This window comes from Amborella trichopoda, chromosome 9 (assembly GCF_054954075.1).
Source record: "Amborella trichopoda isolate Santa Cruz 75 chromosome 9, AtrichopodaSantaCruz75HAP2 v2.0, whole genome shotgun sequence".
Taxonomy (NCBI): Eukaryota; Viridiplantae; Streptophyta; class Magnoliopsida; order Amborellales; family Amborellaceae; genus Amborella; species Amborella trichopoda.
In genome coordinates, this window is record NC_142344.1 from 43,758,483 (window position 1) to 43,830,571 (window position 72,089).

Sequence of the window (72,089 nt, forward strand, 5' to 3'; positions counted from 1 at the left end):
GACCTGATTCAAAGACTTACTAAGGCTTTGTTTCTTATTATTTGCTCCATGAAAGAACTAGAACAAGCTCCTAGGACAACCAAAGAAAAACAAACTATATGCCATAGAACTCTGTATTGGGAATTCCTTAGGAACATGCTGAATTTGAACTCAAAACCTATCCGGAATTTTGGTTGCCTATGATTTTCATCATGATGGACTGAAATTCATATATGATTCAAGATACATTTGAGCACCAAATTCTTTGTGATAGGTGTTTTTCCTTCATTTCAAAATATTTAACTATTGCGAATTGGTTCCTTTTTGTCTTGAGGCAGGTCAACATGAAACTAAAATGATTATTATTATCATCATTATCACTTTTTTCCAACTATTTGAGATCGACTAAGTAGAATATAGTGCTTCAATTATCAACACCATAATCGATCTAGTCAGTATCCCTTTAATATGGTGCAAGAAGGCAACAACTCTTGTAAAGTATTACATCACTTAAAATGTCTCATACATGGTACCACAATTACTTTTCCAAACACTACCGCATATTAGAAGGCTAGGCTGAAGTGAAAAAGTAGCAAGGTAAAAGAATGCGGGTCATAGTTAATAGCCAGTTTGAATGTCGAAAACCAAAATCCTTCATATTGAAAAAATTTAATTATTATTTTTCACCTTGACTTGAAAACTCTTTTATTTATTTTATTATGTTTCCAGATGGCTTGGATATCTGTGAAAATATTAGAAAGAAAAATATACAATGAGACTAGTTACCTTTTATACAAGGTAGTCACAACTAATCTTAACCAGTGGATGTGAAGTCGGGTGGTTGCATTTATTCCATTGACTTAGCTCAATGTTCAAAAGAAATTTTCTAGACACAAGCTATCAAATTTCACATTACATGGTTATAAGTAATTGTGACTTTGTACAATATGTAAATGGTCTAATTGCATACAATCCCATATTAAAAACATATTCTATTCACTAGATGGATATATTTGGATGTTTCGTAATATGTTTTGACATTGTTAGGATTTAGTCGCCCTCTTATATGCGGAAACATGAATGTCAAAAGTCGGATCCCACCAAGAACATGTAGTTGTCCAACTAGAAACAAAATAGGTGAGCGTATAACCATAATATGAAAAATAAAGCATAAAACACAAACACACTACAAAAACACAAAGATTTGCATGGTTCACCCCAAAAGGATAACCCTCGACAAAACTCAGTCGAGCAAACCCTTTTAGAACCGCTCTCCAAATTGGTATCACCTGCCAATCTCTCATATCTATTCCACAGCTAGACCACTGTCCAAGAAGAGACATTTGGTAGCAACCGAGACTTTCTCTCAAAAACGGAGAAACCACCCAAGTAACCGAGACTTTCTCTCACTAGAAGGGAAAGCCACCCAAAATCTCCATGGGAACGCTTCTCTACAATAAACCAGCCTCGCAATTTATAGGAGGCACCATAGTAGTGTTTTTTTTCATAGGAAGCTCTCTTCTCTTTTCTCTCTAAGGGGAGGTCATGCCTCTCATGTACAAGACTCATGTACCTCTCTCTCTCTCTCTCTCTCTCTCTCTCTCTCTCGAGGAAGCCACCGTTCCCATAACCTAAATTGGCACGCATATTATTTCATCTTTAATCCATATATAAAGGCTAGAAATCCATATTAAATGGCAAACTATATATATATATATATATATGTATATATATATATATATATATATATATCCAAGAGATATTAGATCCAAGAGTCCTAATCTTTTTGTATTTCTATTCTTTTAGGAAATTTATCAATATCAATCTCAATTCCCATATAATATAGAATTTCCTTATGTTAGGTAATTTTGGATATCACCATATCCGAAAGACATGACATTTATTTCTTTATTTTTGGTTTATTAATAAAAAAATTTATTGACCTTGTGATTGTTTGGACATGTATTTCTTAAACAAATGTTTGAAAAGTAAACAAATTTTTTTTACGACTCTCGGTGAAGGTTTTTACATGCGAAAAGGATAAATATGTCTAAAAATCTTAAAGAATGGACTACAATTAAGTTCTTCAAGCCAATATTGGTTCCGTGCCCAAACCCGGAGAGTTATTGGCCGAATGGACTACAATTAAGGAACTCTCTCCATGTAAACCTGAAGGACATTGAACTTCCAAACTCCAAAGGGTTGGTATTGGAGGACTGAAATGCAAGTCTAAAGAGATCCTATGGGGCAGTATCCCGCATTTTCCAAGATACCAATTTGAAGACTTCAAAGAACTGCCCCCTTTAGAGCAGCACTACACATGGACCACTATTTGAAGATGAGATAGTTTTTGATGATTCCTAGTCTTGAAAGCCCCAGCTAAGGGTGATCCAGGATAGGCTAAAATTTTGTTCCATAAATCTTTCTAATTCACATTGAGAACTAATTCCTAGGCCATGGAAAATTAGGCAACTTCTGGTTGTCACCTCCAAGCGTTGGTAGTTAATAGCCATGAAAGCTAAGGAGAATCAACAACGGTTGACCATTGCCTCGAAGCGTTGGCAGCAGTTGAAACACCGATAATGGCTTACCATCCACTTGAAGCATTGACAGTAAATGGCTAGGGCAATTAGTGTGAGCCTGATAACCATCGTCTTTCAGTGTTGGCAGCAGGTGCTCACTATAAAACTTCAGGTTAGACATTCAAGTGAATAATTCTTTTTTTCTAAAAAACTTTTTTATCTCAAGTGTTTACTTCTTTGCCACTCACCCGTTTCTTGAAAAATTAGGTATACCAAAGAAAGGCAATTGTAGACACCTCCCTCAATTTTGGCTAAAGAAAGTCCCTGAGGCCCATAGCTTGAAGTATTAGAGATCATACTAGCCTAGTGAACCCTAATTCACTCCAATTGTAGTCCATAGTCAATAATCCCAAATAAATACTAAAGATATCGTCAAACCACTAGATCTTATCGCAATCTATCCAAACCCATCCTAATTTATCCAGACTAACTGAAACCTACTCGAATCTATCCAAATCTACCTGAAGATATATATCCCGATTTACCCATAACAATGAAGAGGACTGTAGAAAGACGCACAGACCTAGATCAAAAGCTGTATAAGAGCTCCAAATCTAACCAGACCACTACTATTAGATTCGCCAATAAGGTGTTCTAGGTCATCCTAATAATTTGTGCCCTAGATTTTGTTATAGTTTGTGCTCTTATTCGCCAATAATTTGTGCCCTAGATTTTTCTGGAGCCTCGGGCCAGTCCTAATGAGACCTTTTCCCTCAAGATCCATCATCTGATTCTTTTTTTGGGGTCCGATTTGTAAAGATTTTGGAATCCTACTAGCCCTAGAACCCAGAACTCTTAGTCAAAAGTCAAACCTAGTGATAGATCCTAGGACTTCTACCCCTAATAGATCTAGAAACCAATTGAAGCCTATATAAACCTCCCTCTAGTCTTTTTTAGAAAAATAACTTATAACCTCATAATTTAAAACCCTTAGGCCAGAGTCAAACACTAGAGCTCAGATCTCCCCTAACCTTTGGCCCCTTCAAACCCTCGGTCCTTAAAACCCTAAAGCCCAGCAATTTCGACAGTGTTGAAAAATAACCATCGAATTCAATTTAGCCATTAAATTATTACAAGCAAACAAAAGCACAAACTATAGCTCCTTATCGAGTTCTCAAAGCTGCAATCCGGGCCACAACCGTAATTGTAAACATCGAGTTTGATTTAATCTCGAATCATTGTCCACTGGGGGAATCTTGACCAAGGATGAGTTTTTAAAGAGATAAGCGCATTGCATATGAATGGATTAGTTCTTATAATTCTATTGAGCAATGATCCAATGCAACGGTTGTATCATAGTATACAACGACACTTTTAGAAAACTATGTTTGCGGTATTTATATGACCACCCCAAATTTTGCACACACACTCTCTTCATCTCAATGATCAATCAACTGAAAAAAAAAGTTCAATTTGAATACTAGATATGGTCAAAATGAGTCATCTCTAAAAACAAATCTAGATCATTCATTTTGTGAATTTCAAGATATTAGCTTTTATAAACTCAAAATTTTTTTTTTTTCTTTTTAACATTATTCATCTAATGATAATAAATCCATCCAAATAAATTGGAAATGAAAAATTCATTCTAAGTCCTAGATCTAAGCATCTCTCCAAAATGAACGGCCTATGCTAATTGGGCTAAAAAAAAAAATTTATAGGTTGTGTTTTCAACTTTTTTTTTTTTTTTGTGATTGTTCATTAGAATGAAAAGATTGTATATTTCAAATTTTGGATAAAACAAATGGCCATAAGTTATTTTTTTAAATTGTTGCATCATATTACCATACAATTGCATGAAATCATTGCCCAATTCATATCTCATAAAACTCTCATATAGTAGTTGAGTACTCTCATATACTAGTTTTTGTTAAAGCAGGTTAACTGTAGCACTTGGCCACACTGTTTAACATGCATTTTGCATAGCATATTGATGGTGAGATTGGTTGCTGAGGTGACGCATTTAAGTGTCAGCTCCTCCTCCCCAGGCGCACTTCAAATCCATATAATCATGGATGCTGAATCGTGTGATCCATCCCTATTGAATTCGAGTGTCATTTTCAAATGTAAATTCAGGATAAATTATGTCCTTTTTTTTTTTTTTTTTTGGGCAAATTGACTAATTTAATAACAAAGTGGACCCCCTCTGCAATGTTAAAAAATTCTCCGTCATTGTTTGGGATCGTTTTGATAACTTGGCCTTACGTAAAGTAAGTGCTGTTGGGAAATAGTTGGGTGGAATAGGGATAAATATTGAAATAAAATAAGTTAAAAACCTTGGTATTTTTGGGCATGCAGAGAGTTTTCTTAAGACAATATTTAGCCTCTTTGATATTATAGTTGATATGTATAAGAAAGGGCAATTCGTTTTTAAGATACATAAAAACATAATGTCTCTTTGTATGCTTATGCACCCGAACCAAAAGCCCATACCATAGTAGAACACCAGAACATAAGCAAGGGCAATCCTGCCTATTAACTATTGGAGTCCATAGTAGAACACCAGAGCATAAGAAAGGGCAATTCTGCCTATTAACTATTGGAGTGAATAAATGTACCACCAATGATGAAAAGTTATATACACTGTCTTTAATCTTGATGGTTATTATATGTTACAAGCCTCCATCTCTTCAACGGCTACCGACAGTTGGATATCCCATATATGCCATACTTGCAAAAGAATATCAACACTCGAGCTTGAGTATACTCAAGGCAGGGGCGCCTCATGCACTGATGTGAAGTTCAAAGTAAGCCATCAAATGGCTATGCGCCCAAGCCCTCGCACACACAATGCGCACATGGCATACTACACACATTCACCATCATTCCCACCTTTGTTATAAGAGTATAAAGTATAATATTTCCCACATTTAAATACCACACGATCCACACTCTCCTCTTCAATGTGAGGCAAAACACACCTTTGTTTCTCTACAAAACCCAACTTAGTAAAACCACACAAAACGCTATGTTACTTTAAAATACATACAAAAATCTTTTAAAAAGGAAAAATTCTATAGAAGGCATGGGTTTTATATTAAAAAGTGAAATCACGGTTGCTTTGGCCCACTTCGGCCAAAGCAAAGAAATGTCTGTTTTTTCTTAATTTTGTGTTTTTTACAATTTTTTATTTGAATTTTTTATTATTTTGATATATTTTGATATATAATATATATTTTATTTTATATTTAATTTTTAAAAAATCTGATTCTTCTTTCAAATCAACTGAAGCTTCGAATTGTTTCATTTTTCAAATCAATCCGAAAAAAGCTCTAAAGCGAATTTGGCTGGCCTCCCACCAAATAAAAAAATCAAAAAGAAATTATTAACCCAAGAGACTCGAGTCCAGGTTTGCTAAAGGACGAGCGACGATGGAGGGGTTTTTCTATCCTCACACGCAACAGGCCCTGTCATTCAGCTCATGTGGGCACTAGTTTATGTTTGATTTATTTATTGGAACGGAAAGGTCACCTCAACCTAGACTAAATATTCAATAAGTAATTAGTTTTTATTTTTTTATTTGCAATAGCAGATGAGACGGCATAATAAATCAATAATAATTGTTTGTTTTTTAAATAATATATTTTATTTTTAAAAGGTGAGGTTTACATAAGATTTATAAAGACTTGAAAATAGATGATTTAGATATATTGTTTCAAAATGCACTACTTTTAAGACTTGAAATTCTTTTTCTTCTTCATATCCATGTATCTTGATGTTGAGATGATCAATTGGAAGGTTCTCCAATATCAAAACACTCTTCTAAAAGATTTTAAGATACACCATACTTTTTCTGTCTGAAAAAACACCTCAAAATCCATACTTCAATAGGGTAAGGTTGCAATATTATATGAACCCTTCTTGTGTTGATCAAGTCTAGCTAGAGAGAAGACTTAACAATAGCCATGAATAAAGGGTAGTCCCTTTCCAATTAAAATATAATAATCAAGACAATTGTATTAAATTGATAATAATCATGTTTTGGGGTACATTAGGAAAGAAACAACCTTGGGGATTTTTTTTTCTTTTTCCATTTTGTCTGTATATGTGAATAGTATTTGTTTATTGTGGCCACTTGTTTACTTGTAAGTTTACTCAAATATTTTTTGTTCGTTTCTATATGAGGATAAAAAAGCTATGTTTTTCTTCTCTATACGTGCATGTTTCAATTAGAAAAGCTTTATTGATGGCCTAGTGATTGATTAAGAATTTTGTTTTTTGACAATAAAAAACAATTAAGAAATTTGGTTGGGAAGATACATGGGAATGTGTCGTTATGCATGTGTAGAGTAACAAATTTCTAGTGGAGTGGTTGGCCTGCCCTCAAATCCTTCCCTTCAAAGGCCCAAGGAGACAAAACCCTAATCCCTTAGGTGTATAAACGAGGCATCATTTAATAAATCACATAGATTCCACCTCTATGCTTCCTAATTAAAAAATCTGGGGCCCGTCTTTTAGGTTCTTATGTTCCCTAAAGATGTGATACTTGCAAACATATTATTCAAAGGACATGATCCACCTAGGGCTATGTGTGTTTTGATTAACCAGCATAAAAGGCACAAAACCCAAGCATAATATAATCTAAAGTGTCCAAGTCCTGATGTGCCTCCTCCTTCATCATGCAAAGCTCACATGTAGTTTATAAGTAGTGAACTACAAGTCCTCGTCCAATATCGACACCGGAGGGTTGAGATGAAAGTTTCTTCACCGAAGCGGGCAATGGGTGGAGGAATATTCCATATCAACCCCACTTGTCATCAATTGGCGGTTGAGAGGATGTGTGGTTCACTGTTGGTAAACTACCATGCACATTGGTGAATTTTTGGAAAAATTATAAAAAACCCAAAAACTATACTTTCTATATAATTTGCCTTCAACTTAACTTTTGCTCTTACTTTTTTTCCAAAACACACTTTCTATGCAAATACCCCCAATCAAATAAAACATAAAAAAATACTTAAACTACCCGCCTTTACTTTTACCTTACCCACTCTCCTCTGTCCCACCAAAATAGGGGCTCCAGCGCTGTGTTAGTGCGGTCCAACAGTAGTGTTTCGGCGCTATGTAAGTGTGGCTCGGCAGAAGGGCTCCGACATTGTGTAGAGTGCAGTCCCGGCAGTATGGCTCTGGCACTATGTACAGTATGCTCTGACATTTGCAAAGGGCGGTCCGGCAGTAGATGTTATTGGATTCGAGGCCTTTGGTATTATGTAAAGGGCAATCCGACAGTACTCAGTTTTCTGTCCGGTAGTTGTCTTAGGATGGTCCAGCACTTGGGCGCTCAGGCAATGTGATAGTGCGGTCCGGCAATATGCTCATGGGTCCAAAAGCCAACGTCAAATCTGTCCAAAATGATTTTTATGTATGGGAAGGGCATTTCTGTTTAAAAAAAAATAAACTTTTTCCCTTGGAGGATATTTGCATAGAAATTTTTTTTTGGGGAAAAACGTGAGAGAAAAAGTTAGGTTGGGATAAGTTGCATAGAAAGTGTGGTATTGGGGTTTTTTTGTAATTTCCCTAAATATTTTAAGAAATTTATCAAAATATATCGAGTTTTCAACAATTTTATAATTTACCCTTTCTCAACTGTTCCAACTCATGGTCATTTATATTTTGATGGGTATTTTGAAATTAAATTAAAAAATATGGGTAAAATATTACATCTTTAAACTCTCACGTATATTTTGATAAATTTGCCATTTTTCTCTAATCTTTTCATAGCATGCAATTCGATCCGAGGTTATGGAGATGTAAATATGGTGATGCAACAACCACACATGAAAACCCAGCTTATGCTCAAATTCACCCATGTAAATCAGCAATATGAAGAAATTGATACCAGAAAATCCTAGTTCAAGCAAGTCAAAGGCGAGACCGAGTTTAAACATGACAACCCGAATATGATGCATGTCATGGAAGCCATTGCCTCAGCTCTGTGTGAGTCATGCAAGCGGGATGCAAGCTCAATGATTCGAGATGAGTGAGCCATGAATATGGCCATGCCTAACAGTGTGGTGCACCAGAGTGGAGCTTATAGTGATGTTGATGGGGTTGGAAGAGACAAGAACCAAACAGTACCAGCCCTAACATGGCCTGCAAGGTTCTCGTATGCCTAGTACTTTTCAAGGTTGTGAGCTTAAGCAACTAAGAGAAGGGAGTGGTCCCTTATTCTATCTCCACACAAAAATCCCCAAAGATAAAACAAGGCAACCTTTTGTTTTGTCATATTTAACTGTCTATTCCTTTAAGTATTTTTTTTTCCCCTTTTAGGTGGTGAAAAAGGGGTTTCGAGTAGATTCCCAAGGGCACATTCATATTTGGACTAGAGCATAAGGAGCACATCCCCATATGCAGAGTGTTTAGCAACGAATGAGGAAAGACAACATGGGGTTGATAGAAGAGACGAAGTGGAGGAAGTAGGAACTGTGAGTGTTTGTATAAGGTTGAAGAGAAGTTTAGTATTTTGAAATAATCAATAGAAAAATATAGGGAAAAAGGGGGTAAGGGCTATTTGAATTAGTTTTATTGGAGGGAATGGATAAGGAATTAAGGGCTGCAGTTCCATAGCTGTTGATAAAGTGCCCAGGAATGGCAGGCTTTGTGGACCAACACATGAAGCGCAATACAAAAGAGGTGAAAAGAGTCCTATCATTAACCGAATTTCCCATTAAGCAAGAAAAGACAGAAAAAAGGGTGTAACCGCATTAAACCCCATCCACATATAGCAGTTAGAATTGTGAATTTACATTAAAAAACTTACAAAGAGTCTCAGGTTTCTCTGAAAACAAATATTTGTGTCTATTAATGTATGAATATATAAAGAAAAAAGTTTATACAAAGCCGAGGCTCTAGACAATCAAATTAGAGTCCACCTCAAAAACTTCACAAGAAGATGTTGTTTTTGATGCCCAAATATCATCAAATTAATTATCTTGACATCACGATGCACAGACATGAGAAAAAAATAGATTTCAAGTTCTGGAAATAGTTCATCTTGTAACGCATTTTTGGACTGCCAATTTTAAAGATTTTGAAGTTTTCAAAGATCTGCTCGATCTACACTGTTTTTGAAGTTTTAAATTTGATAATTAAAGATGAAAATATATTTTAAAGCTATCACAAAGATTTCTAGTATTGAGACCACATTTTTTGACACTATTTGAAGGTGCGATATGCTTTGATTATTTAGAGCCTCGACTCTATACAAACCTCGCCCATAAAGAAACTTATCTTATATAAACAAATAAGAAATGATATGAATAGAAATAAATCACAGACACCTATACTTCACCCACAAAAATGACTCCAACGCCCCTTTTAATCCCATTTCTCGTTCTCTAAAGCTACAATTTACACCATCACTAGTACTATTCCCTCTATTTAAACTGTGAAGCTCATTGTGATGTGGGGTAGTCATGCCCAAGTGGATTCAATAATGCAGGTATATGGGACACAAGATAGTTAATCTCCACACCCCAAATGGAACATTATCACATCCATTGATGGTACATGTCATGCAATGGCATTTGGTGTCTTATGTTCTTGACATTAAGAAGCCCAACAAAACATTTATCAAAATACTCTCTCTGGCCCTGCTGGTGCCATCATAGAGGTTGAGGTTGATGGATGTCCTCTTTGTAGGTGACCCTCTACCCATGCCTTAATAAATGAAACTCATTTAACATTATATATGATTAAAAGTTTTTATTTTTATCCTTTACTAGGGAAAGTGATGATGCTTTTTGGGGCTAAACCCTGAAAGGCTATTTTGGTAATTTAAGAAGATCCAATAAGGGGACCCTTGGACATTTTCGAAAAATACATTTACTGATTTCATCATTGTGTGAAAATTCAGGGTCATTTATGTAAGTATTGTTAATATAGGAACGGAGAATGAGAAAAAAAAGGATAGGAAATGAGACCTTAAAAAGGGAGTGGGCATTTAATTTAATTTAAAGTTGGTAATTGAAAGGAATATTTTAATTTTGGTACTATAAGTGCATGATATTTTCAGTCGCATCGGGGTAAAGAAAGAGGACGGTAGGGTCCACACCTTTGAAACTCTGACCATTATTTAGCAAGGACCCAGTTTTTATGCGGTCAAGCCCGCATATGTAAAACTGCGGGCCTGTTAATAAATCTATTTATCAGATAGATTTTTTGAATTTAATTTTTAAGGACATGTAATATCTAACATGGAGATCATGAATATGAAACAATAAGTAACTTTTAAACACTAAAAATAATAATTATAGTAAGAAAACATTTGGACAGTTAGTTTCCACTGTTTTGTGATGGAACACCTACTTGCATCCATCTTTAAGATGGATGCTTTACACTTTTTGGACTGCATATGTAGTCATGTAGTCCAGCCCGCACGAAACAATTTTCCTTTAGCCAACGACATTTGCTAGGGCGGGCAATGGACCTCTTTGTTGGGGCCCTAAAAAAAATAGGGCTTGGGCACGGACTATGGCTCGAGGGTCAGGCCAGTGTCAATCTGGTTTGGTCCAGGCTAACCTTTTTATTTGTTTTTTTCATTTATTTTTACTCATTTGTAATTGGAGTGTCCCAGTCTAGCCCAGTAGGGACAAGGGCCAGGCGTCCAAGCCCGGGGGAAACAGACTCGACCAATCGTCATCCTTAACCTCCACATGGTCTACCAATGACATCAAATTCGTTGCGCGTTGGTCGAAGAGGCCGAAGCCTTCGGATTTTAGGGTATAAATCGAAGAGAAACGAAGTTTGGTGCTGCCATTTCGATCAAATTTGAGTTGCTTCATCAAATTCGGGTTTACTTCGGCCAGCAAAGAAATAGCTATATAAAAGTATTTTTTTATTTTTTTTTATTTTTTTAATTTTTAATTTTTTCCATTCTTTGTATGTATTTTATATATAAATATGTAGTTTATTTATACTAAAAAAAAAAAATCCGAAGTCTTCTCCCGAATCGGCCAATGTACCGAATTGCTTCATTTTTCTCACCAAACTGAAGAAGAATCCAAAGCGAATCTAACAACATTTGTGGTCTACTGTTATTGTTGCCTTTTAGTTTTATTTTATTGGGAAAGGTTTCTATACTTCCCTACCACCTAGCCGTCTAATTTTGATCAAGAGAGCCACTCACCTTTTGATCCTAGATCCGACGTTTCAAAGTATTTTATTTTTATTTTTTTTATACAAAGTGTATGAACATGAAATTTGGTACGTACCATCTTCTCATTGGGCACACCTATAAAAATATTAAAAATAATGTTCCAATAAAATATAATGATTAAAAAACCCTTTGAATCTTTTAGGGGTATTTTGATCATTTTATTTTATTGAAAAATATTTTTTTTATATTTTTCTCTAGTGAGAGTTTAATAGAGGATTGAACTTACAAAATTTGGTATCAAAATAGTTTATAGAAAAAAAATTAAAAATAAAATTGTGCAAAGAAGTGGCATTGTGATTGTAACAATCTTAGCCCTCCATTTAGAATGGACGGTTGGACAAATGGAAGTGTATAAGTTTTATGTTGTAAAGAAAGCATAAAAAGCTGGTCCGATTTTATCTATTCATGATTACATAATGATCGCCGGCTATTTCTTGAATGACCTTTGAAAAGGACCTTTACAATCTTATGATTAAGGGAAACTAAATAATATTCCTCATGACCACAACAAATCCATAGTCAAGAGGCTTATCAACATGCGATGGAGAGGTGACCAGCAATAAGCCAACAATAAGAAATGTCTCGAAATGGTGGGTCCCAAAACCCATTTTGTAAAGACAATCCATTATTTGAAGATGATTGAATGTCATGATCATAGGTTTTCATATGGTATTGAGGATCATAGAATGCTTTCACAATAAAGGAGGGGGCTAAAAGTAAGGGTAAAGTATCCCATTCGTGGTATTTAAATGTTACATTGTCACTTGGGAATGGGTAAGCTTTCTACGCTTTTTTTATAGCATAAAAGTTCTATCATCTCTTTTATCTAACCGTCCATTTTGAATGGAGAGTTAAGATTGTCCCAATCACAATGTTACATCTCTACACTATTTTATTTATTTATTTATTTTCTATAAATTATTTTGACACCAAATTTTGGACATCCATTCCTCTATTAAACTCGCAAAAGCAAAAAATATAAAAAAATAATTTCAATAAAATAAAATAACCAAAATACCCTTGAAATTTTTATGGGGTATTTTAGTTATTATATTTTATCGAAAATTTATTTTTAATATTTTTTATAGGTGCACCCCAATGAGAAGATAACACGTACCAAATTTCATATTCATACAATTTGTATAAAAAAAACTAAAAATAAAATACTTTGAGACGTCGGATCTAAGATCAAACGGTGAGTGGCTCTCTTGATCAAAATTGAACGGGGTTACTTAGACCCAAAGTCACTATGGACCCGGACAAAAAAAATATAATGTGGGACCCAGACCTGAGTCGAGGTTACTTGTCGAGTCTCAAATCCATTGCCAGGTCTAGGGCTGTTTGCCGCTACTAACCATTTGATCTAAAGCTAAGATGTTAGAATGACATGCCACACCACAAGGAGATTGTAATGGGTAAGAGCATGGAAATTGTTTTTTGTGTTTTCGTGCTCGGAGCCACATTCAGATCCTCTGATCACCTAAACTACCAATAACAGACTTCAAATAGTTGAGGTAAGACTCAAATGATGAATTAAAGACGACAATTAAGATTTACATGAGCCCCATCTGGTAAAAACTTTTGGGCTTATTAAAATGGTGAGAAGAAAATTCAACAAAAATTTCCTAAAGACACTATCCCATTTGTCTTGAATTTGGGCCTCACATTACGCCATGTATTGAGTAGGTATCCGCAGTCACATCTAGGCCATACCTAACATGGTCTCTAGTGTCTATGCAAGCACATGCAATCGTTTATGGTCCCATGGGTTGTTAGTCCAGGCCTTGTGAAGAAGCCCAACTAAATAATTGTTGGGGCAGGTACCTGATTAATGCCAAAAATATCTATGAATTGATGCTTTCACCTTTTGCAAACCCACATTGCTCTACTAAATTTGCAAGTTACTTAATAACTTTTGCACTCTTTTCAATATTTACATTGAATGAAAGGGATTGTTTATAATGAGATGTGGCAATTACTTATAACCATCTCATATAAAATTTGATAATTTAGGTGTCATAAAATTCAGATTTTTTTTTTGAAAATTGAGCTTGGTTAATAAAATAAATGTAGCTATCGAATTTTATATCTAATGGTTCAGAATAATTGTGGCTACCTTGTATCAAAAGTAGTGATTTAAAAATCGGTGATCCGATCTAGAATCGGACAATCTAGATCGGTAATCACTATGATTGTCTCAACTCCAGTAAAAAATCGGGATTTGGTCGATTCATAATAGTAGACCCGCTGTTTTTTTCGTGGAATCATTGTTTTTGCGAAACCATCGATTCTGATGATTATTCACCGAGTCCAACCGATTCTTAACCGAGTCAAGTGAAAAAAAAAAAGATGAACAATTTTTTATTGAATTATTTTTTAAAAAAATTTAAGATAAAAATTATTAATTCCATCAGTTCTTCTCATCTGAGCCACCGATTCCAATACAGGTATGAGTGAGACTGATTTGAGGCGCGGTCCGTTTTTTTAAACACCCATCAAAAGTAAATAGTTTGACTGTATAATTTTCCATAATTTTATTAAAACTACCCCTCATCGCCGATTTTGTCCTTTCCTACAACCACTCTGAAAAACGAAGAGAGAAGAAGGGAAATAGTATTTTCAACCAACACTGCCTTCTTAACAACCTGCACCACCTGTATGTATTTATTTTCTCTTAAGCCGGCCCCATTTCTCTCTCTCTAGATTTTACTCATCCCTCTCCCACCCTCCCTTTCTCTCTCTCTCTCTCTCTCTCCTTCTATTTCACAGAACACATGCATTGATCAGCGCCTTTCTCTCTCTCTCTCTGTATTTCACAGAAGACATGCTTTGAACAGGGCCTTTCTCTCCCTCTCTGTTTCACAGAGACAAACATTGAGAACCCTTGCGAAAGAGCCATGAAAAAGAGCAATATCTCATCCCCCATGAAAGCTCTATGCAACAACTTTGGCCCCATTGCGTGCACACAATCCCCCCAAACCCAATCTTTCAGGGTCCCCCCAGACATGTACAAGAGCTTCAATTCCATGTTCCAAGAAGACCCACTTTCTCTCTCTAATGACACACTCTCTTTCTCTAACTCCATGACCTCGAACTCCGAAGGATGCAGCAGCACAAGCAGTAGCAGCCTCTCGACCGATAGTTCGATCATCTCATCAGCCATGGCTAAGAGCACAAAGAGGTTCTTTTTCTCTAAGCCTGGAGAGACAAAGTCCATTCTTGAGGAGATGAATTCTAAGCAAGAGCAGAACGTGGATTTGGTCTGTGAAAACCGGGAAATCGGGTGTGAAAGCCGCCGGGAAATGGGGTGTGATTTTTACAGTGAGAAAAAGGATTTGGGATGCGACTTTTACAGTGAGAAAAAAGATTTGGGTTGCGATTCTTACAGTGAGAAAAGAGGCGTGGAGTGCGAGTTTTACAGTGAGAGTGTGACAATGTCGATGAGTTCCGAGGACCCATTATGGGATTTCAGGGTGTCAATGGAGGAGATGATTGAGGCCCATGGGCTTCGAGATTGGGCAATGTTGCATGAGCTTTTGCAGTGTTATTTGAAGCTCAATGAGAAGAGGACCCATAAGTATATTGTTGGTGCTTTTCTTGATCTTCTTTTTAAAATGGTTGCAGAGGCAGAGAGAGAAAAGGACTGATGATTCTTGGGCTTCTGCTCCTTATAAGGTCTCAAATGACGGATTTTTCTTTTTTTCGGTTAAGTCTAATTGAGGATTTTCAACTCCTTTTCATTTTATTTTCTATTTTTTTTTTAGGGTGTATATAAATTTCTGCTGATTTTTGTTCTTTTAGAGAGAAATGGAGCTGCTTTTGGGTTTCTGTCTATCTAATGGTTTCAGTTGGCAGATGTCCTGTTCAATTATTTTTGTGGGTGGATTTTTACTGTCATATTAATAGCCATTTTAATCTTTTTCTTTTTACACTGTTCTAGTGTTTCTACTTATAAACCCACATATATTTATATTTTGTGACAGAAAAAATTTAACAAAAAAATAACTTCTGTTGCGCTCTGTTATTTTTTTATTCTCCCCATTGTTTTACTACACACTTAAATGACTGTAAGCAGGCTTTAAATTCACGAAAATAGAGAAGTTCATGTCATTATGATTATTTGCAATTTTGCTTAAATTTTTTTTACATCCTAACTGAAGAGAAGACACCATTTACCATTGGTATAATGAGGTCCAATCAATCTTGTCATCGGATTTTAAATTGGGTGGCGACAATACTCAACATTCAAAAAAAAAATTATCAAATTTTATGATATAACTATGGCTGTCCAATTTGAATTGAAAAGCTAAAGGTATTTGTGACCTTATTGTAATGAAGATAAATGGTCCCATAATTTACAATCCCAAAAAACAGATAGGACCCTTTACCATTTTCTTAGGGTCGAAATTATTTTTAAAAAATGGGACTCTTTACCATTTTTATTCTGGTAGAAATTTTCAGCAAATGTTCTCTAGCTCAAGACCTCCCTGAAAAGGTGAGAGCGTTGCAGGTTTTTGCGCAGTGGACACAAGAAAAATGGAGCTGCAATCTACCTTTTGATGCATAATGGTGTACATTTATGGCCCACCTAGTACTCCTTTACGAGCATTCTTTCATTATTGTTTACAAATAAGCCAACAAATTGATCGCTTACACTGGAGCATGCTGTACATTTACTCCCTCAGGCAATGGGAAATAACCTCTCCAACCTAGTAACTAACTTTAAAAAGAAGAAAGTTTCAAATTACCCCAATTCATGGGAAATAGCCCCTTCAACCTAGCAACTAACCTCAAACAGAAGAAAGTTACCGAATCACACACTCAATGTGCCTAAAACTAAATGATTTCAAGTGAGATTGTAGAATTAAAAAATCTATTTTTTTATTATTATTATAAATTGTCATTGGTAATCCTCATTACATTCGAAAATTTAGTTAAAAAAAGTGCCCCCAAATTGGCCTTTGAACTTGGGAAGTTTATTGATCCTAGATAAAAATTCATTTATTTTAATTAAATTAAATAAGACAAAGGAATTTAGTGATGGAAAAATATACAAAGAGACAATCTACTTTTAATAGAAGGTCACAGTCAATCTTGTCTCTTATATTTCAAATCAGGTGATTGCAAAAAAAAAATTTGAACTTTGGAACATGTATTTAAAGCATCCAATTTGACATCTAATGACTAGAAACAATTATGATCTCCTTGTAATAAAGATAAGCAATCTCATAATATGCAATCCCTTTAGTTAGTTGGATACCCTTTAAGTCATTGCATTTACATCAAATGCATTATCCTCATATATTTGAAATTTTTTAGGAAATCCGAGGAAAAGGGAAAAAAGAGATTAAGCATTTGATTTCTACATTATGAATGATAAAATCAACAAGTGTCTACAATTAATACTAGCTTTTTTATTCAATAGAACCCAAATTGGGAGGTATGGAAATTGAATACTTGTGTACCAAATTTGATTTTTGTAGCCGCTTAAAAATGGGATTCAAGTTTCATATGTAGGTTAGATATTACTCCTAAATTTATTTCATGAACAATTGATTCATAAAGTAGGCTTTATAAAATAAAATGCTCAATCTTTTTTTCCCCTTTTCCTTGGATTTCTTAAAAAATTTGAAATGGGTGCAGTTTGTGTAGAGCCTAGGCTCTAAACAATCAAAGTAAAGCCTACCTTCATATAGTGTTGAGCAATGTGGTTTCAATATTGGAAATCTTTGTGATAACTTTAAAATATATTTTATCATTATTTATAAGTTTAAAGCTTAAAAAATAGTGAAGATAGAGCAAACCAATGAAAACTTGAAAATATTGAAAATCTTGAAAATTGACGGTCCAAAAATCCATTACAAAATACACTATTTTCAAAACTTGAAATCCATTTTTTTAAACTTGGCTCTAATGTGATTGTTTAGAACCTTGGCTGTATATAAACTTTTTCCTTCATTGAATCAGGTCCCATTTAATTTTAGGAGGAGACGTTGGTATCCAATAAATGTATCCCATCCCAACTATTGACATTTGGTGCTTCCCTAATTGTATTCCACTCCATAAGGTGCTATTCGCTTTCAAAATCCTAAATGAGAGAGAGAGAGACACGAGTCTACATAGTTTTGCAGCCAGAGAGAGAGAGAGAGAGAGAGAGAGAGAGGAGTTTAAAACTCAAGAGGAAGATATAAATAGAGAGAGAGAGAGAGGAGTAAAACTCTAAATAGAGAGAGATATAGAGAGGGAGGAGTAAAACTCTATATAGAGAGAGGAGTAAAACTCTAAATATCTTTGTAAGTAGCATTGAGAGAGAGAGAGGAGTCTAAATAATTTTGCAACTAGAGGGAGAGAGAGGAGTCTAAATAGTTTTGCAACTAGAGAAAGAAAGAGGGCAGTTTCATTCAAAAAGAGAGAGAGAGGAGTCTAAAATTCTAGAGAGAGATAGAGAGGAGTAAAACTCTAAGTAGCTTAGTAAGTAGCATTGAGAGAGAGAGAGGAGTAGAACTCTAAATAGTTAGAGAGAGAGAAGAGAAAAACTCTAAATAGTTAGAGAGAGAGAGAGAGAGGGGGGGGAGAGAGGAGTAAAACTCAAAATAGTTTTGCAAGTGTGTAGCGTTTTGCAAGTGTGTAGCATTTTGCAAGTGCGTAAAGCGTAAAGCAAGATATGTGTCGGGAAGAGTCGGATACTGTGGGGGTTATGAAATCGAAGCAAAAGCAATATTTTTAGTAATTTTAATTTTGTTTCTACTCTCTAAAGATTGCGGGACCCACTCAAGGGCAGTGTGCATCTCCTTTGGACTGGCCCTTTGTCTCTACGCTGCTTCGTCCCGAGAGAGAGAGAGAGAATCTAAAAGCTGGCCCTCTTCCTCTCTAATCCTCTCTCTCTCTCTCTTTTCTATTTATGAGCTCCTCACGCGTACACATGGAACCATGTGTACTCACTCTTTTTAAATCCGTATGCATTCTACATGCGCAAAACTGGCCCGATCAAACTGACCCCGTGCTCATGCGAGGAACTAAAAAAAATTTATAAACATCTAGAAAGATAATAGACTTTCTATTGTTTTGGAAAAGATTGGAAAATATTTTGCTCGTAAATATTTATTTTTATATTTTTCCTTCTTCGGAATTATGCCTACAATATGCATGGGCACAGATTAATTTTTCAAAAGCCAGTTTTTCATGACCTTTTTTACCTTATATGGATGTATATGGTTTAATTATACTTTAAACATACTTTTTATAATTTTTTGAGATTTTTTAAATTTTTAATTTTTTAACACTTTTTAACCAGGTTGGGACCTGTCCTATTAGGGCCAGTGACCCGGTCCCGGCCCATGGCCAAGTTCTGTTCCCTGATCTTGGTTTCTAAACACTGGTGCGCGTACTTGTTCACAAGTTTTTTTTGGAGGTTAACTTGGAACTTTTTATTATCAGTTATAGGAATTTACATCAGTTTATACAAAAGAATCAAAACACTGACAGCGCTTTAGAGTCAAGTTTCTCTCTCTCTACTACTGGTTTAAACTGCACATCCGATCTCTTTGAAACTGTTCATGTTTTGATATTGAGAGCCGAGATTATTCTCCCCGTATCCAACCTTTGATTGAAATTTTCTGGAATGAGATCATTCTCCACTGAATTTTCAAAGTACCCTTGCACCAATTGATAAGAATTCCCTTCCACCACACGATTAGCCTCATCCCAGTGAAAGGGTTTGGGCTTCAGACTTCCATACATAAACCACATAAGGATTACTCCATTTTTGTTCTTGACATACTACCAATCCTCTCTTTTTTTGGATTTTCAATTGAGCTACCATCAAAGTTGAGTTCCCAAAAACGTGGTGGGGGAGTCTGGATTCCCTATTGAACTACCATAAAAAGTGAGTTCCCAAAAACTTGGTAAGGGGTGCCAATTACCTCATAAAATTGATTCAAAATATCTATCATTTAGATAAGGGAAAAGTTTATATAGATCGAAGGCTCTAAACAATCAAATTAGAGTTCACCCCAAGAATTTCACTCGAAGATGTCGTTTTGATGCCCGAATATCATCAAATTGATCATCTCGACATCAAGATGCATGGATGAGAAAAAAATGAATTTCAAGCTTTGAAAATAGTGCATCTTGAAAGGCATTTTTGGACCGTCAATTTTCAAGATTTCATAGTTCAACTCGATCTACCCTATTTTTTAAGCTTTACTATTTATATTTAAAGATGAAAATATATTTTAAGACACACAAAGATTTCCAGTATTAAAACCACATTTCTCGATACTATTTGAAGGTGGGTTCTAATTGGATTGTTTAGAGCCTCGGTTCTATACAAACTGCACCCCGTATAAGACTTTATTTGGGATAATAGTTGTACCTTATTTTCAAATGTTATTCTCTTTGTTTCATTCCAAGGCTGCCATAAGGTGGCTATAAACAATGCCCTCCAAAAGATTAAACCATTCTATAGAACTGGTGCGAGAATGATCGATCACTAAAGAAAAAATGCTGAACTATTTTTGAGATAGCACTGTATTCCAATCTACTGAAGAACCCAATTCCAAATTCCTTTGATGAAGGGATAGTGAATAAATAGATGTTTACAAGTTCCATCATCTACTTTGCAGAAGAGGCAAACGTTTGATAAGATTTTACCCCTCTTTGTAAAGTTGTTTGGACTCAGTCTGCTGATAACAAGGTAAAAGCTTTAACTTTATTTAGGACCAGGTGCTTCCGCAATATTGAAATAGCGAAACACAAAATGCAAGGTCTATCTATCATTATTAAGAATATGTTATAGATAACATACTATAAATTCTCCATCAACGCTAGATACCCATATCATACGATCTTCTTTGTTTGATCAAACATACACATCCTGAAAATATTTTAAAAGGTTAGCATATTGTGTATACAACCTATCTGGCATCATTCGTGGCAATACTCAATAGACTGTATTGTGCTCCCACATTCTATGATCAAAAGTTTGCTGATTTTTGGGTAAAGGATCAATGATTTTCGACAAATATTTCAAGAAAGAGGAAACGAACTAGAACAATGTTTTATCCCCGGTGCGTACCAAAACTCACTGCATCTACTTCCATTGTTGATTACATTCGTTGAAGCTCCTCCACCACCATTTGGTCAACAAAGCCATAGTTATTAGTTGAAGTCTTCTATTACAAGGCCACCAATTTTTCTTGGTCCCCGAGCTTTGTCTATGTATTCTCCCAATTTTCCCATAGAAATCTTGTCATCTAATATTTCAAAATTTTACATACTTGAAAATGAAGGTCAAACAATGACATAAAATGTATGGAGAGATTCACAGAAGTTGATTTGATAAGCGTGACTTCGCCACTCATAGAGAGGTATTTAGTTTTCCATTTGGTATGTGTGGGTGGCCATGGGGCCTCACATGTGCCACATTTTTTTATTCTATGTATTAATTAGTGTTTATCTTTAAAAGGCTTTTAAGAGAGAGAGAATCCTTTTTCCAACCGATAGTGGATAACTCCCCATTTCCCAGGTATTCAGAGCCACTTCTCATAGATTCAAAGAAGGAAGTTTGAATATTAGATAACGACATCCTCCTATCCCTCTATAAGTTAGGGTTTCATAGTTATGGAGAGATATAAATAAACAAAAGTATTATTAATCGTTATGTAAAAACCCTGGCTCTCTGCGATTTATAGTCCCACGACACTCCCTTCAATACCTGGGATTTTTGCAGGTTCTTCCCTTTAAATTTCAACACTGGTATCAGAGCCAGGTTGCTGTCAACATGTTACTGAGATTTCCCGTTATCTATTTTATGCTCCCTGCAATCGCTTGAACTGTCACTTTTCTCTAGCCATATGTTGCTATCACTTCTTTCTCTAGCCATCTGTTGAGATCGACGCTCTCTCTCTTCATCAATAACATAATTTATGTCGATCTCATATTAAGCAAGAGGAGTAAAGTAACATAGGTAAAGTAACATAAATTCACTGCATTGCAGTGAGTTTCAGTGAAAGGAGGTTTTCTTTTTGTCCATCAATGAAAAATGTTAATTCAACTATAAGTTAGGGTTTTATGGTTATGAAGAGATACAGATAAATAAAAGTGTTCTCAATCGTTCTGAAAAAGCCTTGGCTCTCTGTGGTTTACAGTCCAATGACACTCCCTACAATACCTTGGATTTTTGCAAGTTCTCCCCTTTAAAGTACAACATAAAATTTGCAGAAAGCTCCCTACTTTTAGGTCTCCAGTAGACCTTATGTTCATGTAACCCACAATTTTGGCACGGTTTTCCACCTGATTTTTGCCGCAGCTTTGATCAATTTATTTCCCTCATACTGATATTCGATCACGTAACCACGTCAGAGTAATTACGGTTTGTATAGCAAATCATCTACATATTGCAGACAGGTTATTATTAGACCTTTTTTTAGGCTTGATATCCATGGATTATACCTCTAAATCGAAGATATAATTTAGCTAAAAATCTCAGCCACAATAAAGAAAAAGAAAGTCGACAATCGATCACCTAACAAATGCCTCGAGATGCTTTAAAGAATCCCATAGGTTTCGGTTAGTTGAGAGGCATCATTTCATCCAAACCCTCAATCGATCACCAAATCCTATATATTATATTATCTATAGGAGGAATTCTCTGTCTAATTTATCAATTGCCTTTTCAACAAGTTTGCATATTATACTTGGTCTTCTTTCCATGGTTACAGCGTGAATATACTATTGGGCTGTTAATATGCATCAACTATTTGTATGTCATTCACTAAAGAAAATTGTGGCCTGAGGATTGATCGAAGATACTGACAAGGATTTTTGCGATAATCATTTAAAATTGCTAGGCAAATTGATATAGCAGATGCCGTTAGAGATTCAATGCATTCTTTTTTCTGGCACGGGCAATGGAGGTAGAATTCATTGCGATGTTGATTTTCTTACTTTAATGGAACTCTTGAAGTAATTCCATGAGATAATCCTTCAACAACATCTTGAAAAATATTGAGAAAAGACTAACAAATAGTTGTTAGGCCTTAGAATTTTGTGAGTAGGGCCAAAGACTTTCATCCGGATTCTTCTAGTTCAAAGAATATTTCAATTCATTTGTTTGTCTCTTATGGGATATTCTTAAATATGTCACTAGTTAATGATGTCACATCTATGCCAAATTCCCTTGAAATATATAACTATATTACCTTCCACTACTGAAATTCCCTCACAGTTAATGTCAAGAATGTTCATAATCTGAATTTTATTTTTTTGAGTAAAAGTGAGTTTTAGGGTGAAGGAGAATTAGGGTTTTATTCAGCCATTAGTAAGTCCTAACTATTGTTGTGCTTTTCTTTTGGGCCTGATCCATTAGTATTTCATTGTGGTTAAGAAGCAAATTGACATTAAACGAAAGGAGTCTATTAATGTGGTTTATGATAGGGGAAAATTTATTTGCGTTTTTTTTTGCCCTAGAAAGACTTCTTGATGCAAGAAAATTTGAGGAAACACTAAAATCAGCAAGAAACAAAACAAACACAAGTATAATTCAAAGAAACCTGGGGTTTCTTCTCCATACCCCACGGTGGGGTTCTGAATGCCTAAGTTTTTCTCTCTTTCAATTTCTAAAAATCATGCCGAATGACCTCCTCAAGGCGCTAGACATCTCTTATATATTACAGTTTAATGTTCTAAATCGAAACAAATAATATATTGACCCATATATCCTAACTTAAAATTTGTAATGACAATTTTATTGTGAACGTTACTCGTGAACAATACTTGTGAATAGTATTCATGAAATAAGTAAAAAAGATATAAAAATCCTTTGAATTCCTCAAAAACTAAAAGACGATAAAAATAAACCCTAAATCTAAAACTATAATATACATACTTTGAAATTATTAAAAAGAAGAAGAAAATAATAATTTTGTCCTCTACCATTCTCCTCTAGTTGGAGAAAACTTGTCCTTGAGTTTTGAAGTGTGTTAAATTCAGCAACAATACAACCTTTTTCAAGTTTTTTTTTCTTTTATCGGCTCAAATATGAGATTGTGGTAAAAATAATACCTTAAGAGATAGATCCTGATATATATATATATATATATATATATATATATATATATATATATATATATATATATATATATATATATATATATATTGATGAATTAATGAAAATTTATCAAATGCAACTATCCTTATTGAAAATCGTGTACGAAACTTCAAATCTAATCTTTTGGCCTTTAGAAGTTTTCTTAGCATCTACTTTATTAATTTCTAAAATCAGAGCCACTATTTGCCGTTTATCAGTTAGCAACACCTCCATTGCGGTACTCTGATATTATTTTCCTAAATCTCTTGAATGCTCTACATCTTTGATATTAATGAAAATTTTAAAGGCCATGATTTGGATCAATCCTCCTATCGCCTTCTCTCCATATTCTTCACTCTTTCAAAATATCACCATCACAATCTTGATCCTTACCATAGATCGAATCTCTAAAGAAATCTTATTGTTCTTCTGAGTAGATATTGAATATTGGTGGGGAATGTCAATCTACAAATTGCTAATTTTTTATGTAATCAGTGTTAAAATCTAGTCCTTCAAATCAGAAACCCTAGAGTGATATTCCCTACGTCTAGGTCTTCTATCACTATCCTCATCACTTGACTCCCCACGTAAAATGCGAAAGTGAAAAGACTTGTACTTGAGATTCTCTTGGGCAAAAAGATCACCATCTTGCCCATTATTGAGGCTCACAAACTGTAGCATAAGATATTGAACTTGTCATTAAAGTTCCTCAATTCTCTCATCTTTGGGATCACAGATCAAATCTATGAAACCCCTTTTGCACGGCCCCTTTTGGCCACCATGGGTTTGCTGAAATCACAAACGCTACCTAATAGTTAACAAAACCTCATTGAAATCAACATTATAGTACTGTACGTACATTGTTACACTAACTTTCGTACACCGCTATAGTCACTTCTATAAACTGCTATGGTACCTTTGGTGCATATCGATGGCTATGCTATGAAATTGATGCAAAAAATTTGAGGGAGCATTAATGTTAATAAGAAACAAATCAAACACAACCATAATTCAAAGAAACCCAGAGTTTCTTCTCTATATCCCAAGCTAGGATTTCAAAGGCCTAAGCTTTTCTCTCTTTTACTTTCTAAAAATTATGTAGAATGATCATCTCTAGGATATACACACCTCTTATATATTATAATTTAATATTATACGTACAAAATGTCTCCAAATAAATATACATTGACCCATATATCCTAATTTAAACTTAAAATTTGTAATGACAGTTTTATCTTGTGAACAATACCCATGAATAGTACTCATGAACAATATTCGAGAATAATATTTATGAAATAAGTAAAAACAAATTATAAATGCCCTAGAATTCAAAAAACACTAAAAGACCCTAGAAATAAACCTTCAAACTAACAACATAATATACATCATTTGAAATGGAATAGAAATACAAATAAGTAGTTCCCCCATCATTATATTGTCCAAACCAATAAATTTTCAGTATTAATAGGGGTGTAGATGGGCATTAGAAGCATTTACGTACTCTTCTTTTCAGAAAAAAAAAGAACTTTGTCTTGGAAAAAGAGAAGCCTAAAGATTGAATCCTACGTGGGAGGAAACTTTACAATTTCTCCAAAATTGGATACATTAGAGTGTTTTCTTACTGATTTCTATTGTTTCTTCAAGTTCGCTATATCACTTGTAATTTATCCCCAGATGGTAAACACATCCTTGTCCACTGCCAATAGATGTCGTACATTTTGGCTAAACTATATTAACTTGGTGTATGCCTTTGATTTGGGCTTTTATTATAATTGTTGGATTTATTTTACACAAAATCAATTAGGAATTGGGGTTGTCCTAGTTTGCTAACAAGTGGTATCAAAGCTCAAGAAAGGTATGAGATAGTTTGATGAAATGACAAGTCATAAGTTTGAAGTGGGGAAGTTTGATGGGAAAAAGGATTTTTAAATTTGACAAATAAAAAATTATAATTCATTGGTGCAATAATGGCAGCACAAGACGTTATCTAGGAAATATAAGAACCCGACAACTATGACTAGTAATGATAGGGAGGAACTTGATGCTACTATTTGCTTGTCTTTAGCTAATGAAGGAATATTTAATCTTGCTAGGAAAAATGATAAAAGATTTATAGTCAAAACTATACATTTTTTGTTGAACCTCCCCGCAAATCTTTTCTTGAAGAAATTGTATTCATTGAAGATCAAAAAGCATGAAAAAATTCTTGGAACATTTGAATGAGTTTAAAGATATCATTTTTCAACTTAAAAGTATCATAGTGGAAATGCAGGACGAGGATAAAATGACGACATTAGTTTGTAAATTGACGGGATCCAATGATAAGCATGTCACTGGATTGATTTGTAGTAAACAATATTCCCTCGATTCAGGCCCAGTTTGAAATGCCTCCTTGATGATGAACTTTGAAAGAAGGTCCTAAAGCTCAATTAAATTAAAGATGGAGATTATTGTGGCAAGGGACCACTTGAATGAACAAGGTAGCTTATTAATAAATTATTCAAGAAGCCAATATGGTCTAATGATAATAATTTAATTTGGTTTTGTGGCAAGTTCGGTCATTTAAAGAAGAACTGTTTCAAATGAATGGGATGGATTCTTTAAAAGAATATAATTCAGGACGAGAAGGGCAAATATAATTTAAAAATAAAGTTAGTCAAGTTGAATAATTAACATCCATGTTTATCGAAAATGAAATATTCATAGAAGCTTGTGTTTACACGTGATTCTAAGAATGACTAGACTAAACAATGTCTGATCTGTATAAGATCATCTCCTAACTTAATATTTTTAAGAGCCAAAAGATGTAGGTTCCATCAAATTTAGATCTATGAAGAAATCAGCATGAAAAGACCTAATTCTTGCAAGTCTACGGGCGAGCTAGCTTAGGTTGTCTAAAAGCTGGAAAGACACAAAAACAAAATAGAAATAAAGAGGAACCAAGCAATAAAGATCCACTAAAGATAAATAAATAATAAAAATAAAACAAATAATAAAGGAAAATAAAGTCGAAAAGAAAAGAGAAAAGAACTTGGAAGTTAGGGCCAATATCAGAGTTGGGCCTATATCACATAGATAAGTCATTACTCCTTGATCTTCGAGAATGATTATCCGATTGAAAGAAAGTACCTCAGGGAAGAGTGTTTCACAAGAATTTGTGTGTAAGGCTTTTGGATTGGATGAAAATGGTTGTTTTTATTTCTAAAATTTGTTGTATCAGGTTCCTCAAAACTAAGGTTTAATGGCCGAGGTCTAGGTTTAAATTTCATAGACTGGATTTATTGTTTGGATATGGGAGTTGGGGTACTATGGTCTCAGGAAAGTGACAGGAGAAATTGCTTTCATTTCTAAAACTTATTGTATTAGGGTTCCTTAGAACTAAGATTTAATGGCAAAGGTCTAAGTTTAAGTTTCATAGACTGGATTTATTATTTGGATATGGGAGTTAGGGTACTATGGCCTCATGAAAGTGACATGAGAAAGGTCTATTTATTCACAAAAACCACCATAAAATTAGAAGGCAATGATTTTCCACCAATAAGAGGCTGATAAGAGATGCAATTTACATTGTTGAGGCATCCGAGTCTAGCGATGCATCTCGTGCTACTAACAACTAATTAGAAACGGTTGTGGCAAAAACTTCTAGGATTTTAGATTTGATGATATTTTCTTGCTCTTTCTACTTGAAAAATTTCAGTTTATTGGATTCTTAATTATGCTCTCACTAATTTCCATTTGAACTTGTCTATTTTAGGTGATTAGTCTTCTTAACTAGAAAATTTGAGATATTTGGAATATCTAGGGAATATTCTAAATTAGATTATAGCTTTGGATATGAACTGTGGTCCAGTGTATCCTTTGGTGTACTGGGATAGTGTGCTCTAGGATTTAACAATTCAGAAAAAAAACTACATTTGGAGGGTGTGTTTATAGTTGCTCCTCTTTGGGGCACCCTAGTTTCTAGGGAACAGGTGGGCCGTCAAGAATTGGACATTTGAGGCTGATGAAAACTAGAAAGACATATAACCACTGATAAGAGGATGATCACCCCATCAAGTCTGTCGGCACATCAACTATCATCCTATCTCAATTGCTTGCCTTGGGGGCTAGGTTTGAGCATTCTCTGTGATGGTTTTCAACAGTGTACGTCGGATTGCTGCATAGGTTCCAGCATGCCGCTAATTCTAAACACTTAAAGTCTTAATGAATGAAATGAAATGAATCTGAATATTTCTTTACCTAAATTTTCTTTATTCATTTTGCACCAAGGTTTTCTAATGGCTCAAAGTGTTTGAAGGTTTCAGGGAATTGATTCTTACCATGGACTTCCTAAAATAGTTTCTAATCTCAAGGGAGGATTAAGAAAAAGGTTTAAGGTTTTATTATTTCTAGACTTCAGTCTTCCCCATCACACAATTAATCTTCTAGATCAGATAATCTGTTAGATCTTGGACAAGACGAGCTCATCATTACAGGCCTAATCCCAGTACTTACTTTTCAAAAATATTTTTAGAAAAAATTAAAGGTAGGGATAAATTTTAGCAATAGATAGTGATGCTAGGTTATAATTTTAACAAAAAAATTAAGGTATTTGAAAGGAAAAATATCAAATTACGAAAGTATCAAAATTAGGATTGCCCTTGTATTTAGAGTTTAGAAAATTTAGAAATTAAGAAATGAACAATTTAGAAATTTGAAAATTAAGAAAATAAAAAATTACCAAATATGAAATTAAGAAAGTAAAATACAAAGTTAAAATTTGGAAAACATTTTGATACCCCAGTATTTTTGCATTAAGGCTGTCCATTGATTAATTAACTTACCATGAGCTAAGTTTACCTTTGCTGAGACTTTCCGGACTAAGAATCACCAAGAACCCTTTGTCCATCGAGTCCTTAGTCCTGTTGTCGTAATCCAAAGGAAGGTTCCTCAAAGTTTTCAAACAAACCATGTCTCAAAAGATACAGGACACAGCCTTTAGTTTTCGAAATTACCTTGGGTTCCAATGTCACACCTACAATACCGACTCTTTGAAGTTTAGATGGTCGAAATCCTTTGTATTTACTTGGTAGATCTCGATCGATACTTGTTGAATTAATACCTCCAAGTTGCTTTCTCACCGTTCCGACTTAGAAAGAGAGGAGAGGGGAAGATGTTAACGAGAGAGGATTACCCAAGATCCATTTTTTGTTTCATCCCTATGACATTTTATTTTCCTTTTTCTTTTTTATTTTCTTTTTTTCCTCTTTTTTCAACCACACTAGGTTCGTTTTTGAAGTTTAGCCTGGTAGGGCCATTTTTTTTTTGAACAACCACTTCTTTGTAATTGGCTTGATACAGTGAAATTTTTACAACTCCACAATTTCTTCTTTTCCCGTTACTACTTTCTACTTACAGATTGAGCTTCTTTGTAATTTGTCCCTTTCCTAGAGATCGGCAACACTTCTTGTGGCATGTTGCTCTAGGATTAGGTAATGACTAATTTGCATTCCCTTTAGAATTGTGACAATCTAGTAGAGATGCCCTAGTTTTAGTTATCCTTGGGTCACTCTTGCATTTTGGTTAGATCTGACACCTCCTTGATGATAGTTGATGAGTTCTTGTCGAACTCCCTTTACAATACTTCCTTCAATCCTTGGATTCCTCGGACTCAGAACCACTCTTAGTTTCTTATCTTTTGGTTTCTGGGGGTTGCAATGCTCATAAGATCCTTTTAAAAGGAGTTTTGTTACTTATTCTAATGCATGTGTTGAGTATGTTTTAATTATGAGTAATGATACTATGAGACCTTCTCACACCTATGTGAGTAGGACCCCAAAGGATTACCATTATATTTTGATACAGGTCTCTAAAAAAGGTATCAATAAACCCATTCGCCCAAGTCCCACACCCATGTCATAACTTTTCTAGAGATCTGTGTCAAAATTTAATGGTGATCATTCGGGATCTTACTCATATGGGTATGGGAGGGTCTCATAGTGTCATTGCTCTTTAATTATTTTGGGGTTTAAATAAAAGTTTAAATTTCATTTGTGAAAAAATTTTAATTGCCCCATTTTAGGGATGTGAAATGGACTAAGCACCAAGGGATTCTTTAGATGAACCCTCATACTTGCCCGTGGGCAACTCCCCTATCTCGTGGTGCCTATTGGTACTTTTGAAAAACTATTCCAAAGACAAGAGACTATAAGGAGGTCTTCGGTCCAAGTGTATTTAATTTCCTTCTTGAATCTAACCTATTCTGACTTAGAACCGCTAGAGTTGGATTGGGTGAATCGGAAATTGGAGCCCTAGCAAGTTAGAGCCTAATTTTGTTATTTGAAACTTCTTTTCCATTTTTGTAAAGGGAATGCAACTTGTAATTATAAGGAGAATAGAGCAGGACCATGAGGCTCATCGACATCTAATCAATGGATTGGATGGTGTGAGTAATATGATATGAATGATAACACTTTCCGACCATCTTACCAATTGGATGTTGATGGCCCCCGTGATCATATGTCCCATGTGGCGACCAGGATTCAATATAGGCTCCTTTGGTGTGGGGCTCTTGGCTTGGTTGTTAGGATATGAGGTTGCTTCCGAGGTCCGCCCACATGGCTTAATGGTTAGGCCCACTTGGCACAGTGGTTAGGGCGCAAGACCCACGATTTAGTCCCACATGGTTCACAGCTTAGCCAAACCACTCACCTAAATTAAAGAATGGCTTCATCAGTTAGCTATTTTTTTGGTGAGAAGTTCCCTAGGTTTGGTGATTATAAAGTAGGGGAGCACACCACCAAAAAAAAAAAAAAAACAAGGGGCTAACAATAAAGTTTTATTAATTTTAGTAAAAATATATTATAGGGTGTAGTTTATATATATAGTTGAAATCTTACTTATAGAAGTAAGATTGCGATATTCTATACTAATGATTATAATTAGACGATATAAATTGGACATTTTTTAAAATAATTTTGAAAAGTGGCACATCTTTCTTTGGTACCACGCATGCACGAATTCACCAAATGATAGAAAGAAAAAAATAAGAGGAAAATCCTTGAAATTGAAAACCAAGCAAGTAAGGAAATGCATTGTTTTTAAAGTTAGAAGAGAAAGCCGGCCTTGGGGTGCTCATAAAGGATATACCCCTAGCGTCATTTGATGATGACCGTCTAAGCCTTGTACAACAATTGGGGCAATCTTAGTTTTGGAGTCTTTTATGGTAGATGGACCACAAAATAGAATTTCGTGTCATATATGTGCACTTAAAGAAAGCAGAAATACAAGAGGTACATATAACTGTAAAATAATCATAAAATTGGATATAAAACAAAGAAATTTCTTATTTTTAAATCTCATTTGGTTTATATTTCAAATTTTTGGCCGACATGTATTTAATGAGACCATTTATTTTTTACACAAAGAAGTCAAAATCATTATTGACCGTAGATTTGAAATCAGGTAGTTGAGGAAGTGTTCAAAACAAAACTTCTCCGATATTGTGACAAACTTCCACCTGTTGGATTTCACATTCAATGGCTAAAAGTAATTTTGTCCTCCTTGTGCTTTAACATATAATCCCATATTTGAATTAAAATACAGAAGAAACGAAAGGTTTTTATTGCAAAACTGTAACTTCCTTGCATTTCCCTCATATGGTATATTCATAAGTCAAATTTGGCGATCATATTTATTTATAAGAAGGATGTTTTCGACCATAATGAGACCACAACTTCAAAAGAGCAAATAGAAAATCACAATGTATAAGGAACAATAAAAGAAGGGTGCGGTTTTTATAGAGCCGAGGCTCTAAACGATCAAAGTAATCACACCTTCAAATAATATTGAGAAATGTGGTTTCAATACTGGAAATCTTTGTGATAGCCTTAAAATATATTTTTATCTTTAATTATAAAATTTAAAACTTAAAAAATAATGTTGATCAAGTAGATCTATGAAAACTTGAAAATTGAGATCCCAAAAATGCATTGCAAGATGTACTATTTTCAAAACTTCAATTCCATTTTTTTCTCATGTCCATGCACCTTAATATAGAGATGATCAAGTTGAGGATATTTAGACATCAAAACAATCTCTTTTAATGAAATATTTGAAGTGGGCTCCAATTTGATTGGTTTAAACCTCGGCTCGGTATAAACTTCTTCCATAAAAGAAAAACCACAATTTAAAGGGACCTAAGTCGTATGCCAAAGTTTCTTGTCCAACAAGCGTGTGGTACACATCCAATCTACCTTATTCATTGGCCGATGTCCCAAAATAATTGGCATGAAAGAGTGGCTCTTTATTTTAGCATGTCTTGATATATACATATTTTGTCCTTAGTTGGTGAGAATTCAAGAGGTGGGGTACTTTGTACTTGCCTTGGTTTTGCAGGGTCCTTGCATAGCATGGACCATGTGAATAATCTATTTCTTCATAATTTCTCAAAGTGTATGGGAGTAAAGGAGGGTCACGTGAATTGGGCGGCACTCACTCCTTTATCATGAGCAGTAATTGAGGGCAGTGTATAACAAATTTACTCCACCTCGGAATCTGAGTTACTCCACCTCGTGTAATGGTCGTGCCTAGAGTTGTCCTTAGGGGACTAACTCAGGGATATTAAGAAAAATTTCAAACTTTTTTTATAAAAGATCCAAAAAAAAATAAGAAATCTATTTGGATATGTTTTTTATGTTTCCTATTATTTTGATAAAGATTGAAAAGTGTTTTTGGCTATGAATACTTATTTTTACATTTTTTTATCTTTTTTAGAAAATTTTGAAAACACCCCTAGTCATAAACTGATTTTTTTAAATCTATTTTTTACCACATTTAAATGTGTTTTACTTAATTTTTTACTTTAAACATATTTTTAATTTTAATTTTAATTTTAATTTTAATTTTAATTTTAATTTTAATTTTAATTTTTATATACTTTTTTTTATTTTTTTATTATTTTTTCTAAAATACTTCGCCCGAGTTGAACACTAGTTGGGGGTATTGTGCACCTCCCTTCAATGCCACAAGAATTACACGCTCCCGCGGAAGCATGGGTGGGTTATCATAACTTACTCCACATTCAGAGCTTATCACCTAATGTTCATTATGTCCATGGCATTGGCCCGCCCTCCATGGCGTTCCCCCATTTCTAATTCATTTTCACCAATAAAATAAATTTTTTTTTTAGATAATTCTCTACTAATTATAAAGTAGATGTAAAACTTACAAAATTTTAAAAGTCTAAGTACCCTTTTTACCCAAGGGAGCAAAAGTATATTGTGTGCTCCTATCTTAGCACACCATAAATGTCTCTCTTTTAATTTTTCCTAGAGGTTTTGAAGCGATGAACGGTTTGGTACACATGTTAAGATAGAGATTAGAAAAAATTAGAACTAATATATATATATATATATATATATATATATATATATATATATATATATATATATATATATAGGAGAAACCTAAAGTATGCGGCATAGCTTAGATAAGCTAAATGCTCCAACGGTCCAGATTGTGTGTGTATATATATATATATATATATATATATACCAACAAACTATCTCTGTTAAATGGTTGGAATTCTACCATCACTTCACAGATACCTGAGTCATCTGACAAAGGTAAAGCTGTCATACCGGAGCATGAAACTATGATGCTCACAGAAGAAGAACCTATAATAGAGGATACAATCCAAAATCAAGAAAAAGCTTTTATGGATACTACACCTCTAATGGATTCCATTAATAAAATAGCTTATGGGAAATACTGGAAACCCATAACAGCCTTACCCTATCATAAGAGACCTACTCCTGTTGACATTCAAATGGAAGAAGATTCAATTCAACAGGCAGTATCTTATTCTGGAAGATCTATAGTCAATTGGCAGATAGATGGTCTATCTGAACTAAAAATACTAGATGTCATGAGACATATGACCATGTATGCCTCTGCAAATAAAATGGCAGGCAACCATGATCAAGAAGTTGCCAAAGCAATAGTAAATGGATTTACAGGATGGTTAAGAGGATGGTGGGATTTCTATGTGGATGATGACACCAAACAAAGGATTTTAAACAATACTAGACAATGGACTGGAAGAAATGAACAAAACCAAGAAGTTATATATACAGAAAGTGATGCTGTTAATACCTTGATATACACAATTACCTTACATTTTGTAGGCAGTACTTCATTGCTTGCAGCAAGATCAGAAGACTTGCTATCTAATTTACGCTGTCCTACCCTTTCTCATTATAAATGGTATAAAGATGTATTCTTTTCAAGGCTTTTAATACGTGAAGATTGCCAGCTAGACCATTGGAAGGAAAAATTCATAGCTGGTCTTCCATATCTATTTGCAGAAAAAGTCAAAGAAAGGCTTCGCAAAAAACACAATGGACTAATAGTATATTCCTCATATAAACCCTTGAATGCCTTTCTCTTCCTCATCCCACTGCTTTCAAAATAATCGAATGTGATGCCTCCGATAAAGGACTTGGTGGTATACTCAAACAACGAGTAGATACCAACGAACAATTAATACGATATACTTCAAAGGCTTGGAATTCTACCCAATTAAATTACTCAATGGTGAAAAAAGAATTATTAGCCATTGTTCATTGTGTCACCAAATTCCAAAGTGATATTTTAAATCAACCTTTTCTTATATGCACAGACTGCAAAGCAGCCAAAGATATTCTGCAAAAAGATGTTAAAAATTTGATTTCTAAACAAATATTTGCTAGATGGCAGGCCATACTTTCTGCCTTTGATTTTTCCATTGAACATCTTCCCGGGTCTTCCAAAGATATGAATACATTAAGTCCCAATACCTTGAAACTTGATCAAAAAGATCAAACAATTTTGTTCCAAACAAATATAGAAAAATCTAATATGATAGTCCCAAAAACTATAAAATGGTCAGAAATAATTCTACCTCAATCATGGGCATTACAAAATGCTAATCAGCCACGAGAAATTCCTCAACAGTTTATTCCTAATCATATCATAGAACATACAGATGGAAATGTAGAAATACAATTCCAAAATACAAATGCACGAACACAAGATGATATTGATATAAACAGGAAGAGAAATAATAAACAAAATATACCAAGTAGAAAATCAATTTCTCATAACCCAAATGTTATTATATTACCACCTCCTCCTAGTCATAGTCATCCATCTTTATCCAATAATCAAATAAGTTCATCTAATCCAGGTATACAATTTCAAGGAACACCATTTGGTATCCCACCATTTAACAGAGATAGTTTTTCCCAAACGAGGGATATAAGTATAATCATTTGAAGTATTAGGGGAGATGGTATAATCCCATTTCATAATCCAAGGGATTTGATATAGGGCCATGAAGTAAAGGTGAGTATCAACTGTATTATTGGTATTATTGTATTGTATAAATTGTTCCTGTAAATCCTTGAAAGCAGGAGATAAAATCATAGCAGTTGATCCCCACACAAAAAACCAGTTTTGAAACCAGGTGGGGAATCTTTCGAAAATTGGTAGCCGGAACTGTAAATACCAGCTATGAGTATTGTTGGGGTTTTGGTAGTAGAAAAATTTATGCCAAGCTTCTATATAACTAGTCTCTATGGGACCAGTAGTTTCTATTGGGTTATCTGTGATCAAATCATTGAATTCTATTTCATCTGTCTCAGAATCTTGTTGAGACATTTGTTGTAATTCTAATATTTGAATTCTTCCTTTCAATTGTACTATTTCGGATTTTATTTCTTTAATCTCTTTTTTGAGATCAGATATTGTAGGTTCTTTTTGAGAAGTATGTTGATCACTTACTCGTTTGATAATAGCAGAGAAATTATATTCATCTGGGTTTTTTATAATAGGTGATTTTGATTTATTTTTGGTAATATTAATAAATTGGGTGATGATAGCTCTTTTTTCCTCAGGATCAGTTATTTTATCTATAATGTCCAGTATAAAATTATCTTCCTGAGTGAGTGTGTGAACATTATGCTGAGGTAAAGGACAACTACAGTCTTCTGATGATTCTGTAGTAGTCTCAGTAGTAGAACTATCTGAACCTATAAGATCAAGATCATTACTATCTATTTCTTCAGTATAAGAACCACTAGAAGTAGAGGAGGAAGAATCATATGACATTATACTTTTTAATTTTGCTTTAATTGAATTATCTAAATTTAATGAATCGATTTTCTTTTTTAATTTACATTGGTGTTTATAATGTCCTATTTTACCACACTTATATGGGAAATCATCTGTCTCAGAATCTTGTTGAGACATTTGTTGTAATTCTAATATTTGAATTCTTCCTTTCAATTGTACTATTTCGGATTTTATTTCTTTAATCTCTTTTTTGAGATCAGATATTGTAGGTTCTTTTTGAGAAGTATGTTGATCACTTACTCGTTTGATAATAGCAGAGAAATTATATTCATCTGGGTTTTTTATAATAGGTGATTTTGATTTATTTTTGGTAATATTAATAAATTGGGTGATGATAGCTCTTTTTTCCTCAGGATCAGTTATTTTATCTATAATGTCCAGTATAAAATTATCTTCCTGAGTGAGTGTGTGAACATTATGCTGAGGTAAAGGACAACTACAGTCTTCTGATGATTCTGTAGTAGTCTCAGTAGTAGAACTATCTGAACCTATAAGATCAAGATCATTACTATCTATTTCTTCAGTATAAGAACCACTAGAAGTAGAGGAGGAAGAATCATATGACATTATACTTTTTAATTTTGCTTTAATTGAATTATCTAAATTTAATGAATCTATTTTCTTTTTTAATTTACATTGGTGTTTATAATGTCCTATTTTACCACACTTATAGCATACTGGGAGTTTGCTCTTTCTCTTTGTATTGGGAGAAATTTTTTTGAGTAATTTTCTTTTTGATTTTTTATAATATTCCTTATCCTTATTCTTCGTTTTGGCTTTAATATATTTTTCTTTTTTGTATTTTTTCTTTTTCTTTTTGACATAGTCAGGCATATTTTTTCTATCTAAGTAATATCCAAATTGTTCACAAAAGTCTCCAAGTTCTTTTTTCTTGGTGAGCTTTTGTTTGTCTATTTGTCTTTTTAATTTCATATCAGTACAGAGGGCTAAGCCTTCTGCACATATTTCTGCGGAGAGTTCTCCGAGTGTATATGAGGAATATACTATTAGTCCATTGTGTTTTCATGTAATACTTTATTTAATGGTTTATAGTTTATTACCAATCTAGGAACTCCTCTTTCTTTTTCAGCATTTTTGTTAACATAAAAAGCTGCACAGCTCCAAGGTGAAGAACTTGGTCTAATGAGCTTTCTCTGTAGGAGTTCTTCTATTTCTTTTTTACACATTTCTAATAAAACAGTATTCATTTGTATTGGCCTAGCTTTCGTAGGGATTTGTCTTTCAGTGATTTCTGCAAATAGATATGGAAGACCAGCTATGAATTTTTCCTTCCAATGGTCTAGCTGGCAATCTTCACGTATTAAAAGCCTTGAAAAGAATACATCTTTATACCATTTATAATGAGAAAGGGTAGGACAGCGTAAATTAGATAGCAAGTCTTCTGATCTTGCTGCAAGCAATGAAGTACTGCCTACAAAATGTAAGGTAATTGTGTATATCAAGGTATTAACAGCATCACTTTCTGTATATATAACTTCTTGGTTTTGTTCATTTCTTCCAGTCCATTGTCTAGTATTGTTTAAAATCCTTTGTTTGGTGTCATCATCCACATAGAAATCCCACCATCCTCTTAACCATCCTGTAAATCCATTTACTATTGCTTTGGCAACTTCTTGATCATGGTTGCCTGCCATTTTATTTGCAGAGGCATACATGGTCATATGTCTCATGACATCTAGTATTTTTAGTTCAGATAGACCATCTATCTGCCAATTGACTATAGATCTTCCAGAATAAGATACTGCCTGTTGAATTGAATCTTCTTCCATTTGAATGTCAACAGGAGTAGGTCTCTTATGATAGGGTAAGGCTGTTATGGGTTTCCAGTATTTCCCATAAGCTATTTTATTAATGGAATCCATTAGAGGTGTAGTATCCATAAAAGCTTTTTCTTGATTTTGGATTGTATCCTCTATTATAGGTTCTTCTTCTGTGAGCATCATAGTTTCATGCTCCGGTATGACAGCTTTACCTTTGTCAGATGACTCAGGTATCTGTGAAGTGATGGTAGATGGAGGAATATGGATTTGAGGTGAAGGTACTCCTTTTAGATCTAGTTGGGATAGTTTGGAGATTAATTGATCCATAAGGGATTTATTATTTTCTCCAATGTGGAATTTATTCTTATTTAACTCAGGTGGTGGTTTAAATAATACGGATTTAGGAATGGGAGATATAGTAGGTTTTTCCTTGGATACTATTCTTTCTATTCTTTCAGTTTGCTTTCCAAGGGATTGTAGATATAGGTTTGTATAATTATTTTGTTCTACAATATGGGGTATGTACTCTTGTTTTTTATTGATTTCCTTAGGTATAGCTTTATATGGTGTAGCCACTATATCATAGAAGGAGGAAGAGTGTACAAGCTCATTTTTCTTTGGAATGCCTGTTTTGAGTATAATGCTTTTCTCCGGTGGATGAATACTAGCAGTTGTAGTACCATCAGTACTTATATATGTCTTTTCCTCTATGGTTTGGATTTGTTTATTAAAAGAGGGAATAGTAATATTTTTTTCTAGACATAGGTCTTTCAGCCAATGAAAAAATCCTATATTTAATCTTTCTTTATGTAAGAATTTATTATATTTCTTATGTAGTAATTCCATTAATCTAGGTGGTTGAAATCTTTGTAAATACCATTCTCGAATATTTTTATTTTCTTCTGATAAATAATCTTTTTTAATAAAAGCTTTATTTATTTTTCTTTGTTTCCTTTCTAGCTTGGCGGCTAGATAGGCTGCTATATATTCTTCTGAATATTGAGTAGGATCATCTTCTTCAAGTTGTAATGTACAGACTTGAAAATCATATAATTCTTCTATACTGGGTTCAGTATTAGAAGTTGTAGGATGAGATGATGTATATGTAGGGATTACAATATTATCTCTGGTTCTATGTGTTTTAAGATTTATTGTTAATATATCTAAAATATTGGGGTCTGTTAAAGAAACAGAAAAATTAGGAAAACAGTTAAAATATATTGGCCCACTACAGAGGCTGGATTCTACCATGCCTAGTAGAGAGTCTGTGAAAATATTGTGTCTTGTATCTCTTAGGCATACAAGCACAGAAGTGTTCAACCCTGGTCGGGTCAAAGGTTTCACGGCTATTTGAATTAGACCAATGTGTAAATATTTGTAATTTTGTTCTTTATGTTTTTCTATTACTTTTTTAGAGAGTAGGTGAAAGTCTTCTTGATTTTGTGTGACTGATAGACTTTCTTCTACAGTCTTGATGGCATAACCCATCTTAAGTTTGAATGATCCTTTGTTATAAACATCATGTATTGGTACCTTGGGAATATTCCAATTTTGTATATTCTCCTCAATATCATTTATGATTATCTGTTCTTTATTTTTGACTCTAAGTTTGGAAGATGAAGGTACAGTTTTACTAGTAAGATTTCTTATGAGATTTGCCATCCGTAGGTTGCGGATAATGACAATCTGGACATTCAGTGGCCTTAGCTTTTTTCCCTAAGCGGCTCTCCTGGCCTTGGCGGTACTTTTCGCATCGGCGTTCACTTGTCTCTTGTCTTAACTCTCGGACCAACTTTCTTGGTGGTCAATCTCACTTAATTTCTTATAGTAAAATGTCTCTTTATCTCACTTATGAGGTAAGAAGAACAGTTTGTACAAATTCTACAGTTATAACTGTTTGCACAGTTCCACTGTGGAATAGTTCTTACTGTTTAATTTGTCAGACAGTGTATCACTGTATGGCTCTGATACCACTTTGCGCCAGGATCTACAGCACTGTCTTTTGATTAGGTTTTATCTATTTTTATTGATTGCTTTTGGGTTTGAGTCTATGGAGCTTCGACTATTGTGGATAACAGGGTTATAATAAATAGGTAAACAGCAAGCTGTTATATTGAATTAATGTTTGTAAAATTCTGTAGTAATTTAAACAGAATAGTATGATTAGTATGAAAGGAATTATCGAGATGTCAATTACCATCCATTGAGCATAACTAATATCACCTATTTTAATATTAAATAAAATTTTAAACTGTATGGAAATCACACTAACATTACATGGAAATCACACTAGCATCTTATTATTATTTACAGGAAAGTTTACAAGGAAATATTACAGGTGAAATAAACACAGGAAAGCAAGAAATAAAAACTAGAAATGCATAAAAGAGAAAGGGAGCATAAGACTTACTGGGTACATATACAGTAACTGGAAAAGAGTTTCCAGTGGTCAGGACAGTAAGAAGGCAAATTATTGATATTGCAATCACACATTAAGAGTGAGGAGAGAGAGAACCTGGTCCAGCTATGAGGGCAATGATAGCTGTGAATGAGAACAGTTGCAGTTGCAGAGTTCGGGTGCAGGTGTAGATCAGAGGTGTACAGATGCAGAGTAGAGATGCAAAGGTTCAGGTGGTCTGAGGTTACAGGTGGTCTAAGGTTACAGGAGGTCTGGGATTAACGGAGGTCTGAGGACGGTAGCAGAGTTTGGTTAAAACTTAGGGACTTCAGAGAGAGAGACCCAGCGGCTATCGAGTAAAGGTTTCGAGGTTGAGAGGCTTCGGGTAAGGTCGAAGGCTTCAGGTAAGGTCGAAGGTTTCAGGTAAGGTCGAAGGCTTCATGTAAGGTCGAAGACTTCAGGTAAGATCGAAGGCTTCAGGTAAGATGAAGAAGCTTCAGGTAGGTTGAGAGGCTTCTGGAGGTTGAAGGCTTAGGTTGAAGGAGAGGTTTGGCTCTGGAAGAGGAGAGGAGTGAGGCCCTGCCTTCGAATGAAGGAGGTGCTTCCTTCTTATAGGAGTCGGAGGAGATTCCTTTGGCTTTACAGCTGGCCATTAGGTCAGAAGAGGACAAATAAGGTGGATGGCTTTGTCGGTGGAGAAAAGTAGCTGGCAAGAGGACAAATTAGGTAGATGCTCTTGTCGGCCATTGGTGATAAAGGAAGACAGCTGGCAACTGTTTTATATAGGACAGAAAAGGAAAAGAGAGGTCACATGTGGACAGTATATGTGGACAAAGAGAAGAGAATCTTTTGGTGCATATGGACAAATAAGAGGGGCCCAGATGTCTGTGAATCCGACAAGAGGAGGTGTCGGTGGTATACAAAAAGTGCTAGTGGACAAAACATGAGCATAGGAGGATGCTGTAAAAAGTAAAATAAAGGTAAAGTAAAAAAATAAAGTAAACTATTTCGGCTCTTTTGGCCTTATTACAATGAGTGTCCTTCTTTGGTGGTAGGACCCATATTATCTTTTCTTCTTGCAAGGTGATGATTATGGTCTCTGGCTAAACTCGTCCGGATCGTCTTCTTCTGGATCTGTTTCGTCTGGATCTGTTTCTTCTGGATCCTTTTGACTGAGCTGAAGATACCTATTGATGTGTAGTGGAGAGGACTGAACTGTCTCTTCGGAAGATGTAGGTTTTCTTCCTGCTTCAGCAAATATCTCTTTCATTTGTTTTTCAAGTTCGTCCTTGGAAGCATGAGGGTTGGTTTGAAGCATGTTCCTTAAATAAGTAGGAAAGTCAAATGAAGTGTTTGGAGTATTTGGGTCTTTCTGGTATATAGGTGATTCAGGAGGTATTCTCTTTGAGGTGGCTTTAGTGAGATCCATTTGGAAGATATCCCACCATTTAACAGAGATAGTTTTTCCCAAACGAGGGATATAAGTATAATCATTTGAAGTATTAGGGGAGATGGTATAATCCCATTTCATAATCCAAGGGATTTGATATAGGACCATGAAGTAAAGGTGAGTATCAACTGTATTATTGGTATTATTGTATTGTATAAATTGTTCCTGTAAATCCTTGAAAGCAGGAGGTAAAATCATAGCAGTTGATCCCCACACAAAAAACCAGTTTTGAAACCAGGTGGGGAATCTTTCGAAAATTGGTAGCCGGAACTGTAAATACCAGCTATGAGTATTGTTGGGGTTTTGGTAGTAGAAAAATTTATGCCAAGCTTCTATATACTCAGCGTATTTGAAATATTTGTAAGAAAAATCAGAATTTTGTAATTTCTTCCCATGTGCGGGATTAGAACCCCACTCAGTATAAGGAAGGAGCTTTTTTATTTGCACCTTTGAATAGGCTATGATTCTGGTGTTTTGTTGGAAATAATGGACAACAGAGATGGATCCTATTTCCATTAGAATTGCTTCATAGTATTCTCTGGTCTTAACCCCATTGATAGGATTAAGATGATTTAATAGATATAATGGTGCGAGCTTGCTTGGGTCCATGTGAACCTGCTGATGCTCTATGGAAATATCTATTAGAAAGGCTCTTCAATGTATTCAGATCTGGGAGTATTGGTTGGAAGAGTGGACTTGGATTGGGCAGGTGAAAAAGTAGGAGTTGAAGTACGAGCCTCTGGGTATGTGATTTGATGTACTGGTGATTGAGATGGTGAGCGAATATTCAGGGGTAAGGGTTCCCCTTCATATGGGACTAAAGAATTCATGGGTTGTTTTCCCCGGCGAGTATTGCTTCGGGAACTCATATTTAAGGATGAAAGATCCTTATAATTTCTCTGCTATTATCAAACGAGTAAGTGATCAACATACTTCTCAAAAAGAACCTACAATATCTGATCTCAAAAAAGAGATTAAAGAAATAAAATCCGAAATAGTACAATTGAAAGGAAGAATTCAAATATTAGAATTACAACAAATGTCTCAACAAGATTCTGAGACAGATGAAATAGAATTCAATGATTTGATCACAGATAACCCAATAGAAACTACTGGTCCCATAGAGACTAGTGAAATACCAACAATACCAATTCCTTCAGTTAATTTAATAAATAAAATAGTTGTACAGAAATGATTTGTCCAAGTTAAAATCATTGTTGCTAAAAATTATAGTTTTGAAACATCAGCCCTTATAGATTCAGGAGCTGATCTCAATTGCATAAACGAAGGACTTGTACCTTCAAAATATTTTGACAAAACTACCCAAATATTAAATACAGCAGATGGTAGTAGGTTATTTATTAAATATAAATTATCCAATGCCTCTGTATGTAATAATCACCAATGTATTGATACACCATTTATCATGGTTAAGGGATTAAGCCAATCAGTAATTCTAGGGGTTCCATTCCTAACATTACTTTATCCTCTAACTATTGATGAAAAAGGAATTTCTTCAACAATTCAAAATATTCCAATACAGTTCAATTTCATACATAAACCAAAACTAAAAGAATTAAATAATGTCAAAAGCCAATTACAAGGCAAAGAAAAATTTCTTTGCACTCTTAAACAAGAAATTAAATATAAAGTAATTGAAGAGCAATTACAAATGCCTTCAATCCAACAAAAAATTCAATCAATACAAAAGCAAATAGAAACATCAATATGTAGCGAACATCCTAATGCTTTTTGGGATAGGAAAAAACATAGTATCAGTTTGCCATATGAACCAACTTTCACTGAAAGACAAATCCCTACGAAAGCTAGGCCAATACAAATGAATACTGTTTTATTAGAAATGTGTAAAAAAGAAATAGAAGAACTCCTACAGAGAAAGCTCATTAGACCAAGTTCTTCACCTTGGAGCTGTGCAGCTTTTTATGTTAACAAAAATGCTGAAAAAGAAAGAGGAGTTCCTAGATTGGTAATAAACTATAAACCATTAAATAAAGTATTACAATGGATTAGATATCCAATACCCAATAAAAAAGATTTATTAGACAGAGTTGCTCAGGCTTGCATATTTTCAAAATTTGATATGAAATCAGGATACTGGCAAATCCAGATCCAGGAACAAGATAAATACAAAACTGCATTCAATGTTCCCTTTGGACAATACGAATGGAATGTAATGCCTTTTGGATTAAAAAATGCACCTTCAGAATTTCAAAAAATAATGAATGATGTTTTCAACTCTTACTACCCTTTTATGATAGTTTATATTGATGATGTCTTAATATTCTCTGAATCAATTGATCAACACATTAAACACGTAAATACATTCATCCATGTTGTTAGCCAAGCAGGCTTGGTGGTTTCTGCCAAAAAGATTACACTTTTCAAAACCAATATCAGATTTCTAGGACATATGATACATCATGGCACCATTATTCCAATAGATAGATCTATAGCTTTTGCTGATAAATTTCCTGATAAGATTCTTGATAAAACAGAGTTACAAAGGTTTTTAGGATGCCTCAATTACGTAAGTGATTTCTATCCTAACCTTGCTTTGGATTCTAAACCATTATATGATAGACTCAAGAAGAATCCTCCTCCTTGGTCTGACATTCATACTCAAGCAATAAAGGTAATAAAAAGTAAGGTAAAAACCCTTGAATGCCTTTCTCTTCCTCATCCCACTGCTTTCAAAATAATCGAATGTGATGCCTCCGATAAAGGACTTGGTGGTATACTCAAACAACGAGTAGATACCAACGAACAATTATACCAAGTAGAAAATCAATTTCTCATAACCCAAATGTTATTATATTACCACCTCCTCCTAGTCATAGTCATCCATCTTTATCCAATAATCAAATAAGTTCATCTAATCCAGGTATACAATTTCAAGGAACACATAGAACCAGAGATAATATTGTAATCCCTACATATACATCATCTCATCCTACAACTTCTAATACTGAACCCAGTATAGAAGAATTATATGATTTTCAAGTCTGTACATTACAACTTGAAGAAGATGATCCTACTCAATATTCAGAAGAATATATAGCAGCCTATCTAGCCGCCAAGCTAGAAAGGAAACAAAGAAAAATAAATAAAGCTTTTATTAAAAAAGATTATTTATCAGAAGAAAATAAAAATATTCGAGAATGGTATTTACAAAGATTTCAACCACCTAGATTAATGGAATTACTACATAAGAAATATAATAAATTCTTACATAAAGAAAGATTAAATATAGGATTTTTTCATTGGCTGAAAGACCTATGTCTAGAAAAAAATATTACTATTCCCTCTTTTAATAAACAAATCCAAACCATAGAGGAAAAGACATATATAAGTACTGATGGTACTACAACTGCTAGTATTCATCCACCGGAGAAAAGCATTATACTCAAAACAGGCATTCCAAAGAAAAATGAGCCTGTACACTCTTCCTCCTTCTATGATATAGTGGCTACACCATATAAAGCTATACCTAAGGAAATCAATAAAAAACAAGAGTACATACCCCATATTGTAGAACAAAATAATTATACAAACCTATATCTACAATCCCTTGGAAAGCAAACTGAAAGAATAGAAAGAATAGTATCCAAGGAAAAACCTACTATATCTCCCATTCCTAAATCCGTATTATTTAAACCACCACCTGAGTTAAATAAGAATAAATTCCACATTGGAGAAAATAATAAATCCCTTATGGATCAATTAATCTCCAAACTATCCCAACTAGATCTAAAAGGAGTACCTTCACCTCAAATCCATATTCCTCCATCTACCATCACTTCACAGATACCTGAGTCATCTGACAAAGGTAAAGCTGTCATACCGGAGCATGAAACTATGATGCTCACAGAAGAAGAACCTATAATAGAGGATACAATCCAAAATCAAGAAAAAGCTTTTATGGATACTACACCTCTAATGGATTCCATTAATAAAATAGCTTATGGGAAATACTGGAAACCCATAACAGCCTTACCCTATCATAAGAGACCTACTCCTGTTGACATTCAAATGGAAGAAGATTCAATTCAACAGGCAGTATCTTATTCTGGAAGATCTATAGTCAATTGGCAGATAGATGGTCTATCTGAACTAAAAATACTAGATGTCATGAGACATATGACCATGTATGCCTCTGCAAATAAAATGGCAGGCAACCATGATCAAGAAGTTGCCAAAGCAATAGTAAATGGATTTACAGGATGGTTAAGAGGATGGTGGGATTTCTATGTGGATGATGACACCAAACAAAGGATTTTAAACAATACTAGACAATGGACTGGAAGAAATGAACAAAACCAAGAAGTTATATATACAGAAAGTGATGCTGTTAATACCTTGATATACACAATTACCTTACATTTTGTAGGCAGTACTTCATTGCTTGCAGCAAGATCAGAAGACTTGCTATCTAATTTACGCTGTCCTACCCTTTCTCATTATAAATGGTATAAAGATGTATTCTTTTCAAGGCTTTTAATACGTGAAGATTGCCAGCTAGACCATTGGAAGGAAAAATTCATAGCTGGTCTTCCATATCTATTTGCAGAAAAAGTCAAAGAAAGGCTTCGCAAAAAACACAATGGACTAATAGTATATTCCTCATATACACTCGGAGAACTCTCCGCAGAAATATGTGCAGAAGGCTTAGCCCTCTGTACTGATATGAAATTAAAAAGACAAATAGACAAACAAAAGCTCACCAAGAAAAAAGAACTTGGAGACTTTTGTGAACAATTTGGATATTACTTGGATAGAAAAAATATGCCTGACTATGTCAAAAAGAAAAAGAAAAAATACAAAAAAAAAAAATATATTAAAGCCAAAACGAAGAATAAGGATAAGGAATATTATAAAAAATCAAAAAGAAAATTACTCAAAAAATTTTCTCCCAATACAAAGAGAAAGAGCAAACTCCCAGTATGCTATAAGTGTGGTAAAATAGGACATTATAAACACCAATGTAAATTAAAAAAGAAAATAGATTCATTAAATTTAGATAATTCAATTAAAGCAAAATTAAAAAGTATAATGTCATATGATTCTTCCTCCTCTACTTCTAGTGGTTCTTATACTGAAGAAATAGATAGTAATGATCTTGATCTTATAGGTTCAGATAGTTCTACTACTGAGACTACTACAGAATCATCAGAAGACTGTAGTTGTCCTTTACCTCAGCATAATGTTCACACACTCACTCAGGAAGATAATTTTATACTGGACATTATAGATAAAATAACTGATCCTGAGGAAAAAAGAACTATCATCACCCAATTTATTAATATTACCAAAAATAAATCAAAATCACCTATTATAAAAAACCCAGTTGAATATAATTTCTCTGCTATTATCAAACGAGTAAGTGATCAACATACTTCTCAAAAAGAACCTACAATATCTGATCTCAAAAAAGAGATTAAAGAAATAAAATCCGAAATAGTACAATTGAAAGGAAGAATTCAAATATTAGAATTACAACAAATGTCTCAACAAGATTCTGAGACAGATGAAATAGAATTCAATGATTTGATCACAGATAACCCAATAGAAACTACTGGTCCCATAGAGACTAGTGAAATACCAACAATACCAATTCCTTCAGTTAATTTAATAAATAAAATAGTTGTACAGAAATGATTTGTCCAAGTTAAAATCATTGTTGCTAAAAATTATAGTTTTGAAACATCAGCCCTTATAGATTCAGGAGCTGATCTCAATTGCATAAACGAAGGACTTGTACCTTCAAAATATTTTGACAAAACTACCCAAATATTAAATACCGCAGATGGTAGTAGGTTATTTATTAAATATAAATTATCCAATGCCTCTGTATGTAATAATCACCAATGTAATGATGCACCATTTATCATGGTTAAGGGATTAAGCCAATCAGTAATTCTAGGGGTTCCATTCCTAACATTACTTTATCCTCTAACTATTGATGAAAAAGGAATTTCTTCAACAATTCAAAATATTCCAATACAGTTCAATTTCATACATAAACCAAAACTAAAAGAATTAAATAATGTCAAAAGCCAATTACAAGGCAAAGAAAAATTTCTTTGCACTCTTAAACAAGAAATTAAATATAAAGTAATTGAAGAGCAATTACAAATGCCTTCAATCCAACAAAAAATTCAATCAATACAAAAGCAAATAGAAACATCAATATGTAGCGAACATCCTAATGCTTTTTGGGATAGGAAAAAACATAATATCAGTTTGCCATATGAACCAACTTTCACTGAAAGACAAATCCCTACGAAAGCTAGGCCAATACAAATGAATACTGTTTTATTAGAAATGTGTAAAAAAGAAATAGAAGAACTCCTACAGAGAAAGCTCATTAGACCAAGTTCTTCACCTTGGAGCTGTGCAGCTTTTTATGTTAACAAAAATGCTGAAAAAGAAAGAGGAGTTCCTAGATTGGTAATAAACTATAAACCATTAAATAAAGTATTACAATGGATTAGATATCCAATACCCAATAAAAAAGATTTATTAGACAGAGTTGCTCAGGCTTGCATATTTTCAAAATTTGATATGAAATCAGGATACTGGCAAATCCAGATCCAGGAACAAGATAAATACAAAACTGCATTCAATGTTCCCTTTGGACAATACGAATGGAATGTAATGCCTTTTGGATTAAAAAATGCACCTTCAGAATTTCAAAAAATAATGAATGATGTTTTCAACTCTTACTACCCTTTTATGATAGTTTATATTGATGATGTCTTAATATTCTCTGAATCAATTGATCAACACATTAAACACGTAAATACATTCATCCATGTTGTTAGCCAAGCAGGCTTGGTGGTTTCTGCCAAAAAGATTACACTTTTCAAAACCAATATCAGATTTCTAGGACATATGATACATCATGGCACCATTATTCCAATAGATAGATCTATAGCTTTTGCTGATAAATTTCCTGATAAGATTCTTGATAAAACAGAGTTACAAAGGTTTTTAGGATGCCTCAATTACGTAAGTGATTTCTATCCTAACCTTGCTTTGGATTCTAAACCATTATATGATAGACTCAAGAAGAATCCTCCTCCTTGGTCTGACATTCATACTCAAGCAATAAAGGTAATAAAAAGTAAGGTAAAAACCCTTGAATGCCTTTCTCTTCCTCATCCCACTGCTTTCAAAATAATCGAATGTGATGCCTCCGATAAAGGACTTGGTGGTATACTCAAACAACGAGTAGATACCAACGAACAATTAATACGATATACTTCAAAGGCTTGGAATTCTACCCAATTAAATTACTCAATGGTGAAAAAAGAATTATTAGCCATTGTTCATTGTGTCACCAAATTCCAAAGTGATATTTTAAATCAACCTTTTCTTATACGCACAGACTGCAAAGCAGCCAAAGATATTCTGCAAAAAGATGTTAAAAATTTGATTTCTAAACAAATATTTGCTAGATGGCAGGCCATACTTTCTGCCTTTGATTTTTCCATTGAACATCTTCCCGGGTCTTCCAATTCTTTACCCGATTTTCTAACCCGAGAATTTTTGCAGGGGGGGCCACACTGACGCCAACGACGAACCACCACTTTCACTTGCACTTCAATTATTCAAAGATAATCTCTCTGATAAGGATCTTTCATCCTTAAATATGGGTTCCCGAAGCAATACTCGCCGGGGAAAACAACCCATGAATTCTTTAGTCCCATATGAAGGGGAACCCTTACCCCTGAATATTCGCTCACCATCTCAATCACCAGTACATCAAATCACATACCCAGAGGCTCGTACTTCAACTCCTACTTTTTCACCTGCCCAATCCAAGTCCACTCTTCCAACCAATACTCCCAGATCTGAATACATTGAAGAGCCTTTCTAATAGATATTTCCATAGAGCATCAGCAGGTTCACATGGACCCAAGCAAGCTCGCACCATTATATCTATTAAATCATCTTAATCCTATCAATGGGGTTAAGACCAGAGAATACTATGAAGCAATTCTAATGGAAATAGGATCCATCTCTGTTGTCCATTATTTCCAACAAAACACCAGAATCATAGCCTATTCAAAGGTGCAAATAAAAAAGCTCCTTCCTTATACTGAGTGGGGTTCTAATCCCGCACATGGGAAGAAATTACAAAATTCTGATTTTTCTTACAAATATTTCAAATACGCTGAGTATATAGAAGCTTGGCATAAATTTTTCTACTACCAAAACCCCAACAATACTCATAGCTGGTATTTACAGTTCCGGCTACCAATTTTCGAAAGATTCCCCACCTGGTTTCAAAACTGGTTTTTTGTGTGGGGATCAACTGCTATGATTTTACCTCCTGCTTTCAAGGATTTACAGGAACAATTTATACAATACAATAATACCAATAATACAGTTGATACTCACCTTTACTTCATGGCCCTATATCAAATCCCTTGGATTATGAAATGGGATTATACCATCTCCCCTAATACTTCAAATGATTATACTTATATCCCTCGTTTGGGAAAAACTATCTCTGTTAAATGGTGGGATATCTTCCAAATGGATCTCACTAAAGCCACCTCAAAGAGAATACCTCCTGAATCACCTATATACCAGAAAGACCCAAATACTCCAAACACTTCATTTGACTTTCCTACTTATTTAAGGAACATGCTTCAAACCAACCCTCATGCTTCCAAGGACGAACTTGAAAAACAAATGAAAGAGATATTTGCTGAAGCAGGAAGAAAACCTACATCTTCCGAAGAGACAGTTCAGTCCTCTCCACTACACATCAATAGGTATCTTCAGCTCAGTCAAAAGGATCCAGAAGAAACAGATCCAGACGAAACAGATCCAGAAGAAGACGATCCGGACGAGTTTAGCCAGAGACCATAATCATCACCTTGCAAGAAGAAAAGATAATATGGGTCCTACCACCAAAGAAGGACACTCATTGTAATAAGGCCAAAAGAGCCGAAATAGTTTACTTTATTTTTTTTTACTTTACCTTTATTTTACTTTTTACAGCATCCTCCTATGCTCATGTTTTGTCCACTAGCACTTTTTGTATACCACCGACACCTCCTCTTGTCGGATTCACAGACATCTGGGCCCCTCTTATTTGTCCATATGCACCAAAAGATTCTCTTCTCTTTGTCCACATATACTGTCCACATGTGACCTCTCTTTTCCTTTTCTGTCCTATATAAAACAGTTGCCAGCTGTCTTCCTTTATCACCAATGGCCGACAAGAGCATCTACCTAATTTGTCCTCTTGCCAGCTACTTTTCTCCACCGACAAAGCCATCCACCTTATTTGTCCTCTTCTGACCTAATGGCCAGCTGTAAAGCCAAAGGAATCACCTCCGACTCCTATAAGAAGGAAGCACCTCCTTCATTCGAAGGCAGGGCCTCACTCCTCTCCTCTTCCAGAGCCAAACCTCTCCTTCAACCTAAGCCTTCAACCTCCAGAAGCCTCTCAACCTACTTGAAGCTTCTTCATCTTACCTGAAGCCTTCGACCTTACCTGAAGTCTTCGACCTTACATGAAGCCTTCGACCTTACCTGAAACCTTCGACCTTACCTGAAGCCTTCGACCTTACCCGAAGCCTCTCAACCTCGAAACCTTTACTCGATAGCCGCTGGGTCTCTCTCTCTGAAGTCCCTAAGTTTTAACCAAACTCTGCTACCGTCCTCAGACCTCCGTTAATCCCAGACCTCCTGTAACCTTAGACCACCTGTAACCTCAGACCACCTGAACCTTTGCATCTCTACTCTGCATCTGTACACCTCTGATCTACACCTGCACCCGAACTCTGCAACTGCAACTGTTCTCATTCACAGCTATCATTGCCCTCATAGCTGGACCAGGTTCTCTCTCTCCTCACTCTTAATGTGTGATTGCAATATCAATAATTTGCCTTCTTACTGTCCTGACCACTGGAAACTCTTTTCCAGTTACTGTATATGTACCCAGTAAGTCTTATGCTCCCTTTCTCTTTTATGCATTTCTAGTTTTTATTTCTTGCTTTCCTGTGTTTATTTCACCTGTAATATTTCCTTGTAAACTTTCCTGTAAATAATAATAAGATGCTAGTGTGATTTCCATGTAATGTTAGTGTGATTTCCATGCAGTTTAAAATTTTATTTAATATTAAAATAGGTGATATTAGTTATGCTCAATGGATGGTAATTGACATCTCGATAATTCCTTTCATACTAATCATACTATTCTGTTTAAATTACTACAGAATTTTACAAACATTAATTCAATATAACAGCTTGCTGTTTACCTATTTATTATAACCCTGTTATCCGCAATAATCGAAGCTCCATAGACTCAAACCCAAAAGCAATCAATAAAAATAGATAAAACCTAATCAAAAGACAGTGCTGTAGATCCTGGCGCAAAGTGGTATCAGAGCCATACAGTGATACACTGTCTGACAAATTAAACAGTAAGAACTATTCCACAGTGGAACTGTGCAAACAGTTATAACTGTAGAATTTGTACAAACTGTTCTTCTTACCTCATAAGTGAGATAAAGAGACATTTTACTATAAGAAATTAAGTGAGATTGACCACCAAGAAAGTTGGTCCGAGAGTTAAGACAAGAGACAAGTGAACGCCGATGCGAAAAGTACCGCCAAGGCCAGGAGAGCCGCTTAGGGAAAAAAGCTAAGGCCACTGAATGTCCAGATTGTCATTATCCGCAACCTACGGATGGCAAATCTCATAAGAAATCTTACTAGTAAAACTGTACCTTCATCTTCCAAACTTAGAGTCAAAAATAAAGAACAGATAATCATAAATGATATTGAGGAGAATATACAAAATTGGAATATTCCCAAGGTACCAATACATGATGTTTATAACAAAGGATCATTCAAACTTAAGATGGGTTATGCCATCAAGACTGTAGAAGAAAGTCTATCAGTCACACAAAATCAAGAAGACTTTCACCTACTCTCTAAAAAAGTAATAGAAAAACATAAAGAACAAAATTACAAATATTTACACATTGGTCTAATTCAAATAGCCGTGAAACCTTTTACCTTTATTGCTTGAGTATGAATGTCAGACCAAGGAGGAGGATTCTTCTTGAGTCTATCATATAATGGTTTAGAATCCAAAGCAAGGTTAGGATAGAAATCACTTACGTAATTGAGGCATCCTAAAAACCTTTGTAACTCTGTTTTATCAAGAATCTTATCAGGAAATTTATCAGCAAAAGCTATAGATCTATCTATTGGAATAATGGTGCCATGATGTATCATATGTCCTAGAAATCTGATATTGGTTTTGAAAAGTGTAATCTTTTTGGCAGAAACCACCAAGCCTGCTTGGCTAACAGCATGGATGAATGTATTTACGTGTTTAATGTGTTGATCAATTGATTCAGAGAATATTAAGACATCATCAATATAAACTATCATAAAAGGGTAGTAAGAGTTGAAAACATCATTCATTATTTTTTGAAATTCTGAAGGTGCATTTTTTAATCCAAAAGGCATTACATTCCATTCGTATTGTCCAAAGGGAACATTGAATGCAGTTTTGCATTTATCTTGTTCCTGGATCTGGATTTGCCAGTATCCTGATTTCATATCAAATTTTGAAAATATGCAAGCCTGAGCAACTCTGTCTAATAAATCTTTTTTATTGGGTATTGGATATCTAATCCATTGTAATACTTTATTTAATGGTTTATGAAGTGCAAGTGAAAGTGGTGGGTTCGTCGTTGGCGTCAGTGTGGCCCCCCCTGCAAAAATTCTCGGGTTAGAAAATCGGGTAAAGAATTGGAAGACCCGGGAAGATGTTCAATGGAAAAATCAAAGGCAGAAAGTATGGCCTGCCATCTAGCAAATATTTGTTTAGAAATCAAATTTTTTAACATCTTTTTGCAGAGTATCTTTGGCTGCTTTGCAGTCTGTGCGTATAAGAAAAGGTTGATTTAAAATATCACTTTGGAATTTGGTGACACAATGAACAATGGCTAATAATTCTTTTTTCACCATTGAGTAATTTAATTGGGTAGAATTCCAAGCCTTTGAAGTATATCGTATTAATTGTTCGTTGGTATCTACTCGTTGTTTGAGTATACCACCAAGTCCTTTATCGGAGGCATCACATTCGATTATTTTGAAAGCAGTGGGATGAGGAAGAGAAAGGCATTCAAGGGTTTTTACCTTACTTTTTATTACCTTTATTGCTTGAGTATGAATGTCAGACCAAGGAGGAGGATTCTTCTTGAGTATATATATATATATATATATATATATATATATATATATATATATATATATATATATATATATATATATATATATACACACACACAATCTAGATCATTAAATATAGAAAGAGAGAGAGAGAGACTACAAAACACCTATAGGCAAAGATGAATAGTGATTTCGTTTACCTTCATCACCATCCAAAGTTCATCGCACGGTCACGATTGTCTGGTAGTGTTTCATTTTTCATTTTTTTTTCTACAAATTGAATTGACCTGAAATTTGCATCGTGTGTTCATAAAAAATAGGCAAATCTACGAAAAATATCAAAAACGTATTTTACATGAAAACAATTGACCAAAACACCGCCTAAAAGTTTCGGGGGTATTTTGATCAATTTATTAGATACGCCTCTCTAAGATGTACATACCCTCTAAATTTCACATCATTCCAATTTGTAAAAAACAAAATGAAAAATGAAACATTATCGAACAATTGTGACCCTGGGATGAACTTTGGACGGTGATGAAGGTAGGCAAAATCACTATTCATTTTTGCCTATAGGTGTTGCGTAGTGTTTTACATTAAAAACATTAACCAAAATACCCCCGAATAGGTTTGGGGGTATTTTGGTCAATTTAGTTTACGGATAATTTGTTTTCTATTTTTATTAGATGCGTCTCAATAAGATGTATATACTCTCCAAATTTCAAGTCATTCCGATTTGTAGAAAAAACATGAAAAATAAAACACTACCGGACAATCTTGACAACGCGATTAAATTTGGACTGAAGGTAGGTAAAATCACTATTTATTTTCGCCTATAAGTGTTAGAAAAACTTATATATATATATGTATATATATATATATATATATATATATATATATTGCAAGTCTCTGTATATGTAATCAGTAAGTTATGCAATTTAAATTTGTTTTTACATTCAAAATCTGTGACTATACTCATACTTCGTGGATCATATTTGATATATCTTGGCTTTCTGTTTTAGTTATCATATTTATGTTCCTGTATTATGTTACCATTCTGCAACAATTAATAGCTTATAACTCTGTCATCTTTTCATATTTAAGATAAGTACTTCATATTTAAGATAATTAAATGGTAACTGCTTAGGGTAGATCTTACGGCAAAAATGGTATCAGAGCCAATCCTGTATTAGAATTCTAAAAGTTAACACTAGTTCTTCTATCTTAAGAAACTTAATAAATTAATCCATTAAAGAAAGTTGGTCCGAGCATTGAGGTTAGAGACGCTCAGACAACCAGTCAGTTGACCGTTTAGGCCAAGAGAGCCGCTGAAGTCTAGAAGACGTAAGAGGTAGTCCAGAAGGACTGTCCTGATAACACTCAACCGCAACCTAATAATGGAAAAATTTATTAAGAAAATCTGACAGATAAAACAACTAGTACAACTAATAGAACTCTAAGGATAAAAAACAAAGAAGAAATTATCATTAATAATATTGAAAACCAAATACAAAATTGGAACATACCTAAAGTTCCAATATCAGATGTCTATAAGAAAGGCACATTCGATCTAAAAATGGGATATGCTATTAAAACAGTAGAGGAAACTCTCTCTGTTACAAGTAATCAAGAAGACTTTCAACTACTATCTCAAAAGATATTACAAGTTCATAAAAACAAAAATTATAAATATTTACATATAGGATTAATTCAAATAGCTGTCAAACCTTTAACTCGTAGACTCTTTATTAAATATACGTTATCTAATGCAAAAATTTGTAATGAGGGACATTGTTTTCTCACACCATTCATTATGGTCAAGGGACTCAGCCAAGCTATAATCCTTGGCGTACCCTTCCTCACTTTGTTATATCCAATTACTATTTCCCATACAGGTATTGAAACAAATACTCATGGTACTCCTATTAGATTTGAATTTCTTGATAAACCAAAAATCAAAGAAATTAATACTGTCAAACAAAGTATTAAACAAAAAGAAGATTTTATAGGATCATTACAGGTTGAAATCAAATATAAGATTTTGAGTGAAAAACTTCAAACTCATGAGATAATACAAAAAATACAACAACTCAAAAGTTTTATTGAAAAAGAAATATGTAATGAATTACCAAATGCTTTTTGGCATAGAAAACAACATATCGTTGGACTACCATATGAACCAAATTTTAGTGAAACAAAAATACCAACAAAAGCTAGACCTATCTAAATGAATACGAAATTATTACAAACATGTCATCATGAAATAAAAGACTTACTCCAAAAGAAACTCATACGTCCTAATTCATCTCCCTGGAGCTGCTCTGTTTTTTATGTCAATAAAAATGCCGAACAAGAACGATGAGTTCCACGATTAGTCATTAATTATAAACCTCTCAATAAAGTATTACAATGGATTCGATATCCTATTCCAAATAAGAAAGATCTACTCGATAGGTTAGTACATGCAGTAATTTTCTCCAAATTTGATTTAAAATTTGGTTTTTGGCAAATACAAATAAGGAAGAAGACAAATATAAAACAGCATTTAATGTCCCTTTTGGACAATATGAATGGAATGTTATGCCCTTTGGTCTGAAAAATGCTCCGTCTGAATTTCAAAAGATAATGAATGACATATTTAATCGCTTCTACAAATTCATGATAGTATATATTGATGACGTTCTAATATTTTCTGAATCTCTTGAACAACACTTTAAACATCTTCATACCTTTATTCATACAGTTAAAAATGCTGGGTTAGTCATTTCTGCTAAAAAATTAACACTTTTCCAAACAAAAATTAGATTTTTAGGACATAATATACATCAAGGGACAATTATCCCAATTGATAGATCCGTTCTTTTTACTGATAAATTCCCTGATCGAATTTTAGACAAAACTGAATTACAAATATTCTTAAGATGTCTAAATTATATAAGTGATTTCTACCAAAATCTAGCTCTTGACGCTAAACCTTTATATGACCGCCTAAAAAAGAATCTTCCACCATGGACTGAGATTCATACCTTGGCTGTACAACGACTTAAACTTAAAGCCAAAGAACTTCCATGTTTAACTTTATCTGATCCAACAGCTTTTAAAATAATTGAATGTGATGCTTCTGAATTAGGACTTGGTGGAATATTAAAACAATCCATTGACTCTAAAGAACAATTAATAAGATTTACTTCCAAAGCCTGGAATCCAACACAAAAAAATTATTCTACCGTCAAAAAAGAATTACTTGTCATTATTCACTGTGTTTGTAAATTTCAAACTGACATTTTAAATCAACATTTTCTTATTCGTACTGATTGTAAAGCCGCCAAAGACATTATGCAAAAAGATGTTCAAAACCTTGTATCCAAACAAATATTTGCCCAATGGCAAGCTATTTTATCTGCTTTTGATTTCTCCATTGAGCATCTTTACGGTTCTACTAATTTTTTACCTAACTGTCTTACCCGTGAATTTTTGCAGGGGCGACCGCACCTACCCAACGCACCCTAAAGACGATACGGTTTCATCCTACGGTTTTTCATCTTACGGTTTGCAACTTTTTATTGCCAATAAGAATAACAATATGAATAATCCTCAGTCTTCAAATACCAAAAAAGGAAAACAACCTATGGACCTAGTACCAAGTAATATGTTTGGGCCCCTTATGCCCATTCACCCCTATTTGAGTCTAACACCTATGTCACCTCTCAGATCCTCAAATATACCTGAATACTTGATTCAAACTCCTCCTCAAAGTCCAATACAGACTCCAAGTCCGGCGTTTTCCCCGGCAACATACCCAAATAAGCAAACCTCTACTGCTGCCAAATCAGTCTATATAGACACAGCCTTCTTAACAGATATACCTATTTCTGATAATCATGCACATCTTGACCCAAATAAATTAGTTCCCCTTTATCTTGTGAACCACCTAAATCCATCATACGGAGTAAAAACCCATGAATGGTATGAAGCTATTCTTATGGAAACCGGTTCGGTTTCAATTGTTCATTTTATCAAGGTACGACTAAAGTATATGCTTACTCTAAATTTCAAATTAAAAAATTACTTTCTTACGATGATTGGGGATGCAATCCTCTTCAGGGAAAAAAGTTATTGAATCCAGAATTCCAATATAAATATTATAAATATTCTGAGTACATAGAAGCCTGGCATAAAGTATTCTTTTACCATAATCCAAATAATACTCATTCCTGGTATTTACAATTTAAACTCCCTATTCTTGAAAGATTCCCAAGTTGGTTCCGCCATTGGTTTTTACTATAGAGATCACAGACCCAAATTTTACCAGATACTTTTCAAGCCTTGCAGACAAAATTTGCACAATATAATACTTGTACTGACCTAGATGATTTCCATCTCTACTTCATGGCAATCTACTAAATACCCTGGATCCTAAAATGAGATTACTCTATTGTTGAAAATAATACTAATAATTATGAGTATATTCCCAAACTTGGCAAAACCCTTAAAATCAAATGGTGGGATATTTTTAGTACTGACCCTGCCTCTTTACCCTTGAAACGAATACCTCCTCAAACCAACATTCTTAACCCACCAACATATAATACAGTCAGTTTACCCACTTTCTCAGCCTATCTGAAGAAAATGAGAAAAGCACACCCTAATGCTACCTTGGAAGAATTAGAGCAAAAACTCCTTAATATATTTGCTCCCGATACTAATGCACCAACTACATCTGATGAAACTGTTCAATCCTGCAATCCCTTGTTTGACGACTTCAGCCAAAGACCCGATGCTTTGCCCGACCCAATATGACTTCATATGACATCATACAAGATGCCTCCACAGTTTGATGATAAGACCTCACCATCATAAAGCAGACGCCTCCACAGTTCGCTGATATGACCTCACCAGCATAAAGCAGATGCCTCGACAGAAAGATTCCCTTCTTTATAAGTGACAAGACATCTCCAATAGTAAAGATGCCCCTTTGCCTCATTTGATCGATGTGATTAATTTCGGGTCAAATCATAACCACAGTTCGACTGACGTGTCCTCCTCTCCTTCTTCGTCGCTCACACGTACCGTCACTATTGAGACACCAAAGATTTGCCATCACCATCATCAATGCCCGGCTATCTCCTGCACCTGCCACGTATCCCTCTTCATTATCCCATACAGTAGCACCTTATCCTGAAGATTCCTTCGTCATTACGCTGTCATCCCTCAGCCACAAACCATTCTTCACCTTATCCCCAGGTTCCTTCGTCGTTACGCTATCATCTCACAGCCACAAGATTTCTTTCGTCGTTCCTCTATAAATACCCACTCCTTCAGTTGAAGAAGGCAGACTGCATCAAGGACGCAACGAAGCATCAACAGAAGTTCTCAAGCTCTCATAGAAGCTCTCATAGTCTCTCTCATATTCTTCTACTCTCTTCTTTTCCTCTTCTTCACTCCTTCTGTAGACAGTAGGTTAGTCATCTACATCTACATTCAGTCATTTGTACATCACCAAAGTCGGTAACTTCCATATGACTTCTTTATTGTAATGTGTGATTGTAATCTATCTTCCTTACCTTCCTACTATCCTTCTGAGTGGAAAAAGTTTGCAAGTCTCTGTATATGTTATCAGTAAGTTATGCAATTTAAATTTGTTTTCACATTCAAAATCTGTGACTATACTCATACTTCGTGGATCATATTTGATATATCTTGGCTTTCTGTTTTAGTTATCATATTTATGTTCCTGTATTATGTTACCATTTTGCAACAATTAATAGCTTATAACTCTGTCATCTTTTCATATTTAAGATAAGTAATTCATATTTAAGATAATTAAATGGTAACTGCTTAGAGTAGATCTTGCGGCAAAAATGGTATCAGAGCCAACCCTGTATTAGAATTCTAAAAGTTAACACTAGTTCTTCTATCTTAAGAAACTTAATAAATTAATACATTAAAGAAAGTTGGTCCGAGCATTGAGACGCTCAGACAACCAGTCAGTTGACCGTTTAGGCCAGGAGAGCCGCTGAGGTCTAGAAGACGTAAGAGGTAGTCAAGGAGGACTGTCCAGATAACACTCAACCGCAACCTAGTAATGGAAAAATTTATTAAGAATCTGACAGATAAAACAACTAGTACAACTAATAGAACTCTAAGGATAAAAAACAAAGAAGAAATTATCATTAATGATATTGAAAACCAAATACAAAATTGGAACATACCTAAAGTTCCAATATCAGATGTCTATAAGAAAGGCACATTCGATCTAAAAATCAGATATGCTATTAAAACAGTAGAGGAAACTCTCTCTGTTACAAGTAATCAAGAAGACTTTCAACTACTATCTCAAAAGATATTACAAGTCCATAAAAACAAAAATTATAAATATTTACGTATAGGATTAATTCAAATAGCTGTCAAACTTTTAATTCGTTTAGGACTAAATAATTCTATTCTAGTCTGCTTACGAGATACTAGGCATAATAGATTTTCTGATTCACTACTAGGAATGGTCGAATCTAGTTTATGTAGCGGACCAATATATTTCAATTGTTTTCCCAATTATTCTGAATCACTTTCAGATCTGAATATTTTAAATGTTTTATCTTTAAATCTCAAAACTCAAGGATTTAATATGATGTCAGGTTCTCAAAATATAGCCATTGTTTATCGACTTTATTATAAAGTAATGAATACATTATGTCCAAATGTACTTCAAATAGATACGAGAGGACAAACAATATTTTTTCAAACTAATATGGAAAAATCAAATACAATTATACCAAAAACAATATCATGGTCAGACATTATTTTACCCCAAACATGGTCTATTCACAATGAAAATCAACCATCACAAATATCTATTCAAAACATTCCAGATAAAATTATTGAACATACAGATGAAAATATTGAAATCCAATTTACCACAAATAATAGAATTATGGATGATGCATCCATCTCAGGAACTTCAAGCACTTAATCCTTCCGAGAACCAGAACCAGCAAGAAAATCTATTACTACTTACAATAGAATTCCTCCTATCATAAAAACTCCATCAACACCAATAAAACCACAAATTACTGACTTACTAAGAACACTTGATAATATCATTATTCCGTAATACAAAGAAGCGCAAGAAGAACTTGCTGAAGCAGAGTTCATTCAAGTACTACAACTTGAAGAAACATTCGATAAAGAATACATCATAAATGATTTTTTATCACCAGAAAATAAAAATATTAGAGAATGGTATGTAGAAATTTTTGAACCTAGATTAGTAGAATTATTTCACAAAAGATTTAATAAATGGAGAAAAAAAGGAAATACAGGAACATGCTTCTTTGATTGGCTAAAAGACACCTTAAGCCAACACAATATCCCTATTCCTGATTTTGAAATAAATACACTAGAAACCCAATACACAGTATTTAATACTACTGAAGGAAATACAATTAAATCCATGCATCCTCCTGAACAAAGCTTGAAAATATAAGGAGTTGCTACTAAAGCCTCTGCCACGACACGATTAAATATAGAATCCTCAACCTCAACTTCAACCCAAATGGTTGTATACGAAACCGTTGCAACACCATATAAACTAAATAATGCAAATATAGCCCGTATAGAATTACTTCCCCATATAATTGAACAAAATAATTATACAAATCTTTACCTCCATACACTTGGTCAACAAACTAGTAGAATAGAAAACTTATTACATCCACCTATCTATAAGGAGAAAAAACAATTATTTTTCAAACCTCCTCCTGACTTGAATAAAGAAAAATTCCATATAGGTGATGATAATAAAACACTCATGGACCAATTAATTTCTAAATTATCTAAATTAGAAATCAAAGAACCCAAACAAACCATCGTTTTACCAGACAATGATAAAGGAAAAGCAAAAATTCCAAAATATGATAATATAACCCTTCAAGAGGAAATAATATTCCAAACCAATGAAAATATGAAACCTCCAATTGCCAACACAATACAAAATATACAAAAGGCATTTTTTGAAATACAAATTACTCCAGATACGATAAATCGAATCAACTACAGTAAAAATTGGCAACCAATAAATGCCAGACCCTATTATAAGAGACCAACTCCAGTTGATATACAATTAGAAGAAGACCTTACAAGTCATACTTCTACATATACTGGTCGAACTATCATAGACTGGAATATTGATGGAATTTCTGATCATCGAATATTAGATACAATGAAACATATGACCATGTATGCTTCAGCATGTAAAATGGCTGGTAGCCATGATCAAGAAATAGCAAAAGCCATAGTCTCAGGATTTACTGGATGGCTAAGAGGATGGTGGGATTCCTATCTCAATGAACAAACAAAACAACAAATATTAACTAATACTCGACAATGAACAGCAAAAAATGAACACAACCAGGATATGGTATATTCTGAAAGTGATGCTGTCAATTCATTAATCTATACCATTGCCTTTCATTTTATAGGAAATACTTCAATACTTGCAGCACGAACTGCTGATCTTTTATCTAATTTACGATGTCCTATATTATCACACTACAAATGGTATAAAGACGTCTTTTTCTCTCGACTACTCATACGCGAAGATAGTCATCTTGACCACTGGAAAGAAAAGTTCATAGCAGGATTACCATATCTATTTGCTGAAAAGGTTAAAGAACGTCTAAAAAATAAAAATAGTGGTGTAATCAATTACTCTCAATATACTTTAGGAGAATTATCTTCAGAAATCTGTGCTGAAGGCTTAGCCCTATGTACAGATCTGAAACTCAAAAAGCAACTTGATAAACAAAACTTAAGTGGTAAAAAAGAATTAGGAGACTTCTGCCAATAATTTGGCTATCATATGGATCAAACTCATATGGATAAAACCAAACCACATAAAATACATAAAATATATAAAAAGAAAAAACATCGTAGTAAACCCGAAAAAACACTTAAGTCTTTTCCATCCAAACAGAAAAAATATAAAAAATTTACAAAACGTTTTGCTTCCAAAACATCCCAACAGAATAAAAAGAAATTATCTGTTTGTTATAAATGTGGCAAAGTTGGCCATTATAAAAGCCAATGTAAAGTCAAACAAAACTAGACTCCATTACATTAGATGAGTCCATCAGAAATAAAATATATGATATTATCCAAATATATGATTCGTCTGATAGTTCAGATTCAGACACTACTTCCTCAAGTAGTGATACTTCTTTCATAGGAACAATACATAATGATGAATTTTATTGGTTAGATACTAGTTCTAATACAGAAGACGAAATATGTAAATGTCCGATTACAATTTCTGATATTCATACACTAACAAAAGAAGACAATCTTATTTTAGATCTAATAGAGAAAATATCTGATCCTGATGAAAAAAGAGAAATAATTACTCAGTTGATCAATTTAACGAAAACAAAAACAAAACATATGCCATTAGTCAAACCTCCTGATAATTATAACTTTTCTGATATAATGAAACGTATCAGTCAGCATGAAGCCACACAAAAAGAACCTACTATTGCTGAACTCAAATCCGAAGTAAATATAGTTAAGACAGAAGTAACTCAATTAAAAAATAGAATTCAAATTCTTGAACTCCATAATAATACTTCCGAAATCGACACAGATACAGATTTTATTGAATTTAACCATTTACTCAAATCATACCATCCTAATGATTATATAAATAAATGTGAATCATCTGATAGGAAATCAGTAAATGAATCAATAAATGTGCTAAATAGAGTAATTACACAAAAATGGTTTATCCTCATAACCATTATCATCAATGATGAATATGAATTCCAATCTCTAGCCTTAGTTTATTCAGGTGCTGATCTTAATTGCCTCAATGAAGGATTAGTCCCTACAAAATAGTTCGATAAAACTATATAAATATATATATATATATATATATATATATATATATATATATATATATATATATATATATATATTATGACACTATGAGTAAATTTTGATACGGATATCTAGAAAAGTTATCACATGGGTATGGGACTTGGGTGATTGAGTTTATTGATAACTTTTCTAGAGATCTGTGTCAAAATTTAATTGTGATCCTTTGGGATTCTGCCCTTAGTGGATGTGGGAGGGTCTCATTGTATCATTAATATATATATATATATATTAATATATATATATATATATATATATATATATATATATATATATATATATATATATATATATATATATATATATATATATATATATATTTATATGTGTGTGTGTGTGTGTGTGTGTGTGTGTGTGCGAGCATACCACTACAGTAAACTCCCAATAGCCCATATCGAATCTAAGCCGATTAGACGGTCGCGGTTGTTTGAGAGTGTTTGAATTTTAATATTTTTTTAACAAATCAGAATGACCTGAAATTTGGATCGTGTGTATATCTTAGTAAGACTCAGCTAATAAAAATATAAAGATATTATTTGTAGGAACAAACTTGACTAAAATACCCCTAAAATATTTTGAGGGTATTTTGGTCAATTTATTTCACGTAAAATATTTTTTTGATATTATTTGTTGATTCATCTATTTTTGATGAATACACGATCCAAATTTTAGATCATTTCAATTTATAGAAAAAAACTGAAAAATAAAATACTACCAAACATTCGTGATCGTCAGATCGGCCCAGATTCGATCTGAGCCGTTCGGTATTCACTATAGCGGTATACAATTCGGTGTACTGTAGCATATTTTATATATATATACATACTCACTTTGGACGATGATGAGGGTAGACGAAATTACTGTTTATTTTTTCTTATAGGCATTAGGAAGAATTTTTTTCTCTCTCTCTTTCTCTATATATATATATATATATATATATATATATATATATATATATTATTTTATTGTTTTTGAGATGGGGAGAGAGAGAGAGGCCGCAAAACTTAAATCGTGCACAACAGGTTAGCTACTAAGAAATGAAAAAGAGAGAAATGGTGGTTACAAATAGTAGTATACCATTCAAAAAAAAGAAAGAGAAAAAAGAGTGAAGAGAGATGAGAAAGTTCAGACCCCTATTGATTATGAGAGTGGAGAAAGGGAAAATGATCATATATTTCATTTTAAATCATTTGATCTTTTACTTTAAGTCATTTTCAATCAAAATAATGATTGACCACTTTTTGGCATGTAGGACCCTCCAATTTTGACAGATTCAATAGGCCAAAACAATGTTGAGCAACTTTGTTTTGAGTTTCAAGTGCAAAACTTACTGGTACAAACCATAAGACGAATTTGAATAAAACATAAGAACTCATAGAGAACAAGAACACAAAGATTTATTTGTCTAACCCAAAAGAGTTTTGCCAATAGGCAAAGAGCCATAGAAATTTATGAAGCAATGAGGATTATGATATTAAGTTAAAGTATCAATCATTTCCAAACTTGTCAGATGATCGAGATCACTAATCTTTTTCTTCTCTCTCTACACTGAAGAGGAACACCAAGAAGAGATCTTACCTATTTGGGGCCTATTTTCGCTTATTTTTCTTTTTTTCTTAAAGAGAATGTTTCTCTTGGCTTCGTTCTTTCTTCAAGAGACCCTTTCTTTTAACTTTATTCACCTAGAAGAATTTTCTCTCTTTTAGATTCCTTCATCAAAATGATTTTTTGTTATTAGCTTCCTTTCAAGAAGTACTTTCTTACTGGCTTCCCATATGGTGGTCCAACTAGGGGACGTAAAACCTACTTACATAAAGCCCTTATATAGGCTTTATTGAACTTGTAACTTGATCCCCAAGAAATCGATATTGATATTGATCCTCTAAACTATTACCATTTTTATATCTATAAAATAGGAAACAATATCAATCAAGTTTCTACAATATATAAATAAAGATAATCATGGATATCATTCTTTTGTTCAAGTCAATCTGCACGTAGGAAAGAATCTTCTTTGCAATGATGATCTTTCGTGTCATCAACCCTAAATTTAGACCTTCAAGGTGATAAAAAAATAGAGAAACATGGACGTGAATAAAAATACAAATTTCGGAGGAGACAAATGTAATATTAGATATTTCGGGTCCAACTTGAGCATGTAAGGTAGGCTCAGGTCGAGCATTCATGCAGGCCCATCTCGAGTATATATGGCGAGCCCAACTCAAACATAGATGGAGAGGTTGGTAGAAATATGTATCCAAAGGCACCAGATGTTGAGGAAACTTCTCTTGGCTTATCTAGGATCACTAATATTGCAGGTCATGGTTGCATAGACTTATTCCTTCTAAACCTCAAGTCACAATAGCTGACCATTAAAGTCATGGTGAAAGGTACAAAGAACTTGATGACTATATATATTAGTAAAGGTTCTACGATAAATGGATCCCTTTGATGCAGCCAATAACACATATTTCCCCCTATGATAAATGCAATCCAGAAATATGGACTTAGGGTAAAGCCCTCGACAACATATGAACTCAGTGGGCCGAGCTTGGATGAAGAGGTAGAAGAAGTTAGGAAGTGGACTGAAGAATATAAACAGAGTTGACCAAGAACAGATATTACTTTTATGAATGACGGTTGGTGGAATAAAATTAGCTAGAAGGAATATCTTAACTTCTTCACCTATTGCACAAAAGGTACAACCTTCTTGTCTTGTGAAGACGTCTCATAGATAAAAAAAGATGCAAAGTTCCTGGTACAAGTATATAACCAGATAATGGAGGAGGTAACAGATATGCATGTGGTCCAGTTTATTATGGACAATATGAATGCTTGTGTTTCTGCAGGCAACAAGTTGATGGATAAGAGAAATCATCTAGTATGGACCCCGTGTGTTGCACACAACATCGATCTTTGTCAGAGAAGGTCGGCGATATCCTAATTGTAAAGGAGACTCTAGAAGAGGTGTTTATCAACGAAGAGTCGTCAAAAGACTACCTCTCGAAGTCCAGAAGCAGGTTAATAGTGGAGGCCTTAGTCATAGATAGGAGGTTTTGGACTCAGTATTCCAGTGTCGTAGAAGCCACTGTCGTTTTGGTCACAGTATTAAACATGATGGATGCTAACAAGAAAGTTACCATGGGCATCCTTCACGAAGGGATTGAGAATGTCAAATCTGCTATTCAGAAGAAGTGTAATTTTACTACTGAAGTGATCAAGAGTATAGAAAGAAGGTAGAATACTAAATTGAGCCGCCCAATTCATTATGCAGGTACATATACATTTATATACTTAAAATGTTTAATTCCAAAATATATTTTTAATGTGCATTTAAATGACCTTTCTCCATTTATGTATTTTCTAGGTTTCTACTTCAATCCAAAAATTGTTTATTTGACACCTGAACATCCCAACAAGATTATGGAAAGGGTCCGATGATACATTATTAGCAGGCTGGAGAGAAGCCATCGAAATTAGGTAGTAGTTGTAGAAAATGTAAGAGTTAATATTTGGGTAAGAACTTCATTGAATTATTATATTTGTGAGGAGTAACTAATGTACTAAAATGCAATAATTTTTTTTAGTGTTCTATGTACAGGGATGCTATAGGATCTTTCGAAATTAGATTTGTCAGCAATTCTCTAACTAAGATAGATCCAGGTTAACACCTAAACAATATGTTGTTCTTTCATATCTTAATCTTATGAAATATTCTTGCCCTTACAATGTTTTTTGCATTTAATTCAACTGAACAGTGAGAGATATATGATAGTGATGCACTTTAACTAGGAAGAATAGCAATCAATGTGTTCTTCCAGACATGTTCTGCTACTAGGTATGAGCGAAACTGGAGTACATTCTATTGGTTGTACACCACTAGGAAGAATCGACTCACTTCGAAGATGCTTCATAAGCTAGTCTACGGTCATAACAAATTGAACATTCGAGAGCGACAAAAAAAAAGGAAGCTTGAAGACTACAGGTTGATAGACTTAGATATAATATTTATCATGGAAACAACAGAACAATGAGTAGTGTAGGAAGATGAGCCAGTGTAGCACAAGAGAGTGTTCCTTAAGACTATCAGTAAGGAAGATAATAAAGAAGATGATGAGCAGCATGAAAGATGAATCACCAATACGTCTACAATTCATCAGAGATGTCAGTGGTGTTGCACCTAAAGAATGAGAGTAGGAAGGGGATATAACGGAAATGAGAGAAATGGTAATTTTGAGGCCACCCTATCCCAACCAAATTATTTACATAACGAGTCTTAACAACAAGGGGATAGGGGCGAGCATGATAGTGTAGGTAAGCATGAAAGAATGACAAGCTTCGGGGATAGAATTAGGAGCGCAACAAAACACTAACACTTAGGGATTTGGATATAGTCAGGTGGCCACTAATTTGGATGATTTGTTCCTGGATCGAGTCAATGAATTGTCATGCGAATTCAATGAACGGCACTAGCGTGACCGAGATGAAGAAAAACATCGTCATTTATTTTGGTTTTCAGTCGTATTTTATGAATTGTATGTTTTATTGTAGTCCATGTATGATTATATACTTTATCCATGATAATTCTTTGTTTCTTCTTATGTGTGATGTAAATTTAGTGGTTGCCAGTAGTTCATTCAGGGAAAACACATCTCAATATTCGTATTTTGATGAAAAAAAAATGAAATTATCAATGTAGTACCTGCATTTCTTATTGGATATTAAGAAACAACATTTATAATGATTTTTAATAATTCTCTGGTTTTTTTTAAGGCCAAATTCGAACGATTCGGTCGATTCCCGATCCAAAATGCCGATTCATCAATCCGAATAGGTTTTTGGGGTGCCCAATCCAGGGCACCGATCCATTTTATTAAACACTTGAATTACATCATAGGTACAATTATATCATGGTGCTGAGTCCATTCATCTTTCTAATATTATACGTTTAATGGAAAATATTTATGTAAGATATCAATTTTATACTATAGAAATAATGTTCACATAAAAACCATCAGAAAATGTCTTTTTAATTTTAGAAAACCTTCAAATTGATCATCTCAACCTCAAGATATATAGATATTAAAAAAAACAAAAAAAGGATTTTAAGCCATGATAATAATGTATCTTGGAAAATATTATCTAGGCTGTCCATTTTCAAAAAATTTAATTATTTATGGATTTGCTCAATCTGTATCATTTATGAAGAGTTAAATTTCATTATTGGGAGTGACACTAGATTTTCTGATAGACTTTTCAACACTCAAACTACATCATTCGACATAGTTTTTAAGATTGACACCTTATACAAACCTCACCCATGTTTAATCTAAATATCTACATAAAAATAACTTTTACAAATATAGGGTCTTTGCATATATTATATATACTTCCAAGAAACCGTTGGAGAAGTTGATGACCCAGCCCCCTGACATTACCTATTATCTGAGGCACCATTTTAATGTATTTGAAATGGTTTCCTACCAAACCCGGGGACAACGGATTGTCATGGGAGCTTGCCCTGAGGCCTACCTAAGTGGACTAATACTTAACAAATCAGCCGTCCATTTCCCAAGTTTCATAATAGAAAAGGGATAGTATAACATTTAGTATACTCTATATCTTAGTTGCACAAGGTAGCTTTAAAAGCCACTAACTAATTAAAAAACGGATAGGGACCTGTCATCCCCACTTAATTACTCAAAAAAAAAAAAAAAAAAAAAAAACAAAGAGGGAGCATGTGGACGTTTGAAGTTTGTATAGGCACTCTGCAATGGTGCAGATTGAACCTATCCTCATCTAAGGGCTACAAAATATATTTTTTTTCATTTAAATGTTATATTTATATAAAATTATTTTTAAATTTAAATTGTTTAAAGAGAACCAATTAAAAATAACATAAAAGTATTTTCAGCAAAAATATTGACTAAAATACATTTAGCAGTATCTTTTTGTTATTTGTAGTCCAAATAATTTATTATTTTTCTTTAGTTCCTCTTGGAAAAATAAAACTATAGCCTAAATTTCACATAAATATAATACTTGAATAAAATATAAATAAAAAATCATATTTTAGCAGTCAGATAAGGCTTTATTCAATTTGGGAAATGGTTTGATAGGGCTACAACCCTATCAAAATAAGAAAAATCGGACCTCATAATTCATCAAAATCATATATTACAACAAATTAGCTAGACACTCTATTTCACCCTAAGAATAAGTGTTTACAGATCAGCAAGATCTGTACCATTTTTTGAGTTTCAAGTTTTATTTCTACTATTAGAAATTGATTTTAGAGCCATCATGAAGATTTTTAGCACTGAGAGTGCTTTCAAGACGAGGATTTGAGGTAAAGTTCTATTTTGTTTTCATAAAACTTAGGTATTATAGAAACTTCATCCTTCAATATGAACCGTTGAAAAGGTGCTTATGCATGTCTCTGAACGTCCCGATTGGGGTAATTTCTCAAATGATCTCCTGTATTGAAGCCATATTTATCGACACTATTTGAAAGTTCACTTTACCTTGATTGTTTAGAGCCTCGGCTCTATGCAAACCACACCCTTTCAATATTCACAAGTTTGAGAAACCTCGCATGCAAGTTTTTCTTAGCTAATTTATTGGCGAATGAACTCTATTTTGGGTTAATGAAACCAGGGACTCGAATCTTTTTTTTGTTGCCTCTAGCTTGGTGTTAGACATCGATCTGACGAGGGAGGTGGGGTGTTTGAATCAAATTTGTCTGGGTGTAACCGATGCGCCAAATTTTTTTTCTTTTTCCTTTTTTTGAAGAATTGACCCTAATTTGATGGTGGGGCAGGGTCGGCTTGCGTCGTATACAACTTGAACATTCGAGAGCGACAAATAAGAAGGAAGCTTGAAGACTACGGGTTGATAGACTTAGATATAATATTTATCATGGAAACAACAGAACAATGAGTGGTGGAGGAAGATGAGCCAGTGTAGCACAAGAGAGTGTTCCTTAAGACTATCAGTAAGGAAGATAATAAAGAAGATGATGAGCAGCATGAAAGATGAATCACCAATACATCTACAATTCATTAAAGCTGTCGGTGGTGTTGCACCTAATGAATGAGAGTCGGAAGGGGATATAACGGAAATGAGAGAAATAGTAATTCTGAGGCCACCCTATCCCAACCAAATTATTTGCATAACGAGTCTTAACAACAAGGGGATAGGGGCGAGCATGATAGTGTAGGTAAGCATGAAGGAATGACAAGCTTCGGGGATTGAATTAGGAGCGCAACAAAACACTAACACTTAGGGATTTGCATATAGTCAGATGGCCACTAATTTGGATGATTTGTTCTTGGATCGAGTCAATGAATTGTCATGCGAATTCAGTGAACGGCACTAGCATGACTGAGATGAAGATAAACATCGTCATTTATTTTTGTTTTCAGTCGTATTTTATGAATTGTATGTTTTATTGTAGTCCATGTATGAATATATACTTTATCCATGATAATTCTATGTTTCTTCTTATGTGTGATGTAAATTTAATGGTTGCCAGTAGTTCATTCAGGGAAAACACATCTCAATATTCGTATTTTGATGAAAAAAAAATGAAATTATCAATGTAGTACCTGCATTTCTTATTGGATCTTAAGAAACAACATTTATAATGATTTTTAATAATTCTCCGATTTTTTTTAAGGCCGAATTCGAACGATTCGGTCGATTCCCGATCCAAAATGCCGATTCATCAATTCGAATAGGTTTTTGGGGTGCCCAGTCCAGGGCACCGATCCATTTTATTAAACACTTGAATTACATCATAGGTACAATTATATCATGGTGCTGAGTCCATTCATCTTTCTAATATTATATGTTTAATGGAAAATATTTGTGTAAGATATCAATTTTATACTTTAGAAATAATGTTCACCTAAAAACCATCAGATGTCTTTTTATTTTTAGAAAACCTTCAAATTGATCATCTCAACCTCAAGATATATAGATATTAAGAAAAACAAAAAAAGGATTTCAAGCCATGATAATAATGTATCTTGGAAAATATTATCTAGGCTGTCCATTTTCAAAAAATTTAATTATTTATGGATTTGCTCAATCTGTATCATTTCTGAAGCGTTAAATTTCATTATTGGGAGTGACACTAGCAAACCTCACTCATGTTTAATCTAAATATCTACATAAACATAACTTTTACAAATACAGGGTCTTTGCATATATTATATATACTTCCAAGAAACCGTAGAGAAGTTGATGACCGAGCCCCCTGACATTACCTATTATCTGAGGTACCATTTTAATGTTTTTGAAATGGTTTCCTACCAAGCCCGGGGACTACGGATTGCTATGGGAGCT

The 72,089-nt window shown here is 34.0% G+C and overlaps 1 protein-coding gene across 1 annotated transcript; it reads left to right on the plus strand.

Moving 5' to 3' along the window:
- The first annotated feature begins 14,331 nt into the window (after nucleotides 1-14,331).
- On the plus strand, nucleotides 14,332-15,550 carry LOC18439012 (uncharacterized). Its single transcript, XM_006849186.4, has one exon. The coding sequence runs from the start codon at nucleotides 14,616-14,618 to the stop codon at nucleotides 15,363-15,365; it is 750 nt and encodes a 249-aa protein (XP_006849249.2). The 5' UTR covers nucleotides 14,332-14,615; the 3' UTR covers nucleotides 15,366-15,550.
- The last annotated feature ends 56,539 nt before the right edge of the window (nucleotides 15,551-72,089 follow it).

Coding starts and splice junctions, on each gene's coding strand:
- LOC18439012 (XM_006849186.4), top strand. CDS start 14,616: ATGAAAAAGAGCAATATCTCATCCCCCATGAAAGCTCTATGCAACAAC.